This window comes from Anguilla anguilla, chromosome 15 (assembly GCF_013347855.1).
Source record: "Anguilla anguilla isolate fAngAng1 chromosome 15, fAngAng1.pri, whole genome shotgun sequence".
NCBI lineage: Eukaryota > Metazoa > Chordata > Actinopteri > Anguilliformes > Anguillidae > Anguilla > Anguilla anguilla.
The window spans coordinates 8,634,477-8,706,565 of NC_049215.1; the positions used below are offsets into that span (position 1 = coordinate 8,634,477).

At 43.7% G+C, this 72,089-nt stretch overlaps 1 protein-coding gene across 7 annotated transcripts; it reads right to left on the minus strand.

Moving 5' to 3' along the window:
• Positions 1–4,487: 4,487 nt before the first annotated feature.
• On the minus strand, positions 4,488–56,921 carry LOC118214272 (RNA-binding motif, single-stranded-interacting protein 1-like). 7 transcript variants are annotated; one of them, XM_035394112.1, is made up of 14 exons: positions 56,601–56,921; positions 29,778–29,962; positions 21,019–21,077; positions 18,336–18,427; positions 11,231–11,388; positions 10,182–10,261; positions 9,555–9,661; positions 9,151–9,200; positions 8,949–9,036; positions 8,518–8,568; positions 5,863–5,970; positions 5,666–5,746; positions 5,268–5,352; positions 4,488–5,158 (listed from the first exon to the last, which is right to left on the minus strand). In XM_035394112.1, exons 1-13 carry the CDS (start codon positions 56,667–56,669, stop codon positions 5,281–5,283), a joined length of 1,200 nt encoding a protein of 399 aa, XP_035250003.1. In that variant the 5' UTR covers positions 56,670–56,921; the 3' UTR covers positions 4,488–5,158; positions 5,268–5,280. The 7 variants fall into 7 exon arrangements, with proteins under 7 accessions (XP_035250003.1, XP_035249999.1, XP_035250000.1 ...); XM_035394108.1 differs by having other exon boundaries at positions 9,546–9,661; positions 56,601–56,918; XM_035394109.1 differs by having other exon boundaries at positions 9,546–9,661; positions 29,778–29,959; positions 56,601–56,917.
• Positions 56,922–72,089: the final 15,168 nt, after the last annotated feature.

Here is a 72,089-nt window from a genome sequence, read left to right on the forward strand (position 1 = left end):
GAGAAAGAGAGAGAGATAGAGACAGAAAGTGAGAGAGATAGAGATTGAGAGAGAGATAGAGTGAGAGGGAGAAAGAAATTGGGGAGGGAGTGAGAGGGAGAGAGCGTGAGAAAGAGAGGGAGAGAGAGAGAGGCCTGGTGAGATCAGGGCTGCCAGGCACAGATGGTAGAGCTCATACAGCTGCAGTGCAGATCTCAGTCCTCATCTGCTCCTCGCGGTATCCCATCATGCAGCTCTTCTGCCCCTCCGGATCCTGGGGAGCCCCATCTGCTGCTTCGGTCCCCTTCTACGCCACCTCCGGCCCCTCTCCAGCCCAGCTTTTCTCCCAGTCGCGGGGACCGTTAATGCAGTACATTAATCCTCTCCCTCCCCCGGCACCACCGTGCAGCCAGTCACAGGCATGCTGGGATATTCAAATGAGAGGACATGCGGACAGTGCCTGCGACTATCCGACTGCTCTCTCCCACTGCATTTCTCTCTCCCCTGCTCCAGTCAGACCGCACCTTGGACCAGGGCAATCGATGCCAGCACAGTGAGAATGAGCAACTGAGGTATAGCAAAGCATCTCTTATCACATGGCAGTGCAGAATAATGGTTAGGGACCTCAGCCTGTCACTTAAATGTTGTAGAGTTGACTTCCTTACTGTAGTTGTATCCTTGAGCCAGGTTTTTAAGCTGAATAGCTTCAGTCAATATCTAATAGAAATGCACTGTATTTAAATAGAATTCAAGTTGCTCTGAAGAAGTGTGGGATGCCTAAAATGTAAATGTAACATAGTTCACACATATACCTATGCAGCTGGTCACTTAATTATCCAATTTCAGTTAATATGACAACCGTACCAAATTTGAGAATTGAAACTGCAACTATCAAGCCACAGGGATACCTCCTCTTACATTGGCACTAAAAAATTAAATAAATAAATAAATAAAAACTGATATTGTATTTATACAGCAACATTTCCTTTTGGAAAGATTAAGGTCCCCTCTCAGTAAGTTGAGCTGTTTTCATGGGACAGATAGTCCCCATTCCCTAAAAGCAGAGTAACAGTGTAATGAAACTTCAGGACTATGATAATGTTTCACGCTCACTGTGTGATGTCATCGCTTAGCAGTAACGGACCTGTGACGAAAGATGCTTACCTCTTATCCTCCGTAGCCCAGCCGGTCCCGTTTCATCCCGGGTCCAGTAAGACGTCTTACGAAAGAGAGCACGAAACCATATACCGCTTTGCAAAAACTGCCGTCCATCCCCCAGTTTTCTGCGCCGGTTTTAGCGGAGGGGAGGTCTGCAGCGTGGCGAGGTTGTGCTGTTACAGCCTCCTCTGATTTAGAGACGACAATAAGCGTGCCAGCGCATCGGTGGGTTCGGCAGAACCCTTGTCTGACTGCAAGGCGTGGCCGGGGTCGTGCTGTCGTCTCTGACGCGCCCTTGGGGAGCCGTTTGACGCAGGGAGACGGACGCAGCGCCTCCAGCATCGTCTCGTTTACGGCCTTCGGCTTCAAGGAGGATCTCAGCAGAAACCATTTTATACGGGCGACATCATGAGGCGATTCTCAGCGACTTCCTGTATTTCAGATGTTTCAAAATGTAATAAATGTAACAGCAGTTGCCTCTCGTGACATAGCCAAATGAAATGCAGCGTGCTGAAATATGAAATAATGTATTATAAGATCAGACAATATATTGCATTACTTCACAACATATGGGCCAACATACAAATTGTTACTGTTTTCAGATATCGTAATATTTCTTACATTTTCCAAAATGTGTATACACATTCGAATATATACTCCCTTCGACCCCTGCCCCCTGACCCAGTGTGTGATAGCAATTATGCACCGGTCCATAACTACAACCTCAACTCCACCCCCCTTATTTTAACTTAAGATGGAGGTCCACCGGATGTCTTCAACATTGGGTGCTGGTTCCTAGACCAGAAAAGGTTGAAAACCCGTTTTAAAGATTCAGTCATTTTTTAATTCTAAGAAAGAAAATGGCACCACTGGTAGCGTGAGCTTAATTACTACCCATACAGACATCATATTCCCCCACAGAAATGTGTGTGAGATCCAAAAAAACACTAAGAAACATTTAACGTGGGGATGAAAGTGAATTAGAGAAGAATAATCACACCATACCCTTCTTCTCCATGTGTGTGGATGTTCCTTTCAAACAGTCCTCCCTTCAGGCCTGTTCCTACAGTTACAGAAATGAATTACCCTTCATCTTCACTATGGAACCTACGATTACTCTTAAGGGGGCAAGATATTATTATTATTACTGTTATAATTATTATTATTACAATTATTACTGATGAACAATAACCTTTCCTCTCACACAAGGCAAGAATAATTCAGACGACAGTTCCAGCTGATGTTTTTATTCAAAGTTTTTCCAAAAAAAAAAAAAAAAAAAAAGAACAGAAATAAAACTTAAGTAACAATCTACTGAAATTTACAGTTCAAAAAAGTCTTTTTGGCTTTAACAAACCCTAGAAAAAAAAATACAGAGGAAGTTTTCCTTTAACCGGACATACAAGTTACCACTGGCAAGTTTGTGGTACATGTAAAACAAAATAAAAAATTATCTCTCTTGATCATATAGATATCTCTATGAAAATCTTTTATTTCTTCAAACAGTCTGTACAAAAGGTCTCTCTTCATAAATTATTACTTTTTATATAACTTAATGGCTGTCTAGTACATGGTGACTAAGTAATGAGCTTCTCGTTTCTGTATGTAGACCTCTTCCTACTCTTGACCTAGACTGAGAATGGCACTTCAGACATCTTGAGCAGCACATCCCTCGCACGTTCAACAGTACTACGTTTCAGTCTCGGGCAACCCCCAGAAATCTCAAGCATGACGAGGAAGGCCCATTGCTTTGGTAGTTCAAATCAAGCAGACTTAAAGAGGAGGAGGAGGAGGAGGACGCCGCAGGTCTGTCTGGACTCCGTCTGTTACTAAGCAACATCGCCTCAGGACCACAGATCCCGTAAAATACCACAACCCCGGGTTCGTGTTCTCTCTAAAAAGACTTCATCAACTACAGCGATCTCGTGTGGTGCAAGCAGCAGTTTATTATTATAACTTTTTTCATTTTCTTTTTTTTTTTTTTTGCTTTTGAAACTATGAAACTGAATGTCTGGACACAGGGAGGAAAAAAAACACGTTGAACTGCACAATGTTCCTAATAATGAAAATAATATGCCATAACAATGTTTATTTTTGAAAGGAAAAAATATATATATAATAAACTGAAAAGGAAACGACTGTATGTGGCCAGCTCCGGAGCGTGGCTTTTGGTCTGGAGGGGCGGGCAGGACCTGCTAACCCAGCCCAGCACAAAGGAGAAAGGAAACTCTGAGGTAGATAACTGGTCAGTCCGACAACCAGGTCAAAAACACAGTCTCTTGGAAGACAACTTAATTTATAAAGCCATTTTTAAAAAAATATCTACTGTGATTCAAAACAATAAAGGCTTAATAACAGTTTTGTTTCCTGTTACGCAATGTAAAAATCTGATAATTACTGTGTTAAATCATTTCATAGTTTCAAACAGTCTTCTATCCTGTTTTTTTTTTTTTTGTTGTTTTGTTTTTTTTACATATTGCATTTTTCTTTTTTTTGTAGTGATGAAATCAGTGTGTGGCACTTGCTGGATCCAAATCTTCCTTCATGCTTGTGTGTGTGTGTCCATACATCAACAGAACTAGAAAAAAGCAATGCAAATGTACAAAAAAGGCACATTCTCCAAACTGCAACCTAATCTGGCAAAAAATCAGTTACATCAATTGTACACACTGAGAGAGAAACGCTTATGCAGTTTCCTTACATTACTAGCTCACGCTTCTTTGGTGAAAAACCTCTTTTTTTTTTGGAAAGTGCCAAGCTCTGTCATGTTATTCTTTCCCCATATTAAAGAGCTAGTTTCGTTTAAAGTTGATTCTCCATCTCTCAGCTTCCATAAATCTAAAATTACACTGAACTGCTGCCCCCTGCTGTCATGGAAGGCTTGTGTTGTTTGCTAGTTTTTTGCACATAAATCAAAGTTTTCTTGTTTCACTGTATTTCAACTGAATAAGTAAAATAAAAGGAAGTAAAATCCAGATAGACCCTATCCCACTCCCACCCCTCTCCCTCAGAACCCCCCCCCCTTGCCCCCTCCCCGCACACACAAAACAACCCCAACTTGCCCCCCCCCCCCCCCAACCACCCCCTCCCTCATAAATTTATCTTCAGCTAAAACTACATCAAATTCATTTTTTTAAAAAGGCAAAGATTTAAAGTCTTACCATTCAGCAGAATCTCTACCACATTCAAACAACTGGAGGTGCGTCTGACACTCCGATCAAGCAAGCCTTACGTCCTATTAAAATTCATCAGATTCAGAGATCTGTCGCACTCGAAACATGTCCTCTATTCTACAAGTTCTACCATGATTAGAATTCAGCAGAGATCAGAAAAAAAAAAATCAAAACATCTAAACACAGCGAATTTAATTAGCTAAATCCTAGAAAAGCCCTATCTAGCTGATTTACAAGGCATTCGTTTTTAACATTTCTTGCCATCTAGTCTCAGAAGTTGCCTATACAGCTACAGTAAGAACAAATTTAAGGCAAAACTGTATGATAAGACAGACAGCTCGATCTAGACCAAAAAGACAAAAACACTTTACAAGAAGAAACCTGTAACACTTCACCATAGCAACACTCACACAGCAAGCACCAAACATCCGTTTTTCAAGATGTCAGGCTAATAAATCTTCAGAAAAAAACAACCTATTTCAGTACAAAACAAAAGAAAAAAATGCATTAAAACCATAAAAAATATTAACAAAAGACATCTTTACGGTCATGCACCTTAAGCTCCCACACAATACTCTGGGCTCAGAGCTCTTGTGTCCACGTGACAATCCTTGGTAAAAAATAAATGTTCTTTATTAAAATATTTTTTGTTTTCTTTCTTTTGATGACATTAAGCTTTTTCGTTTGCACCTTTATGGAACTCACAGCAAAATAGCTTCCGTTATAAAGAAAATGAAAATCGCCGTAGAACCTGTGCAAAATGTCGATAAATCTGTAAAGCACGATCCATCAGAGGAAGCCATGATTGTTTCAGCTGTTATGTCGCTCTGTCTCTTGGGGTAGCACACCTGAGAGGGGAAATGGAGAGAGGCGTCACGCGGATGCCCTTTCCGAACGAGTCCTGGACCACAGACAACAGTCAGTTATCCAGGGCACTGTGCCCGCTCACACACGTACCTTAGGCTCTTTGCTACTTGGCCGGTTGGTAAGTGTACGTAGAGTGATCGTTTGACGATTCCACCTGCTGGGGCCCGCTGCTTTCCTGAAAATACGATCAAGAACCTTCTTATAGCCAAAATATTATTTCGATAAACCAATTAAAAAATGCAACCGGTGTTCCGCGGCGTGCTACTTGCGTCTCGTCAATCCCGCGAACAAGGAGTCGGTTTTGAATTTGCGCAACTTGTTTGTGCCGTTTTAGCCGGCGTGCTGACAAACGGCAGCGCGTAAGCAGACAAAACGGCCGTTCCTCAAACAGCGCACTCGAAGACCCCTCCCGCACACGAATTCGGTCGAAAACATCGTTATGACAGTCACACGTCAAAAAAGGCTTTTTAGAAAAAGGGACGACAAACCTCCACTTGAACAGCTGTGGTTTGCATGTGGGCGTACTGCGGAATATAGGCTCCTTGCATAGCGGCGTTCGCAGGCATGAACTATAAAACACAGACAGAGCGAGTTAGGCTATATCAGGTTTGATTTCCGTTTGTCCGACAGCAGGCTACACGGACATCAAATTCTAGCGGCCCGCCTTTAACACAATGGCACTCACCGTTCCGGCGCTTCCCAGCGAGAGGTGACTCATCTGCTGGGCCAGGGGGTTCATCATGGACGTGGGCAGTGACATCGTGTGGTCCATAGAGGGCGACAGCACCGCTCCCTGCGAGGGGAAAAGAAGAAGAAATCGCGCGTGAGCAGAGACGTCTTTAACCCGACGGCCTGGAAGTCGCACGCATTCGCCGCGACTGACTGATTACGCTTTAGAGCGATCGTGAAGCTCGGATACAGAAATCAGGTGCTGTCAAAGCTCCAAATGGTTCATTCAAGAAACCGGTTCACCTGCGGGATTTGAATAGAAGTGGATTGCGCGCTTATTTAAGTATAAAAGCCTTTTGCTTACAGGCTCCGGTGGCTACATTCATAAAAGAGCTGCACTCAGAACTGATGTTTCGGCACACCGCCTTAATCACTAGAATAGAGGTTTGCACTTGGCAGCTTTTACATACCGAACTACAAACGGACGCACAAGATAACTGGAGAGAAGCTGCTAATTAGCGCCTGTACTTTCAGAAAGGCTATTACCTTCCCAACATGGCAGGAATCCAAAAAGCAATATACAATTTAAACGAGAGTGCGCTCCGCTCTAAATTCTGCCAATTGCTTCAGAGGCGCCTAGATACCAATTTCAGTGAGCACGTTTACAAAAGATCCGCATCCGAGAATTTAGGCGAATTCGAACCTCGTATGCATCGCACATACCATATATGCTTCTATGCAAATGTATCGAGTCTGTCAAGCGCATGAGGTCACAAAGAGCAAACATTCGGATGGCTGCCGTAGCAGACCGAACACTTCCTGTTTCGGTCTCATAAGACCCCTCCTCCCGCTGAGGGCAGACTGCAGGGCAGGATAGGCTTTCTTAGGGGCAGAATATCTGCTCTAAACTCTTCTCCTGATGTGTAACGTGAGCGTCAGCTGCGTATTGGGTTGCGGCAGAGAGAGAGAGAGAGTGAGAGAGAGAGAGTGTGGGAGACAGAGTGAGAGAGAGGAAGAGAGAGAGTGTGAGAGACAGAGTGAGAGAGAGAGAGTGAGAGAGAGGGACAGAGAGAGAGCGAGAGAGAGGGAGAGAGAGTGTGGGAGAGATGAACTGAATTTGAATTTTAAAGACACCTTTATTGACAGCTCCTTTACGTTAATACATCTGGGTCATATGAAAAGCTATGTGCAACCAGAAACAGAAAGTAAGACAAAAACAAAAACAAAACAAAACACAGAGAGAGAGAGAGGTGAGAGAGTGAGAGAGAGAGAGAGAGGTGAGAGAGCGAGACTGCAGGAGAGAGAGAGAGAGAGAGAGAGACGGGGTTTGGGTGTCAGCCCTCGGACCCACATGAAAGGCCGCACCGCCACACAGAGACCTCACGCGTCTCAGGCCGGGAGCCTCGGAGAGTAACAGTAGACCCCCCTCATCAAACGCAGCCGCTCACCAAACCCGGAGGAGGCCTGACGACTTTCAGCCGATAACCGCCCTCGGCCCGCGTTTGATCGCTCCGCGCGGCTGACAGGCCTGCCAGACCTGAATGAGGGATCACCCTGCGCCCCATCTGATTCCCATTTACCTCACCGCACCTACTGCTGCGGCGGTGCGGAACCACGTCAAACTGCCAAACAGCTAAAACTGTTAAAACCACGTCTTTCTATAATAAACGATTTCAACTGAAGCACCTCGAAGTGCCACCGCATGAGGTGCTGCTAAGTTCGTAAGAAATTAAGTGCTAATGGGCAATCTTCACTTCTCTGGAACGCTTGAAAAGAGTGAAAGAGTGCTTTTCTGCTGCATTTCCTTTACATACCTAACTCTAAACCAGCACCGCAGGTGTACAAGATCATTAGAAAAGAACTGCTTATCAGTGCATCCACTTACGCTATTAACATTTTCCTGATTAATGGTTGCTAATCAATACTACACTGTTCCTATTTCAGCTGATTGGTTAAAAACAAAGGTTTGTCCACCAGAATTTTGGTAGATGCATCAGCCATAGATGTGCACCCAATGATTGCACAGGAAAAAAATGTAAAACAGGTTAAAGATAAATGCCCGTATGTATCATAATGGGCACGCAAGCCTGGTGAAAAACACATGAGAGTGTTTGTCGTAATGTCTTCTGGGAAGCCCTATTTCCTTGTCAAATCAGGACTGCAGAACAGTCTGGCTCTGCTCAAAACCATCTGTTAAAGGATGCAAATGGAGGCGGCCGAGCGGCCTGCGCTGGAGGCATTTCCTATTGGTCACGTGGGGAGCTCTTGCGGTGAGGAGGAGGCCGGGGTAGGCTGCGTGTCTGACAGCGCTGTGCCCGGAAAAAAAAATTTTTTTTTTAAAAACACCCCGTAAGGGCAGGGTCCCGCCTTCCCCTTCGCCTCCGTCTCGTTACGACCCCGGTCAGCGGGGAGCTTTCGCTGGAACCGCGCGCACAGCCCGGCCCTCCCTCCCGATCGCAGAGCGCGTTCGCACTCCCACCGCCTCATCCGCGGCTTAACCTCTCCAAGAGCGAGGGAACGGGAGGAGGAGGAGAGGAGAGTGGGGGAGGAGAGGAGAGGAGAGAGGAGGAGGGGGGGGAGGAGAACAGAGCAGAGGAGAGGAGGGGGGAGGAGAGGAGGAGAGAAAAGGGAGAGGGAGCGGGGAGAGAAAAGAGGCGGCTCGTTCTCTTACCGGGTGCTGCATGATGTACGGCTGGTGGGTCACCCAGGACGGGTTCTGTACCTGGAACATGGCACACGCAGGGTAAACACACGGGCGGGGAGCAGGGCCTAGGCCAGGGCTTCCCTATTTTTGTTTTTTTTTCCTATCTGGCACAGCAGCAGGAGACAGCCCTGCCACCGCACTGCCGTTCCAGGCTCTGCTACGAGCCGGCTGGCACCGAGTCAGGCTGGGGGATTACGTATCTTTGCGAAACACGCTGATCTTTGGGCCAACCTACATTCTAATTACTCAAACACAGATGAAAGGTAACTGCATCGGTGTAAATAAAATCGGCTGTCAAAAAGAATAAGGAAACGGTGAGCTTTTTTTGTTACTTGGCACTGTAGCACCGCATCAAAAAGCTATTAAAGAACGGCAGAAAGTGTAAACGAAACACCGACCTGATACGTGGAAACGGGCGAGATGTACGGTGACATGGAGGTCTGAGCGATCATCCTGTTTGCGATACTGTACGGAGAGGGGTAAAATCTGCAGGGGGGAAGAGAAGACGAAAGAGAAGTCAGGTTTTCCGCACGCGGGCGAACCGCCGCAGCGCTAAGCACCCTTAGCACACGAGAGTCAGGCTCTTCCTGCGCCTCTTACCCGTTTTGCATAGCAGCTGTGGTGGGATCGTACGTGAGCGTCATCCCAGCCTGGGGGGGGAGAGACAGAAAGACACGGGTTCGGTAAAACGAGCTCTGCCACATATTCAACTCACCCGCTTTACATAACCTCATTTCAGGCCTTGTGTGTGCAAATGTGCTGCGTCTCGAAATGCTAATTTTAAGCCATGCTCTGTAGTTTCCTTGAAAACCAGGACCCGATGGACTGGGATGGGTCCCAGAACTGGGCTAGCCAACTAGCCAGCCTTGGTTAGCGAGGGCTAATCCGCCGGTTCTGAAGCGGGCCCTGTAAAAAGGCACCCGGAACCTCTCTCTCACACACACACGCTCTCACGCACGCACCCACGGCGGGACGGAGGGGAAGGCGGGACTTACGAGTCTCACCTCGCCGTCCCGGGACCACGCCCGCCCGTTCTGCGCGTACTTGCTCTGGCTCTGCCTCTTCTTCTGCCCGCCGTCCGCAAACTTGCAGAGCAGCGGCTCTGGGGGGGCTGCGAGGGGGGGGGGGGGGGGGGGGGAGGGGGGGTTACACTAATACCGTTTAGCGGCGCCGCAGGATCCCCGCAATCGCCTCGAAAACGCGGCATCGCCAGCGGCCCCGCGGGGACCCTTTCTGTCTAATAATCCAATTAAATGTTCTGAATTGAAATGAGGGCCACACAAGGTTCCTACTCTCGGCAGAATGCCGGGGGCGTATTTTAGCGACGCACCACCTCCCAGAGTGGGGAAGAGATGAGAGTCGAGGCGTTTCCCCCCTCGCTGATCAAACGCCACCGAAACGCACTGCGCGCTCCCATCAAAACAACAAGCAGGATCGTGCGAAACACTTCTGGGGACATGCACGCGCTGATTTAAAATACAGCGGGATAGCTGACAGCTGTGATATTAATTAACACTGCCTGGCTGGGCTCTTTAAATGGGGGGTAACACGTAACTGGGTGGGTATCCGCTGTTGACTGCATGCTGGGGTGATATTCAGGTTAAATCACAGTAAACACACGAGGTCCTTACCCTGAACTCCGGGTGGGGTCTTAATGAACTTCCCATTGAAGTGTGAGATCACTGCGTCACACTTCTCCGTGGATTCCATCCTGACAGGCCAAACCAAACAAAAAAAAACAAAACCCACATATTCACATGACTGCATATTCATGGTGCCTTGCGAACAACAGTCCATGTATGTGTAACCTGCTCATTGACTCTTTCAGCAGTCACTGTACCTAATATAGAGGGCTTCGCTGTTCCATTCCCACTTCCGAATTGAAAACCACGTGAAATAACAGGCAGTGTGTCCTTTCAAAGCGAAGAATTTCTGTTCGAGGCCAACAAGCTCACACTACAATCTTGTCGTTAGAAGTAGACAACCTCTTATTCACCCTCTATTGGCTGCACTGAATTAGCCCTCCGGCAAAATATTTCCTCTGTAGTCTCTGAGCAGATCTACAAGCAGGGACTTGAGCGCACACACATTCCTATAATGCAACAGAGAGCGGTGTGTCCTGTACTGCAGGCTAGGCTCACAGATTCACCCGTGCTTCTGTTAGACAAACCAGAAAACAGGCTACGTACATTAATGCTATTTCACTGAGATAACTTTTTTTTTGTAACACAAAATTCTGAATGTATGACCTCAGTCTGTATCGATGTGCATGAGAACCATACTCCGATAATCATGTTCTACAAAAAATACACAAGCAAAATGATGAGGGAAACTCTGAGGGGAAATGCTAATGTGTGCAAGTGGGCTAACCTCTGGCTTTTCTACATCGCGTTCAGAGTGAATGGGACCATGAGATGATAACTAATCGATTACATGGCTCTCGATTCAAATGCTCGCCGGCGAGGCAAAAATGCAGTCTCATTATTTCTCAATGACCTTTAAAGGGAAAAAAAATCTTATTCATATTCGTCTATTCATCTGTATTTGCCCAGAAGGCAAACCTCCATTGAGACTGAAGTTTCTTTGTTTGCGGGTGATCTTTGCTCAGGCAATCAGGAAGTGGCCTCCTTCTAAGGGGGAAATGGGCCGGACCCGGGCAGGCGTGGCGCGGGCCGCTCACCTGGCGAAGCCCACGCCCCTGCTGGTCCCGCTGGCGTCCCTGAGGATCCGGGTGGACACCACCTGGCCGTAGGGCTTGAGCATGTTCTCCAGCTCCTGCTCGTCCATGGACAGCGGCAGGTTGGAGATGTACAGGTTCGTCGGGTCCTGCTCCTGTTGCTGGGGAGAAACGGAAGGCGGGGGAAAGGACTGTGGGAGGTGCCGGCAAAGAGGCAGAGAACTCTCGTGGTGCAGGTCTGGAGGATCCGGAACCAGACCTGGGTCAAATACGTATTTGTTTTGGATTCAAATACTTTTCCACGCTTTACTGATCTTGTCTGGTCTATTGGAACCAATGAAATACTCTCAAAAAGTGCAAACCCCGCCATCTGGTCATACTGGCAGGCTCAATTACACCAGGCAAGATCAACAGAGCACAGAAAAGTATTTGAATCCAAAACAAACACGTATTTGACCCAGGTCTGCCCGGAACCTTCTCAGTCACACCCACTTCTCTCATGAACCCATGGCTAATGCAGGGCTGCCCACTCTTCAGAGCACGGTTCTTTCATTACCTCATCGAGAGGGTCCGATTCTTTAAAAAAAGGCGCATATGCCCCAAGAATTTTCATATACTCTGTACAAAACAACACAAATATAAAATGTACTGTTTATTTGGTTAAAGAAAGTAGATGCACTGGTAACATATAGATAGCTAATACTTATTCCATCACTATTAGGAGGTATACTACCGTTGTGATATGTAGTCCTAGCATCAGCAGTCCAGTGACCTCATTTTTTAATAAAACATTTTTAAAACTTTATTTTTTTTCAATCATTAAAGGGCCAAGAATACGTCTGCCGCAGTCAAAATGGGCCTTCAGGCTACCCTTCTGTAGACTAATGGTAAATGACTAGCCTTGTTGGGCCCAATGGTCAGTTCTCCTCATTGTGTATTCATATGTTCTCCTTATTAACAGTGGGAACAGTGGATTTGTGATTAGGTTACAGCTCTACTGAAGCATAGCCATGAACAGAACAGCAGGATTGTTAATCCACAAAAAGAAATGAACCCAAGATAATTTTTTAATCCCAAAGGTATCTCTAAAAACGAAGCTCTGGGGTTAAATTTGGTCACATCATTAAAGTCTTGTGGTAAGTGACCTGGTCCCGGCGAACAGTGACGAGCCGCGATTTGCATTCGGCTTGCGTACGCTTCGAAGAACACACATCAGCTGATTTCCTTCCCGGTTTTGTAGCGTCAGCAGAAAAAAAACGGAAAGACACGGAAATAGGTCCCTCGGGAATGACCGGCCGCCATTAATATTCATCCCGTCCCAGCGCTACTGTTTCCATGCGCGCAGAACGGACCGGATTACCCGAGTAGCGCGCGGATAAGAAAGCCGGCGTTCTGCGCAGTAACGGCTAAAACGAGTAGCTTATAAAAACGACGACTCGCGGGAGACGACGTGGGGAAAGTCAGCCAGCTCAGAGCGCTGGGTCTCGGGTGCCGTGTTACTGCGCTGCAGAAGGAAATATTTCCAAAGGGCTTCCACCGTCCTCTCTCTCTCTCTCTCCTCCCCCACCCGCTCCTGCTCGCGTTACAAAGCCCCCCGCCACAATTAAAATCCAAGGGCGAAAGGCAAGGTTTGCCCCGGGAACAATAAAAGCGGTGGCGTTGTGTTTTTTTGTGTGTTCTTTTTTAAATCGGGAGGTAGGAGTCTGCGCCTTCATTTGAATAACCCCTCCCAGCGATAGTTTGCAGATTGGGATCTGTACTGGCTTCACAATGTATGAACAGACGGGCTACTCTCAATGTCAAACCCACTCCTATAGCTTTTCCTTGACCCCGGTGTCCCAGCTTGAAGGAAAAAAAAAAACAACAACAGTAAAGCTCAGCTATGCTGCAAACAGAAATCAATAGAAGCTTCTGGAGACTTCTGGATCTAGTGCAGCAGCCTCGGAGTAGCAAGGAAACGCATTTTCAAACGTACATCATTTTTACAGCAGCTACTACTATGAAAAAGTAAATGTATTTCTAGATGAAAAATTGAGCTGTCTTGATTCAAATGGTGTATTAAAAATATAAAAATATATAGAAATATCTAATAAGTGTTCCTTCGTAATATTGTGAATCAGTAAATGGGGGAATCAGCCTCTTAGAAATTCACTGATGTGTAAAAAGTTATATCAAGAGCCTGCAGTTTCATATTCCCACAATGGTGGAAAAAACTGTTAAATTTATTTTTTTAAATCACCAACATTACCAGTTAAATAAAACTGAACCATAGTACCACAGTCCAACACTGAGTCAGATAATATACAGAATTCACCCACGCAATACCTGTATAACCAAGTACACATCAACAGAGCACACAGAACACCCTTCCTCAGCCTGGGGCTGAGAGTAACCTGTTGGGAAAACGTATGGTAGTTCTGGCATTAGCTAATCACACGCAACAGGAAGGGATTGTGGGTAATAAAGAAGTGTTTTATAGCGGGCCCGTTCGGAGCACAGGTTCTCTCTGCAGTGAGGCACCGCAAACACAGGTCTCCCCCCGAGGAAAATTCTAGAATCCAGAAATAAACCTTCCCCGTGCAAGTGGAGCGGCTCTGAAGAGAAATCTGGCAGAGAGATCGGGCGTCTGTTTTCGCAGCAAACGGGGTCACCGGGGAAACGGTCGGTCGGTCGCTAAGCGTCATGTGACAGAGGCCTGCTCGCAGAGGGCCGGATCTGCTGATGGAAGGGGATTTAATGCCTCTCTCTCTCTCTCTCGCCCGATAAAGAGTGCGGCGCTCCGCCTGGGGCACAGCGGGCCCAGGAGGATGATGGGAAAGCGGTGGCGTGCGGCGGGAGGCGAAAGACACGCGCGCTTCGCCTGCGGGACTGCCGCACGCTAACGTTCACCGGCCTTGCTCAGCCCAGGCCAAGCCGCATTCGCCACCATTATGAGACGAGTGTATGTGGGGAAGGTCCGCGGGGTGCCAATCATTTTGCTACGGCCCAATCAGAAACGGCGGGCGGCCAAGCGAGCGAAAGAGAACACGTCACGAGCCAAGGGGTGTCCAATCTTATCCCAAATGGGCCGGTGCGGGCGCAGGCTTTCGCTTTGGCCCAGCGCTACGAAACCCGACTCAGCTTGATTGGCTAATCACGGTCTTCAGTCAAGACGTCGATAGGTAGAATCAGCTGTCTGAGAGCTGGGCTAGAACAAAAACCTGCACCCACACAACAGCCCTTTTCGGATAAGATTGGACACCACAGGCTTAATAATGGCTACAATACTCTACTCAAGCTTACACGACTCTATAAACCAGGAGTCCACAATCCTATCCAGGAAGGCCCAGTGTGGGTGCAGGCTTTTGTTCCAACCACGCAGTCACACACCTGATTCTACTAATGAACCACAACAGTCTTTGCAATGGATCTTGATTAGCAGAATCAGGTGTGTAACTGTTTGGTAGGAACAAAAGCCTGCATCCACACCGGCCCTTCCTGGATAAGACTGAGGACCCACGCTATAAACATTTACAAGAGCAAAGGGGAACAGTACATAGCCATACGAAGCAGCAATTATTTAAAGTTGATAAGATAAAAAAACCCCACAATTCACCACCACATTTCTGAAGTCAACACTCTGAACCTTAACCTTCTTCCTGACCACCCACCTTTTTTAGCTATTGACTAAAGTATTTTTTAACCATAGACTGTAAATAAATATGGAGAAAAGTGACTGTGATGTCACCCATTTCTTTTGGCTTTTGAAAAAGTGTTTTGAAGTTGCCGAAGTGCAGTTTTTGTGCCGCCATGTTGTAACAAACTGGAGCCAGAGACTGCGCAGTAGGGAAAAGGGGAGACCCTTATATGGTCATGAAGTCCAGGCTGGGTCCGGGTCATCCACTAAGTGTACGACACCACCCCCCTGAGTGACACACAGTGATTTCTGCAGTGATGCAAACTGTCCCTGACTGGTCCACAAGGATATCTTACAATCATGTCCAATGACACAATAACTAAATAAATCGGTACATGTGGAGATATTACAAGGAGAAAAAACACCTACTGGAACCGATACCGGAGCCAACCGCACTGGCGCTAAAGAGCAACGCCTCTCAACAGGACCAGGAAGCGGGCTTCAGAAAGGAAGCCTGGTCTCGGCCCCCCCGGTCTTTACTCCAGTCTGACCAAGGAAACGGTGCCACTGTCAGAAAGTCCACCGGCTGCATGGAGCCAGTGGTACTAATGAGAAAAAGGCAACTCAACAGCTTTGACTTTTAACGGCCTTTAGCTCCAACAACACCCGGGTCTAACTCAGGCGTGGCCGACAAAACAGCTTTATCTTAATTGAAAAATAAACGGGAGCTCAGACGCACGTCTGGGAGGCGGCATTACGCAGCGCTGGAATTTCATTTGAGCACTCCTGAGCGCTCCGGCTTTCATTAGCCCGGTGCCCCGGTGGTGGAAACGAAGACGGCTAACGCCCGATTATTTACTCCCGTTTCCCCCGTCCCAGAACACGAGCCGCCTCGTGCTCCGGTCCAGGCAGAGCCCCGACGTTCTTTGAAGGCCAATAAGGAGAAATCTTTGCCCAGTCGACTCTTTACTGGAGAGGAATAAAACGTTATGAGTCACCGCGCTGGCTAGCCTGGTCCGCCTCATTAGCGACACTGCCCTCCAGTGAAGTGCCTTTCGCCACACGTATTGCAGCCCCATGTTCTCTTGAAGAATCAAGCGAGCGGAGGGGATGACTGAAACTATCCTTTCAATCTTCTCAGGACGGGAAGAAAGAAGAACTCCAGCCTGCTCTGTGGCTCTTTGGTCTCTTTCCGTACCGACGCAGATCACTGTGACTCTAAGAACGGGTTGCGTGACTTGGATAAGTGAGTGTGGCTTGGTGGTAAGGACTCTATGGGTCTTACAGGCTTTGGAAAAAGTGTTCCTGCAGAGAAGGGATAAACAGGACCTAATCCAAGACCAGCCCATTCTTAATTGGTTTGAGCCAGGATAATTCAATTCAGTTTCATCCTCAGTTATTCATTGCAAACAATCATATATAATGGTCAACAGGAATCACAGGACAACAATTCACTCACAAATTAAATATGTACAAAACAATGCCCAGTAGGTTATACAGCTTCTCAAACACTGATACTGTAGATAAATTGTGCAGTTCACACATATTAATATTTCAGTGCTCTGCAAAGCCTTAACTTCTTAGGTCTGTTTATTGATAAACCATATAAAGAAATTCATATTGGCATAATGCTGAGTAGTCACAACCATAAGCGCGGAGAAATAAAAATAATAAAATAGAACATAAAATCCCTCAGTGAATTGGCTTAAAATAATACCAGTAATAACGAAGCTACCAGTAACACCAGTAACACAGGTACATGCAGAAATTCCAGTGTGCAACACATGCAAATTCCCCAGCGAGTGGGAGGAAGTGTCTATAAAAATATCTTCATAATTTCATTTTTCATTTCCATTCAACTCTGAAGGGGATCAAAGCCAGGCATCTGAAGACAATGCCTACACCACTGTGCCATCTAATAGACTGCTCTGATCTTGCATCCAGGGCTAAAGAGCACTAGATCTTTATACCCAAGCCTAGAAAATACTAAATTTCACAATTAGCATATGAATTGACAGTATTTGCCATAATGACATATCCCTATTTCCTACACAAACCCGAGGAAGTGCACGTAATTTACAATAAATTAGTAGGATTAAAGGACTCAACTATACTAGCAATATGATTGGCTGTAGTGGCCAATGGCAGCACGGTGGTGCAGTGGGTAGCACTCTCGCCTCACAGCAAGAAGGCCGTGGGTTCGAATCTCGGCTTGGGGCCTTTCTGTGTGGAGCTTGCATGTTCTCCCCGTGTCCACGTGGGTTTCCTCCAGGTACTCTGGTTTCCCCCCACAGTCCAAAGACATGCAGGCAGGCCGATTGGAGACTCTAAATTGCCCATGGGTACGAGTGTGTGAGTGAATGGTGTGTGTGCCCTGCGACAGATTGGCGGCCTGTTCAGGGTGTATTCCTGCCTCTCGCCCAATGCATGCTGGGATAGACTCCAGCACCCCATGCCATATACCTGGGGCAAGCAGCACACTGGCCTACTGGGCAGTAGAGAAACGCTTAACATCAGGCCACAGGGTGGGTATGAGGCCCTGAGAGCTCACAGAGAGGGAGCTTTGTGTGCCGTCGTGATGCAACCGCACGCCAAAGGCCAGCTCAGGCCAAAGATCGCCTCAGAACGCCTGACGTCAGCGCCTGCCGTCTGCAGGTGATTCATCTCGCCCAATCGCAGGTGGCCAGTTTCAGGACGCGACGTGCGGTCAGCACTACAGAACGTTTTCTTAGCAGCAGTAAACACGGTGATGGGACCGAGGAGAGAGAGAACCTCCCGATTCAGCAGTTTGAGGAAAAACATAGCCTACTCTAACAGGATAAACGCACACGATGCCATCTGCCACATAGCAGAGACTCGGTTAATTTAAGTTAATTTCTCTTTTCCAAGCCAGCTCTGTTGGCCGTCACGAGGAAGTGACGGGGCGACATAGCTCAGGAGGTAAGATCGATTGTCTGGCAGTCGGAGGGTTGCCGGTTCAAACCCCGCCCTGGGCGTGTCGAAGTGTCCTTGAGCAAGACACCTAACCCCTAACTGCTCTGGCGAATGAGAGGCATCAATCGTAAAGCGCTTTGGATAAAAGCGCTATATAAATGCAGTCCATTTACCATTTACCAAGTGACCATAAACGAGGAAGTGGAGAGAACCGTTGCTACGGCAACCGTAAACAAGGACCCATCTCGTCGCTCAGGCGCGAACGGGGTCGGTTTTGGAACGCTGTGAGCTCAGCGGCGAGTCGCTGGCCCTGGCTGGTTGCGTGGTGGTGGAAAATCTTAGGTCTGTACCGGCCTTTACGGCACGAGCTCGTCGCGCGGAGAGCATTCTAATTCGTCACCTGTAAATGCTGAGCAGGGCCTCGCCTTCGCGCTGCGACTGTAAATGAGCCGCAACGCCGCGGCGTCGGGGCGGGCGCTAACCGCAGGGCTGCTCGCTGCCGTTGGTCGCCACGTCTCCGCCAGAGCTGGCCGGACCCGACGGGAGCGCCGGTCTTACCTTGGCCATCTGGGCCTGAACTCCGCCGGTCTTCAGGGCCGAGACCGCCTTCTGAGCCGCGGCGGGGCTGTCGAAGTCCACAAAGCCGTAGCCTGCAGGAGAGAGAGGGGCGCCGGGTCAGAGAGAGCCAACTTCCACTTCCTGTCTCAACAGTATGCGACGCTGCACTGTACTGTTTGGTACACCACGCTAGCAACGTTTTACTGCAATCAGCTTAACTCAGCAGCTTAACCAGGATAGAAGTCTGGCTACAGACTATTAAAACATTGAGGAAATACTGTTGATGAACTCCTTTCTCAGAGAAAAAAAGGGTCAAAATAAAAGCGACCGCTCTGTGCCAGCAAACGGCCGCGTGACTTTAGTAAAAGGTTGCGATTCGCTTCACGCCGTTTGAATTAATCGTAATTGTCGCGGGCTTTATTTGGCTCGCGGACGCGCTTCTTCTGCGGACGTAAAAGAAGCGGCGTTCCGAGCGCGACCTTCACCTTCTCGGACGCCCGCGCTACGGAGGAGAACGAGGAGAAACCGCGGAGGTGGCGGTTTGCTGGAACGAGCTCCCTGCTCCCCCAGGGCTGCTCTGACTGCCGCGCTTAAACCCGTCCGCACGGCCCACGCTGCCCACACACGCCCTCCGCACGGACAGGGTGAGGAAGGTTCCGGAATTTCAGTTTGGTCTGAACAATGAACGATAATTACGCTAAGCTACCGATACAGTAACTGCCACTTCCGTGAGTATTCATAGCAATTACAATAATAACAGCGAACAAACAAATAAATAGTTCCATGGGCAGGTATAAGCAATCAAAAATTCCGTGCGTCCATTTCTTTTGCTATATAAAATACCATTTGCGAGAATATTGCGGTTTAATCTATTAGTTGTCCTGAGGAAGAAGGAAGGCTTGGAGATTAGCACATTCCCTGCTAATGAAGGTTAAAGCACTTACTGCACACAAAACACAGGAAATAAGGTTAAAATAGCTATCAGACGCAAACCACCGCAAAGTTTCAAGAGACGCGGACAAACTGGACGTCTACTTTTATTCACATACTGGAAGATGCTGCACTTTATCTAGTGTTTCTTAAACTATGGGTGGGGACCCAAAATGGGTCGCAGGTGCCTATGAAGTGGGTCCCGGAATGAGGCTATGCTAGTACGTGTCTTGGAAGGGCCCCTGAAAGGTACTAAATTTTTCATTTGGGTCCCGGCATTAAAAAGTGTTTCTAACTTGGGTCCTGATATTAAAAAGTTTAAGAACCAGTGATCTATGAAGGGGACGGCCTGTTCTTTAAGGCTCAGAGCTCTTTCTACATCTAGGTTCCATTTCAACGGAAGGCTGTGCTGCCAGCCTGTTCCACTGCAGCAGGGTGAGGTGCCAGCCTGTTCCACTGCAGCAGGGTGAGGTGCCAGCCTGTTCCACTGCAGCAGGGTGAGGTGCCAGCCTGTTCCACTGCAGCAGAGTGAGATGCCAGCCTGTTCCACTGCAGCAGGGTGAGGTGCCAGCCTGTTCCACTGCTGCAGGGCGAGCTACCAGCCTGTTCAACTGCAGTCAAGGTGAGTTGCCAGTCTGTTCCACTGCAATCAGAGTGAGATGCCAGCCTGTTCCACTGTGGTCAGTCAGGTGCCAGCCTGTTCCACTGCTTTAGGGTGAGCCACCAGCCTGTTTAACTGCAGTCAAGGTGAGTTGCCAGCCTGTTCCACTGCAGTCAGAGTGAGGTGCCAGCCTGTTCCACTGTGGTCAGTCAGGTGCCAGCCTGTTCCACTGCAGCAGAGTGAGGTGCCAGCCTGTTCCACTGCAGCAGGGTGAGCTGCCGGCTTGTTCCACTGCAGTCAGTTTGAGGCGCCGGCCTGTTCCACTGCAGCAGGGTAAGGAGGACAGAGCCAGCCACTCCCGGTCTCAAATCCACACACCGGGCGTGGCCACAGGGAAATGTAAGAACAGGCCGGAGGTGCGGTCACGGGAGGAGTCAGGTGACCAGAGGCATCCTGCCAGTCCGGTGTCTGAGTCACCAGGCTTTCAGAGCCACATACCTGCTCCATGACACGGACTGGGCGCAGCGTTCAAACAGCAGGCCACAAACCACTGAAACCACACACACCGGGCCGGCACCACCTTTACCAGCATCAGGGACATGAATGGACAGTCCTCACCCAGGGCAATCTGCCGAGGTGCAGGCCGGATTCCTCCGCACCTTAACAAGGGTTTGAACTTACCACCCCACGAGTCTCACCTCAGGAATCCACTGCCCTAACCACTCCACTGCTCTTAGCCAGTGAGTAATTCCGTGAGTCACTGAGTCTAATGGAACATACGTGTGATGACATACAATTGATTCATTCCTTCTTATAATTCCCCCGTCCTTATAAAACAGTGCTTAAAACACAGGCTGAGAATAAAATCTCTCACTCCGTGAATTTAAAAAGTCAAACGCGTTGTCTTTATTCGTGTACCGCGTCATTGGTCAAGGAGAACATTTCACACAAAAAACGTGAACGCTATGATAGCATGCAAATCAACCACACAATAAAAAGCTGCTATGTTTAGGAAGAGTGTTCACGGTTCATTACCATGCAAAACAGAACAGAAACAGACAGAAGTGACTGGCTGGGAAACATTTGAATTTTTTAAAGTCTTATAGTAAAACGTGTCAATATTGAAACGAGTATAAAAATAGCCATACACACCTTTGCATTTGTTTGTCGTCTTATCCAGGATGGCTTTTGTTGAGACGATTTTGCCATATCTATAAAAAGAAAAAAAAAGTTGTACTGTATCAGTAAACGTGACAAAAAAGCCCATTCATTTTTGAAATAACAGTCTTTGTTAGACTCAAAAGATAAGATGCATATCAGGATTCATGACACAATAATAGCATACGCGGGTAATATAAATCATGAGGAAATGCACACTGCCACATTGAAAATGGTACTATTCAAATAGGACAGAAATAAGAACTCAAACCCATTTCATTTCTGACGCCGAGATGGAAGCTTCTTTTTGCGTATCGTTTTGACTACCAAATTACCGAGGCAATCTGTTCATTAGCCAAGAATTAGAATACTGCATTTGCACCGACATTGTTACAATTCAGTGACACTGCCTTCCTGCACGCAGTTTATTTTGGAAAGGTCGGTACAGGGGTCACCGAATCTTAGCTACCAATAGTGATCTATACTCAGTCGGTGTAATGTTAACACAACCGGGCTCAAACAGTTTTGACATGCATCTCTTTCATCAAGAGCAGATATGCTGATTCAAAGTCCCGGAAAGTTTAAAAAAAAAAGAAAAAAAAAAAAGGTAAAATTCCACCACAAAAATACCTAAGTCATAATGAGAAATTACGTGTGAGTGAAGGCTACTTTTGAGTAATCGCTCAGGGCTGGGATTATCTCGCAGGGTTAGGCCCAAAACGGAACGGCCCTGATCAGCAACAGCTAGGCCGTGTTTCCGACCAATGTAGCTCATCAGCTATGAGATATTTCTCCGGTCGATGGCCATTCGTGCCATTCTAGTGGAGTGCCAAGTCTGATTTCATGCCCAGCTGCCCGATCCACAGACAGAGAACGACACTGAAGATAGCGAGAGCGTATGCAGAACAGCGGGAAACTGGCTGTAAAATGGCTGAAAATATCCCCGCGTCGCTCAACATCGTTTCCGGCAAAGCAAACTGCGAAAAGGCTTCGGAAAGCTCGCCACAAAGCACAGAGCGCATTCAGCGGCAAGACCCGCGCCCGTAAGAAGACTCCGCGGGAATATTTCCTTTCAAAGGGTTTCAATGAGGCGGAGGAGGACGAGGAGGAGGAGGAGGAGGAGGAGCGAATTCTGAGGGACCGCTATCATTCCTCCTATTTCAGTTTATCCCCAAAAATGACCCAGCACGGTTTTACAAATCCAACCCCCATTTCTTCTACCGATGATAAAAAAAAAAATTGCCGAAAAGACTATATGCTGTCTCACACACTGTGAGATGAAAGGCATACAGATTGGTAGATTTCTCAGTTACTGACCACAGGCCTGTTATTTTGAGCTGCCGTTCAGATGCGATGGGAAGAGGCGAGGCGAGCGCGAACAGCGGGGGTTTCAGACGCCGCCACTTCACCTTGGTCGCAAAGTGGCTGTCGCGCGAGAGAAAAATTGCCAGCTTTGAAATGAAGAGAGCTCCTCTGTCATCAGACAGGAGCGGCGGGGGGGGGGGGAAGGGAGACTGACGAGGGGCGAGCGGCCGCCTCCGAGGAGCCCGGGCCGCTTCGGAGAGAGGAGCGAACCGCGCGTCATCCCGACCCGCTCCCGCCATTAACCAGCAGCGGGCCCTCCCTCCAATCACCCGAGAGAGCCGTCTTTAACCCTTTTGAAGTGTCGGTTGTCTGGAATGTTTTTTCAACGTTCTACGTCAGTGTTCCGGAACTCCGCCGATTATCAGCAGCGATTGTTACATCAGCATTAGAATGTTCAGTCAAGAACGTTCTGATCACGTCAGTGACACTCGCACCTCAAAGCAACGATCCGCATTCCAAACCAATCTTCCACATCTCCCTGCTGCGACACGTTACTCTACAAATGTTCAGCCAACCAGCTGCATGACAACATAACACAATCGCCCAAACACATGAAGAGAGAACAAATCCGGAAGCGTGAACAAGTAGCTTGAGAGCAGCTAGCTTGCGGATGCGTTGGCCTACATTCACTGAGCCAAGTTAAACGGCGAGTTTTTCAAACAAAGGGTTTGTAGTCTACACCTCTGCGTCCCTCAAAAGACAACCGTGCTGCAAGAGGAAATTGCGAAATATTCTTGCACACATATCACATTTTCCCCCTGGAAATTCAGCCCACACTTAAGATGCTGAAGGTTTTTGCGTTCGCTTCATAAACGTAATTAATATTACCCATTTGCATTTTGCGGACACTGTAATCTAGAGTGACTTACAGCACTAAGATTCAATGAATGCTAGCATTGAAACAAAAAATGGATTTCAATGCAATTTACAAAGCATCCATGTAAAACAAATTATAAAAATGTAGTGCTATAATAAACGTTCCCATCTTTACAGTGAATTTTAAGGACGCGCGTCGTTTTTGCACTGTTGCATTGCTCACCTCTTTTTTTGCCAAAAAAAAACCTGTTTCCACAGCATATTTAGCCCTTTCCCTGATTGGAACACCGCCTGGCACAGAGAGTGCCACTGCCCAGCCCTACCCCTAACCCTAACCCACCCTTCCCCCCCCGGGGGGACATTCCACAGTTGCATCCCCGAGCCCACCCACCGCCGCCCCCGCCCACCCCTACCCGCGCACGCTGCCTGTCAATCCTGACAAACGAACTTAGCATTGACCCCCGCGCACGCCAGGCACACCGCTGCATCAATCCATTATGAGCGCGTCGCTGCGCCGCGGCCACCGACGGCGGCTAGAAACAAACAAAAAAAAAACCGCTCGCAGCCCACCCCGAACGCACCGCGGATAACGCGAGGTGGTGAATATTTACCAAATCAGCAACAACAAAAAAAAAAAAAAACCTCCCGGAGCGACAAAACCAGAACCGGTGACAAATGGTTTTTTCGCTGACATGAAAAGGCCTTCAGATGAATGCTCCCCTGCACACTGGACAGGAAGGGCGACATTTGACCTCGTTCAGGAAGTGGGCCGGAGGGGGAGGGGTGTATGCAAACGAGGGTCAACCCTGGGCCTTCGCTGCAAACAGGATCCTGACAGACCAGCTGAGGCATGTGTTTACACTCTCTGTCACCGAGGGAATGTTTTCCACACTGGCCATCGGGACAAAAATACGAAAATCTACACATGATTATAAATCCAACTATTAGCAAGGAGTAACGCTTTGTGCCATTTTTGGAATATTTATCCAAGTGACCTCCTGTCCCGCTCCATTGGGTTAAAGGCCTGGACGATGCAGGGTTTTCGCTAACTGACTCAAATGAATCAGTTACAGAAACAAAACATGGCAAAGGCGGTCACCTGGCTCACGGTAAAAAATAAAAAATTTACATTAAAATACGTGTTAAAAACGCTTCACTGTAGGAGATAATGTAAGGCATGAGATCAGAATTCCCACTTTGTAGGACATGAGGAAATTGGACAATAACAAACTCACACTGAAAAAGGTTTCACTGAATAAACATAGCATTTCTACTTCAATTTGTAACACCTATTTGTTTTTTTAAGGTTTTCTCAATTGAAAAAAAATCAGTTGAGAAAACCTATATCAGTGTGGGAGACTGAAGTAAAATTTTAGGTTTATCCAATTAAAGCAAAATACTGGCTCCTCTCTCATAGACCAGGAACAGCTTCGCATATGCAAAAAAAAAAAACGTATCACTGGTCTTACTCCCTGCACACGTGCAGTTCACGTTAAGAGGAAAAGGATCTCCGGACACATCCTCAGCCATTACCGCATTCATCCCCATTAGCCGCCGCGCTGGAGAGCCATTAGAACCGCGCCGGGGCGGTAGCCGCGGTTACGCGGACGAGCGCAGGCCCGGATCGGATACGGCACGGCGTTCCGGCGAGAGGCGAGCGAGAGAGAGAGCGATGCGTTCCCCCCCCCCCCCCCCCCCCCCCCCGTCACCCGCCTTCCTCCCCGACCCCTTATCCCATTACCGCCGCTAATGGGCTCCTGTTACCATTCGCTGCATGCTTATTGATTTCCCAGCATGCCATTGGGGGATACTCCCCCGTGACCCGCGCAGCCGCTAGTGAAATTAAACCGTAACTCAACATAAAATGCGACCGGCTGACGAAAAAAAAGGTCGTCCGGAGCGGCGCGGCGTACACAAGGATGAATATGCCGGGCCGGAGCGCCTGTGAAAACGCTGTCATTCCCTTATTCGGATTAACCGCCGTTCCCAGCAGAAGAGCTGGCGTCTCGTCCGTGCGGAGCGTTCGTTGTCTTTTTCTCCCCCCCGTTTTCCGAACGCCGGCTCTGTAAGGGATCGATGCGGCCGTTCGCACCGATCGAATCCGCGGCGTTCCTCAGGATTCCCGCCAGGAATTCCGCCCTCGGGCCATCTGGCCTGCGGCTCGGCTCCGGAGGAACGGGGCGGGATCCCGACCCGGGAAAAAAAAAAACACGCGCGGGAGGAGGAGGAGGAGGAGGAGCGAGTCCGGGAGGCGAGAGAGAGAGAGAGAGCGCAGGCCTCGGGGCGGACCCTGGACCCCGCCTCGACGGCGGCCCCAGAAGCGGGACGTGCGGGTGACGGGTGGGTACGGACGGACGGACGGACACCGCCCGGCGTAGGGGGAGCGAGGCGGTCGCTGCGGGAGGACGCCGGGCCACGCCCGGCAGCCAGTCTGACCGACGCGCGGCACACCGGGACGTCACCGCCCGACAGGCGAGCGAAAGGCTACTGTGAGCGAACGGGCGCCGGATTTAGCATCGGCTAAATTAGCGCTACCCTGGCAGTGCCCATTTCACTGGAAGCCGTGCCATTTCAACATCAAGCATTTCTGCTTTAAACTACAGGCTGTGAAATAACACGTCAAAGTCCAACATATAAAACAAGCAACAACAAAAAAACCCAATGTAAATAGAAAAGTGAATGAACAATGTTAAAAGAATGGCAGTACTGAGCTTCACTGGGAACGGTGCACAGTCTTGGCTGCTGTTGTCACTGCTAACATGGCCGAATTCCTTTTCACACAAACCGCAATAACACACAAAATCCACCGCACTCATAAATCGACGCAAAGAAAAAGCATAACAATGACACTTGCTATTTTTTGTAGTGGCCGATCTAAATAGAACAACTAAATCCGGGATCTCAAACTCTGTATGGATCTTGTCGGGATCCAGTATATTCTATTTTTTTTTTTTGTTGTGTTTCTGCATTTAAGCAAATGATTTAATTTAGCCATATATATTGGCTAAAGGGTCCACGTACCTTGTTTTCAAGGTCGAAACTGACCACTGATTGAAAAAACAAACCACAAAAACCGGAAGATGTCGAGGCCCTCCAGGACTGTAGTTTTACAGCGCTGGTCTAAATGGACCCCAATCTCAAGGTCGAGTCAGCCACCAGTCATCGTCAGTGGCGACGGTGAGAGAGGAGTTGGTGCAGGGTGAAGGAAAGGTCAAAGTTAAAACGCTCTAATGATCTGGATAGGATTAGGCTTAAAATGAGAGTAAGGATTGCCGGGGTGGTAACCCCTTGACCTAAAATCTTGACTCTCCATGCTAATCTCCCAGACATTTCAAGATCCACGGACTGAAATGTGTGAGATTCTGGAGTGAAGGTCAATGTTATCCCGAGGATTATCATGCGGGTCACTTACACTGAGACTACAGAGATAGTCGGCCCAACTATCGATGTATTAAAATGCTAATTTGTCTGTGTGCTTTGTTCACATGAAAACAGGCAAAGGTCAAATAAAAAAAATCTCCATACCATAATATGTAAAGAGCATGTTCTTCTCAGAAATGGAGATCATGGTTTCTGATCCTGAACTCAAAAAAGCAAATACTAAAGAGCTTTCCTAATAGCACTAATGGTGTTGGCTCTCTTTCTGATATGCCTGATCTGGAAATTAATTTGCGCTTACAGAGCTCACTGGCTCCTTCCTAGGCCCTTAACTGCGTCCATTTTGGAGCAATTCAAAACAGCCATTTGCATTTCTGTCAATGTAGTTCTGTAGCTACGCTAGACCCTGTATCCTTTTCACAGCAGTGTCCACAGTGGACTGCCCTTCAGTCCACCTCCATATGCCTGCTGCTAGCACGGCACCACAGACGAGCGCCTGAATACCACGTCCATCTGGAGGCTATCTTGAAAATGAACAAAATATGCAACAATTGAAGAACTGTCCTTCTGCTTTTGTTTTTATTGATTCTGCCATAATAAACTACTTGTTTAGTTGTCAACAGAATTCGGGTTTAAATGAGTGTTTTCTACAGGGCAAAGCGCTTAGTTCTTTAGCGACAACACAAGCCAATTCTTTAATGGCCATTCCTGACTATGGCAGAATCTGCACTCAGAATGAATCAGCACGGTGTGTCTGAAGTTCAGCTCTCAGCCTGCAAACCTTACAAACCTGCTACTCAAATCACAGCCCTTGAGGGCCGAGACCTGCTGGTTTTCCACCCTCCCTTTACCCGGGAGTCAGGTGACAACATTCTGGCAAATCAGTAGCCCTAATTCTTCTGTTCATTACCAGGGAGAAAATAAAACCTGGGCTGGATTTGGATTTGAGGGCCAGATTTCAGTATCCATGCCATACAGCATACCTGAGGAAATTAGTCTTTAAGAGGTATGCCCACAGAATGCTATTAACAGGCAGCTATTAATAAGCTCAGCGTCAACAAAACAAATTCAGTCTGGAGGAGAATTATTTTTTGAACGACTGTTACTCATTTATATTTATAATCATTGCTGTCTTTTGTGTCAGTTAAAATTCCATTTAAGATCAGCCAGGACTAAAGCACAGAAGAAAAGGATAATCTACACAGCACTGCCATTCACCAACAAAAATTAATGACATATTCTGATTGCCCCACTTTTCAATTGTGCACAGTGCTTTTAAACGGGGAAAGCATATTTTCTGGCAATGCACTGACGCAGGGAAACTTATTGCTCATAGTTCTGCACATGATAAAATACAAGTAACGATGAGGCTGGAAAATACTGGTTGCAGTATTTCAAGTATTGATATTTCACTATTTCCTGAATGGATTGAACTCAACACAATTTATTTGAGGTTCTTCAGACCTTCCCATCTGTCTCTATAGCTAGCGTGCATAGCGAATAAATGTAGCGCGTTTCTATAAGGGTATGTGAAAGTTACATGGATCACATGCACCAGGAACATACTCATTTTACATTGAGGTACAAATGGTCTTTTTCAGTATTATGAATCACCAGGGACTGTCAAGGTCATGCTAGTTGCGGAAACATAGTTCAGTTTATGATGAGGAAACGCATGAGCAGGAAGCAGAAACCTTTAATTCCACTGAATGACATCACTGAGTTACTGCATCGTACTGGCTCCTTAAAGAAACAAAACACTTCATAATTAAGAATCATATAAATGTGAAAAGTACCACTGGTTTTTACCAGAGGGGAGGCTGCAAAAGTAAAGTATAGCACATGGCCCCAGTGTAATAAGGGAATGAGAAAGAATGTGGTTTTAATGGTGCATCCGCCAGTACGATCCATTAAAAACACCCATAGTTCCTATACTACATACACCAGCACTGCTCCACCTATGACTTTTCCTTATAATCATCAATAGTTTTTCAAATAAAATTATAATACAGTGTAATGCTGCTGTCATATCCCCGGTAGCTCCTCCGCTCTGTGTGTGCGTGCGTGTGTGTGTATGTGTGTGCGTGCATGCTTGCATGTGAGTATGTGTGTGTGTGTGTGTGTGTGTGTGTATGTATGTATGTCTGCCATCCTTTACATATTTTGCAGACCAGAAAACGTAGGCATCTTTTGGGACAAAGCAGATTTAGTTGGACCTGTTGGTTGGCAGCCCTTCATGGCATTTGTAGAGAGCATACCCAGTGAGAACTATACTGAGGCAGGGTGAAAATATAAAACTACAAACATTTACACCTCAAAATAGACTTTTAAAGAAAACATTTTTTTGGGGGAGCTTTAATGACAAGGATTTATAAGTCATAAGACATGACACCACATTGATGCACTGGGTGTCTACCACCCAGCCTGGGTGCACAGGCTACTAAAGCAAAGCCTGACTCCTGGCCATCCTTATGTTGGTTATAAATGGGTGTTGACGATGGTTTATCGTGGCACGCCAAAATATTTTGTCATTGGTTGCTACACAGATAAACGTGGTTGCCATTACAGCAAGCAGAATTTACGATCTGCTGGAACAATGACGAGACGGCGTCGCTATGGTGACCTAGAGGCTTTCAGTATCAACAACGTGGTTACTAATGTGGTTGAGCTTCCCAACAATAAAAACACTTCTCAGTTCCATGAAACTGATTTGGGAATCTTGCGTGTCATTGCTGAACTCGAGCGCACAGCGAGAGTCGCTGTCGTTTCCTATTTCCTGTGAATAACGCAACGTCATTACGCAACCTCTGGGGCCGGGAGGTTTTATGAACAAACTCTACGAGAACACACGCCTTTGGCATAGTTTCCAGCTTCAAAAATAATAACATGAAAAGCATCAGGCGGCTTCTGCCGGACTGACAAGCGGGCATTCAAGGAACTCGCTAATTTGATTTCGCGAGCGGCAAAGCATCCTGGCTTCTCGCAGATTTAGATTTTGCGGTCGTCGCGAGAAGGTCACAAAAAAAAAAAAAAGATCTACGACTGCGAGGACTGCGCTAAGTGGAGGGGGGGGGGGTGAGAAAAAAAAGGTTTGGAGTTCAGGCAGAGTGTACAGTGATTAAGGCTGAGCACTTGGCCAGGACCACCAGGAATCAATACAGTTCATAATGGGGGGGGTGGGGGGGGGTACTCACGGTTGGCAGAGCTTGACCAGGTCGTGGTCGGTGGTCGCTGGGGACAGGCCTCGGATGTAGAGGTTGGTCTTGCTGAGCTGCTCCCAGCCCGCGGTGCTGCTGCTGCTGCTGCTGCTGTTGTTGGTGCTGCTGTTGGTGCTGGGGCTGGGCGGAGCCATGGGGTGCGGGGCCGGAGCGACGGGCTGCTGCCGAAAGAGAGGGGGAGAGAGAGCACAGGCGCACACATAAAATGGCCGAGCTTAGCAACAGCGGTCACGCAGCGCGCCAGAAACGCTAACCAGGCCGTGTTCCGAGGGCGGAGAGCGGCGGGACGCTTCGCGGAGCGCCCGAAACGGGCCGGCGGGGGTTAGAGGCGCGCGCGGTAGGAAAGTCTGAGCGCGGCGCCAGGCGTGTTCTTTTCCTCCTTTTTTTTTTTATTTAAAAAAAAAAAAAACATTTCCGCGTAAAAGAGTTAAACGCGTTTGGCTCTCTCGGGCCGTCGGCGCACATCTGCCGGGCCTGTCGCCCGCGGCGTTCGGGCCGTCGGCGCAAACCGGCCCCGGAGGGCCTCCGCTATGTGGGTCATCTACGCGGTGACGGCTAACCAAAACCGGTCGCGTCAAAACTCTCCGGCACAGCTCCACACCGCCCCCGCCCCCCCCCCCCCCCCCGGGCGCCCTCCAAGCTCCTCTTTAAGGAAATACGCGCGGGGGCCCCGCTTTTCCAGTTACGCCACGGTCCCCTAGAGTCAGCACGCCGGGCGCCTGGCCGTGCCAACGCAAGCGCCACTCAACTGTGCATCTTAAACGTGGCATAGAAGATCAGCCTGCTCTTCTTAGTCAACTGAACATTCACAAGAATGACAATACGTTAGACAAATTTCAGTGAGACTTCCGTGCCAGTCACAGTACTGACACCCGTCCACCTCAAAGCAGATAGTGACCTCAGACTGGTTGTCGATGACAACAGTGCGGCCGTGCTTACTCTTCTAGAATCTTAGCGCTGCATTTGACAGTTAACCAAAGTATTTTAATTGACAGACCAGATGGGTTGGCCAGTTTCCTTGGTTCTGCTCGTATGTAACAGGGAGACGGTTCTTTGTCAGTCTGGGTGAGCACGTAAACGTGAAACTATTGATAATATTGACTTGGGCATTGCCCAAGAAAGTGTTCTGGGCCCAATTTTATTTCTCTATATGCTCCTCCTAGGTCATAAGGCATCACAACGTCAGCTGTCACTGTTATGCTGATGACACGCAGGTGTACATATCTGTTAAACTACAGCTCAGTGAAAGAGAGATTCTCCTAGTGGGACCAAATGTGAAAAGAGGCAAACCACAAAATCACAAGTAAAAGGACCAGTGTGTGATTTTAGACTCTGACCTTAAGTTTTAATTCACATTTTTCATCTTACAAACATTGCTAAAGTGAGGCCTTCTTTCTCAACAAGATGCAGAAATGTTGTTACATGCTTTAATCACAAGAAGACCGGATTACTGTAATTCTCTTTTTACGAGGCTACCAAAGAAGACCAACCGGAAAATCACACCTAATTCAGAATGCCGCAGCAAGAAGGAGAGAAGGCATAACTCCAGGCCTGGCTGCTCTGCATCGGTTACCTGTATCTTTCAGAATTGATTTTAAGGTTTTGAAAGCGCTTGTTTTTAAAGCACTTAATGGCCCAGCACCTTCATATATCACAGGCTGCTTATCATTTTATGTCCCCGCCAGAGCTCTTAGGTCCTCCGGTACTTTTTTATTGAATATACCAAAGGTCTCACACAAGCAAGCTGGTGAAGCCGCCTACAGCTTTTTTTATGTCCCTAAATTACAGAACACCACCTCGAAAAACAGTGAGCTCAGCTGGTATTTTTTTTAAAAAGGACTGAAGATCTATCTCTTTAAGCTGGCTTTCTGTTAACCCCTTCTAAGTTTTATTTGTTTATTTAGAAAATTTTGTTTTTAAATTCATTTCTGCTCCTATCATTCCTTAACCTAATTCAGCTATTTTAGCTTTGCGGCTTTTATCTCGTATCGACTGTCGTTGAAATGTGTTTTGTATTACCTTACATGCCTTGCATTTATGCTTGAATTATTTATGCCTGGCCTTGAAAAAATCTTTTTTTATCTGTTGTGAAGCACATTGAGCTGCTGTTTGTATAAAATGTGCTATATAAATAAAGCTCCTTTTTATTATTGTTATTATTATCAGTATTATTATAGTCAACTCATCACGAGGCATCTATTTGCCAAAAAAAGCACCATTAAACATTGTATGAAGCTTTATTCTTATTTGGAAAAAATGTATGCAAACTAAGAGAATATTCACAATGCGCTCAGACGCATGGTCCGAAGCCCTTGTGATTTCTCCACCTTTGGCACAGTGGGCTATCGCTACGTTACCGTGTGATCACGAGAGAAGTATCCGGACTATTTGTGATTCGGAACAATGCAAGCCCGCTGCAATGCACAACTCACTTATCAAACAGACGCATCTGCGCGGTGCCGAGAATAGCTGCAGAATTCGCTGCGTTCGCGACACGAGATAAAGACATACGTGCCGCCGCTCGGCTCGCGCGAGACAGACGTTCCCGATCGGAACTCTACCCAAATGGTGCACCATGGGAAACCGGCTGACTCCCTCCTCTCCTCCTGCCCCGGGAGACGACCCAGGCGAAGCCGACGGAATCCTTAATATGAGCCGATGACAGGACGGAGCGGTCTCCATTTAGCCACGCGGATCGTCTTCCAGCGTTCAAGAGGCTCCTGCCCCGACACCCAACCCGCCCCTGCGCTTTCCACAGAGCCACAATGCAGGTCTGTGAGCTCGGGCACGACTATCCTGCGAACTTTAAACGCAGCCGGGAATTGACCATTCATTCAAGGTCAATGGGACTTCTTCAATTAAACATTCGACAAAACACAGCCAGACACTCCGAACCCCCCCCCCCATCCCCCCCATCCCCCTTGAGGGCTCTTTTCTTTAACTGAATTAGTTAAGTTTGAAAAAAAAAGGGACTTCAAAAACATCTGTTCCTTGTACAATATATCATGTACAGACACACAACTTTTAGCATCTGGCCGTAGACACACTATGTTATATAAAGAAAAGCATTACATTTTCAGTCCAGCAGAAACGTGTCTGTCAACTTTCTATCAAAGTCCTCTATAAGACGAAGGCCAGAATTGTGCTGTGAGTTGTGTTAAAGTGGTGAAATATTAACTTGGGTGCTCTGAGATGTTCTGCAGAACTCCAGACCCTCTGCATGCTCTGAGAAGGCTACACGCTAAAATCGGCCAATTGCTTCCTTCCACACACTCACTCATTAGTAAGTACCTCCAAATGCTTTGACTGGTTTTCTGTACTTAGGCTACAAATCTCTTCAGTCATAATGTTCTGAAAAGTGCATTTTACAACCAAGAATGTCCTCAAAAGTACTCCACTCTATAGCCCTTTATTTGATATACAACATTCTAAGTAATGTATCAGAGACTTCAACATTTATTTATTAGCCTTTTATTAAATTAGCCTTTCTTTACATGAATATGACACCCTGACATTGGGGGAAAAGCAGATGCTAGTATTCTCCCCGTGGTTAGCTTAGCCAGGCAAATTAGCACCTGGCCACAGCTCACACAGGTGCCATCTGTAGCGGCTGACGTCTGCCCGACAGGCAGCCTTCATTCCGTCTCCACACCTGCGCTAATACCCGCCAGGGCTCGGAAACCTCACACAATCTCAACCATGTGATTTGATGTGACACCAAAAAGTCTGAATGACCACAATGCGCTCAGATGGTAAGATGAAAAAACACAGGGGCAAGTCACTTCAAATAACTTGGGAACATTGGGTAGCAGCATTGCTTTTGAATACAGCATGTTAAATTTGTGTGAGCTAAGATAGCTAATATTGTTTATTGTAACTTGGCCTAGTTTTGATATCAGTACTTTTAGTGGCAGGCCTAGATTTTGCAAATGTGAATGACTTATAGACAGTGCTTTGTATGTGTGAGTAACTTTTTTTGTACGTTGAAAATGTGTTTTTCTATAGATTTTCTATTACAAGTGATCGTGTAAAAAAACTGAAGTCCCGATGCAGTCGCAAGGTTTAATAAAAACACACGGCACAGATAATCAGACAAGTCTCTGAACAGTGCCCACTTCTGAAGAAAAAACTGACTTGGCTAACTGCAGAAGGGTAATACCTCATCATAACTCATTACAACTCAATAGAACAACATTATAACATATATGAAGAGGAGCAAGAAAAACTAACATAACGACAACTCAAGATTAACAGAACAGACATACTACATAACTGAAGTGCTGAAAGTACAAAGTTATGAAAAAACAACAGCTTAAAATTTACTCAAGTTGTGAAATATAACAGAAATTTTACCACTCAACCAACAGACTTCAGAAATTCTAACTCAACAGACTAAATTTAAATTTAAATGAAGAAAAAGCTAGGCTACATTTAACGACCGATTCATAAAGTTTTCGGGGCAAAAGATGGTCAGCAAGATCAGTTCTAATCCGTGAACGTTCAAGTGCGTTTCTAAGAAAACTTCCAGGCAGAACAGTGTGACCCAGGCTACACTGACACGCCTTGCAAATGTAATCATTTTCATGAACAGGCACTATCTGAAGCATCGGTCATAGATAAAAACCAACAATGCTGACCTACAAGCCACAGCGGCGCATGCAACTAACACACGTCAGTGTCAAAGTATGTGGCATGTTACAAACTAATGCATAATGACATATAACAGCCGCGCTAAGCTAGGTTTATAAAAAATGTCAAAAAGCCTACAACGATTTCAGATGTACAACCACTCAAATAATATAGGCCTACTAAATCAGTAACAAAAATGGCTTTGATCCAGAACTAATAATTAAAGTCAAATAACTTTGAATTCCTTTCATTTTAGTCACACGGCCCAGCGCACTTGAAGTAGGCCTACAAAAGTAATCAATCCATTGGCAGAATGTTACTGTGCACTAAATGGCTCTCGCTAATGAAGACTCACAATACCAAGAACGAGCATTCCCAAAAGCGGCCCTCTCTAACGCACATCTGCAGCTCTTCCATGGATGAAATCCAACACCTCTCTACGCCGTGCCTGTTCCGCTCTGCCGGGATGTTTGGGTTTCAGACATAAATCTCGCGCTGGACTCTTTAAGGAGCTGGAATTTCCGCTTTACATCCAATTCCGCATTTTTTCTCCTCGCTTTCAAGGCAGGAAAGCTCGAGCTGAATTTATTTGGACGGAACGTGAAGGAACTAATCAAACACAAAAAGTAGCCTATATCACGCAGCCGATTAATTCCTGAGTTTATATAAACGTGTCCAGTAAATCGTAAAGTGTGTGTGTTTAACATAATCTGCAACCTTCCAAGTTTTTTGTCACAGGAATGGCTATTTGTTTTTTCTTTTTTTGTGTTCCCAGCTTTCGTCACATTTTAGCTCTGAGTGGCGGTGAGAAAATACAAGAGCACTGCGAATGATAGGAAACATGTTCTGCACTGCAGGGCAAAACGGCAAAGTCACTGATTTTTATGCCGTGGCAAAGATAATAAACAACACCGAGAACCTACGCACGCTTAGTCGGGACGAAGAAAAAGTTGCTCGTTTTCTGGCGCTCACATCCATTTCGTGCCGAGCAGCATTTAATTAATGCCCTAAAAAAATTTCCCAGAATGCCTAAAACCTCTGAAACCGCGAACAACAACATCAGCATCAAATTTATGACTACGCTGGCGTGGAAAGCGTTGAAAAATATGCAATTCACTTCCCAAGCAGGGAGGGTGGGGGAACAGAACATAATTTCATTAAAGGACTGGAGACAAAGACAGCATTTGCTGGAGTAGATGAATTCCATCTTCTATTGAACCCAGCACAACAGCTCAATGAACATTCAGAGCTTAAACCAGCTGAAGAAAGAAAAACAGAAGGTCAAGGCTGACGTGTCTCCTATAAAAGGGTCTTGATTGAGGACCACAGGATGAACTTCTGAACCATTTCCCAAACACAGACTCAAGGTAGTGAGGGGAAAAGGATATCAAATTTCAGCTTCCAGCTATTTGTCATATACTGACATGTCCTTGGACTGTGACGCAAAAACACTTAGAATAACTCCCCGGTGTTTATAATAAACTACAAATTCTTTGCATCAAATTCTGTGCATCGCGGCCTGTGTATTCTCCACTACACTGGTGGCCTTTTTGGTTCGTTTAACATAAGACCTTCTCATATAACAAAAATGTTAATATTTCAGTGATACCTACTTACCTACTGAGTGTGTGTGTGGGCGTGCGTGCGTGTATTCCTAAAGGCTGCGTCTGTTTTTCATCCAGAAAATTTCAACCAAGTCGGCAACCATTTTTTCTGGTTAGCATTCTAAAAGCGTGAACCTTCGGGTTGCTCTCTCTTCTCTGGATAAAGGTTAAACATCAGATCGACCTGAATATCTCTGACTGAACTAGTAGCCTTCTGTCGCTGCACTAAACTTCGCCGTGATCAGAGCCAACAACAAAGCATTTTGCTCTTTTCAAAGGCCCAAGGGCCATTTGCAGCCTATTCGTTTTCATTTTTCTTCTCTTTATTGAGATATTGCTGTCCAAACATGCGGACATTTGTTGACCAGTCAAATTTCAGATATACATTCCAATAATTGTCTTTTTATTTGATACATACTGGTCGTTTTGATAGTGCTATTAACATTATTAAATATGTCATTGCTAAATGAGTTATGATCTTTACCCTGTAGGCAACTAAGCTGTTATTAGCATATTTGACTCTGGAGCTCAAATTCACCCTGTTGCTTAGGGAGAGAGGGCACATTGTGGGCCCATCTATTTTAGATCTTATGACACCATTTGTACAGACCGCATACTGGATCTGCTCATAAACACCAACCAATCATTTGATTGCGCCTTTGGTGTACAGACTTCTTGCTCTGAAACGTCTCGCTAAATTCTGGCCAAGACTATACTCTAAACACAAATACAATGTAAAAAGACAAGCTGTCCAATATTCAAGAGTACAAATGCTCGTTAAAACAATGACAGCCAAGTGAGACTGCCTCCATTTTTTCATTTTGCATTTAAAGGCATACTATGCAGGATTTCTATAATATAATAAAATATTATAAAATAACCATGTTCAGCCATATCTATGATGCACTGGCAGTCTCCGTCTTTGCGCACATTTGCCAACTCTGTGCTCCTCTGTCTGTACTTCTTCTAAAATGTGTCCGAGATGTTTCTGGGCGAGACACACTTTTCTGTGTGGGGAGGGAAGGGTGTGGTTACACAGCCTGTGGAGTGGGATCAGGTTTTCCTCGATGGCGACAGCTGAAGTTCACAAAGGGTATGAAAAGTGACGCAGAGTTGGTGTGTTTTCTGTTGGACCTGTAAGTAATGTTACCTCTAGCTATCCAGCTAGCTACGTAAGTACCTAGATGACCGAAGTTTTGGGTGAGTGTGGGGTAGAAGACAGAGGAGGAGACTTCTTTGATTGTAAACACAGGACCACAGCAAGGCCAAAAAAGCTTGCACAGTGTGCATTTAAAAACATTTAATGAGATTAAATCCTCAAGCTCTAATTCCTTCTGCAATATAGGCTATTTCAAGCAGAGCACAGAACACATAAATGTCAATTTTTCCAATTTCTGTACGGGTATTGGGAAACGAACGCATAAAACAGTCCAGAGAGCATAAAACACGGTGCCCAATACGTATCCTTAAATGTAAACACATCAGTAAGATGGGAGAAGACCAAGAATTGTCTTATATATAAAAATGAACCAATAAGTGAGCCTACACTTGGCAAGAGCAGGCCAACCTACTGGAGTAGGCCTATATCACTCACGGTAGCGAGTGAGGCCTTTACAGTTTGCAGTAAACCTCAGGGAGGCACAGAAAACTGTGTCAATCATATGAAGGTGCTGAGCAGAAGTGCGCATATATAAAAGATCACCATAATCCTACACAGGTAGATATGTGGTGGCAACAAGTCTCTTTCTGGCTTTAAATGAAGATCAATACTTATTTGCGAAGTAAAAAAATGTATTTAAGCCTCAGCTTTTTCTCCAAGTACTGTACACGTGGCTTAAATTTGAGGGAATCATTATTTTAAATACCCAGGTATTTCTACATAAATGACCTCCATTACCATTCTTGTAAGAGTAACCACAGAAGGTAGGCTATATTCTATAGCTTATTCCTTCAATTGGTAAACATCAGCTTGGTCTTTTTAGCATAAAGACCAAGTTTCAGTTGGATAAGACTATTCTGAACAACATTAAATGCGACTTGCTATTTTTCAATGGCTTGAACAAGAGTTAACACAGCAACAGCATATGACAGTGTTATACGTATAAATATGAGGATTAGCATCTGACACATTATTTTCCAGATTATAGCCTATATATAAATAATGGACAGAAGTGGACCAAACACTGAACCCTGGGGTACACCCTTACAGATAGACTGTGTCCTGATATTCTATCATATTTGATGCACTGAGACTTGCCAGAAAGATAGAAAACCAGGCAACTGCTTGCTCCAATAGTACAATATAAAAAATCCTCTATTTTAGAATATTGTGGTCAACTGTATCAAAAGCATTAGACAAGTAAAAAAAAAAAAGTGAAGTACAATGCTGGTGACAGACATATAATTTATAACCTCCAGGGCAAATTTAATGATGCTATGCTGCTTCCTGAAACCTGACTGGACTGGTGAAAAAATGGCATTACCACAAAAAAAAAAACTCCTTGAGCTGACTCACAAGGCCTTCAAGTAGCTTGGACAGTGTTAACACTATATGCTAGTTACTGGCCTATACTTATTTAAAAGAGCCAGTTTCCCCCCTTTTAACAGTGAGAGAACAAAAGCAGACTTCCACATCCTTGTGATTTCATTACATTCCAAACTGATGATAATTGTGGACAAAGAGGACCTTTGATCAGTCAGCTTGTGTGTCCAAGGTTTTCTGTACTGCTCAAATACCCACTCATATCTTGGGACAGTCTTTCTTTAAAAGGTCTCAACGCCTGCTTGTTTTAGGTCTACCGTTTCGGGTCCTGTTGGAGGCTGTAGAGAGCAGCATCTTATCAGTCTCCTCCAGACCTACAGAGCTCATCCTATCCGAGCTCGAAATGCACCGAGCTTCCAGTAACGGGCCTCGCCCATCGGCAGCCTCTTCCCAGCATACTGCGAACACCCTGCGTGTGCGCTATTACACCACAGCTCATGAATATGTACGATCCCGAGGTGTTCCACGCTATCAGCGCTTTCATCTGTTCGCAGGTTAGCCTGCATCTCAGCAGGACTGAATAAAACTCAAACGACCTGGTTAATTCATGGGGGCACGAGCCTGTTTTTCCCCCCCAAACAATTATTTTAAATTAGTATGGACATTAGACAAAGGGGGAAAAAAGTGTGTTACATTACATTATTTTACCTTTCACCATATTATGACAAGGTCATTCACTTTAATTCTATGACCTCAACACAGCTTAAAACGGTAGGAAGGCAAAATCTGCCTAATAGAGCGTTTTGAAATCGCTTACTTAAAAAAAAACAACAACCGGAAAAGAAATCGCTTATACGATATTATAAGTAAAGCATTGTCTAAAATGAGAACACATCCTGTCTCTGTGTTCATTATTTATTTTAAACACTTTTTAGTAGGCCTACACTATGTTTTTCTGACTAATCCAGGTAGGCTAAAGCCTACGTTCAAAGTAAATACAGTTTGATTACAATACCATATTAGGTACATTTCAAATTTCAAGAAACTTACCTAATTCATGTTAGTTACAGCAAAGAAAATTGTGCAGTATTAGAATTGTGCCGCACAAATTTACAAATAAAACTGCGGAAACTGTTTTATAGCTTTATTCATATGCCGACCAAACACAAACTTAGTTAATTTAAAGTAGTGTAAGTAATACATACGTAGCAGTGAAGCATTAAAACTGTAATAAAAACACTTATAAAAAAATACTAGGCGAAAAACTGACCCAAGCTTCGCCTTAACTCAACATCCCCGGAACATGACCACCGTATTGAATCTATGCTATTATAGATTTGCTCGCTAACTATCTGTAAAGCCTAGTTGGGAACGTTTAAAGTGACAGTACATTGTTATTATGCAAAACAATTAGGCTACTATACATCAATAAAAGCAATATATGCTAAAATTGCATCAGAACAGATTGGTATAAAACTACTAATTACATAGCTAGCTGATGGTAGGCTGTACAACCAGAGCATATTAGCGAGCTATTGTGTAGCTAGTTAGCTTGCTAGTTAGCCACCTATGAATTCTATGACCGTTTTGCTTTTACAGTAAGGCCTAACTTACCTGTTTACGATATGTCGTCCTCACGGGGTTAGCTGTATTTGAAAAAATCATCCTCACTTTTAAGTTCTCCCAATGTAACTGTTTTTTTTCCCCTTAATTTATTTTTATCAGCTATATTTATTTGTATCCAGGGCTGTCTTGGTAAAGTTGTGAATTTGACTCTATACCACATAGAGTTATATGTTAAAATTGCTTCCCCGTAATCCTTCTTGCTATGGTTATTTGTAGTCGCCACTGAAATATGTACTATGCCAATTCGAGATGAAAATGTATTCAAGATTCAGTTCCAGCTTCAGTCGCCCAACCCGATCATTTAGCAGAGTTCATTGATCTGCATTCAGTTCCTCACAGCAAGGACCCACCTACTGTGGAAGAAGCCACTTCAGCGGGCGATCGAGGGGGAACACGGAGACTACGAGAAACATAATTTACGTTAAAAGATGATATAATCTAAAACGATTAATGCGTAACTTAGTTTAGTTCTACCGAAAAATAATTCCGGAATCCACATCAATAATAAAACGTGTGTATCTCCACATACGGCAGTTCGTTATACCACCATATCCCCTTTTGCCAACCCTTAGTTTATTCTAGCATGCCACACATTCCAAAAGCAGCCATCAGGTCCTTTCTGGTTAAAGCGGCACAGAGTTATGTGAGAATTTAAACAGTGACAGTAACAAGGGATGGTACGTATAAATTCACATGTTCCATTTCATTCTTGACTAGCCTCGAATGCTCAAAAGCTAAGGAGGGAGAATGACAAGTGCTTAAGGTTAACCGGTTACATTTTCGGCAAACAAACTGAGCAAATCTCACAAAACAAGTTAATCAAACATATTGGATCGATTCAGCAAAATAAAAAACAGATTTTTTTAAATTTAATTTTGGCCAGAAAGAAGTCACTTAACACGCTGCACACAACCACCGACCTTACATTTACATTTCAATGAGTAGGTCACTGGCTAATTGATGTTACACCCTGTTCTTGTCATTATTCAGTGAAGAGCACGAGTGACTAAAAGACCTGAGTTTATTAGCTGTAACTATGTTGCACAGCAGGACATGCCGGAAGTACACCGAGCGAATGACATGCATTCAGACGATATTTTTAGGAGCAACGATGCTATTGCGTATTTTGTCCATAATAATCAAATTACTGCTTTAAAGGAGATGAGCTGAATTTTTCGGTACGCCAAATTGACTGCAGATTGTGACCGCCTCAGTGTGTTTGAGAGAGGTCCATAAGAGCTAATGGAGGCCACTGTTCACTTATAGCCTAGGGGTTATCTGAGCAAAAAGTGAAGAGTTTAATACAAGCCCCGCCCAGTGACACAGATGCGGTACCCACAGGCAAGTCCACAGATACGCCCGCACCGGACGCACGACCCACAATGTGTAATGCCAGGGTTGTTTCAGGCCTTAGTACAACTACTCAATGTTCATATTATACAAAACATACGTAGTTTTCGCAATTATTGCTGTGTACTGAGAAAAGACACAGCACCCAAAATTGAAAAAGGACAGTTGCACCCTAAATATTTCTTTCTGCTTGAAATCCCTTTCTTGGAGAGACATCAGAAGCCCACTTCCATTATGAACACTTCACTCCATGGTTTTGATCACCACAGAAACATGCACACACACGCACACACACACACACATGCACACACACAGATACACACGCACGCATGCACACACACACACACACGCACACACACATGCACACGCACAAACATCCTTCAGATGGGAGTCTGTATAAATTGATGGAAGTAAAATTGCATTGCCTCCAGCAAATTCAATAAATGAGTATTAGATTACTTCAGTAGTCAGAAAATAACAAAATCTAGTAATCTATTATTAATAATATTGCTGAATTAACACGAGGGCAACTCCTACAAAATTGTGCCCTGAGGCCATAATGGACAAAATGCACATTTAAAGTTAAAGTTCCTATCAACTGAAGAATACATTGCATTTACTGAGCTGCCAAGATGGATATACCTGACTGATATTACACAGATAATTTTCATGAATTGCAAATACAAGAGGCAGTGTATACAAGTAAGTATACACATCCGATTGTGGGAATCCATGTCTGAATATGGATTTTAAGGGTAAAGGGAAATAAGGACACTCTATGAGCTAGGGCGCTTAATAAAAAATTGTGGTTTATCCTGGGAAAAATTCCCAATGTTGATAATCCATTGCAAACCTATACAGCAACAATCCGTAAAAAACTATTTTGTGAACTGTTAATATAAACAGGAAAGATACATGGATGTAACAATGCAGTAAAAGATTACTTTGAATACTCTGTGAGAGTAGTCTCATTTGGATGTTTTCTATTACATCATTTTTCTGTACATCATTGTAATATCAATGTATCACTGTAATCAATGTGATCTGTGAAAAAGGTTTAGATTTGCTTTTATTTTTTTCATGTAAATTACATATATATATTTGTACATTGCCACTGAAATATGGTTTCTAGACACAAAATGTATGTACAATTAATAGGCTGCATAGAATATCCTTTCCAATAACAAATTCTAGCAACTTTGAGAGAAACTATTCACAAACTTTTTCCATTGGGATGACATTTTCTGTCAAAATCTTACGAGGATGTAAGATGAGGACAATGTATTAAAGTAAAAGAAAAAAATACGAACAGAAAGATTCTGTTTTCTCATTTTAAAGGAATTCTAAATCCTGTCACATGACCTCCCTTTCACTTGCTAGAAGTGCTCTCTTTATTGAAGTGGTTCAAATTTATTCAGAAATGGTAGAAGCCTTAAGTTATTAAGACTGTAATGGAAAATAATACACATGGATTTCGACAAGGAATGACAGCAAATTTACAGGGACTTTCTCTTCTGTAAAAAAAGACATTTCCCTGGAAATTTCTACCTATGTTAACTTGAAATCTATTATATATTGTCTAATATTTTCCTTTATTGATTAACCTGTTGTTACCAGCAACAAAATACAAATGCAAATATTCTTCTTATTCTTGCACAGTGCACTCTTTTAGCAGTATGGACAAGTTGTTGTCTTTTAGCAGTTCTGTAGTTGTTCCTTCGGTGTGCACTTATTGTACGCCACTTTGGATAAAAGCGTCTGCCAAATAAATGTAATGTAAATATAAATGTAATGGCAAGAATGCATTTAACACTTGGAACACACTCCATGTACTCTGAACTCCGAAGTTAGACCCATGCAGTAATTTTCTTCCTGTTTAAGACGGCAATTCAGCATAAAATCATAAAAAATGCATGTTTTTGAAGTTACCAGCTTATATGATCAAATTAAACTCAAAATCAAGACTTGTGTAGGGAAATTTACGGCAAACGTTGATCGATAAGAGCACAATAACAGGCAGGCCGCTATGTTGAGAAACGGTGGCAGAACTCCAGTTCCTGTGGTAATGCACATGTAATTATCCAGAAGCTTCTACACACACTGGGGATCAGTTTAGTAGGGCATGAACTGCAACAGTGTGACTGGACTAGAGGCAGATTTCTAGAGAAGACCCATTTTTCTGTTTTGTCACATTTTGGGAGGAACAGTTCACCTGCCAGTCACTAATTACAAGCCTGGCAACTGTTAGCGGATTAGTATTAATTGCATTAGGGATGAAGTGGAACCACAAGTTGCTGCCTCCATCAGGTAAACTGGTTGGCTAGAGCATGCATTTAATCCCACCCCTTGGCAGACTGACTACTGATCCCAGAACTGTGGTGGTCACCGCCATGTTAAGTAACCCTCAGGGTTATTAAACGCCTTTGTAACAGTTAAGGACCTAAAACATAACCTTCAGCTGCCACCCTTGCAATATATCCCCTCTCTCTCTCTCTCTCTCTCTCTCTCTCTCTCTCTCTCTCTCTCTCTCTCTCTCTCTCCCTCTCTCTCTCTCTCTCTCTCTCTCTCTCTCAGTTGTAATGATGTGACACACAGAGTTCGTGGCATTCAATTTCAACCTCGCCATGCGCTTTTGTTTGCTCTTTTGTGTCCAGGGCTTTGGACCAGTCGCCAATAAGATTTGCAACATCTACTCTTTTGATCACTGTAAACAGAACAATGACAACACTGGGGCTAAAATCACGTCAGGTGAAACAAGCACGTAACCGTCCAGACCCACGACACAACTCACTTCCGCAGACACATTTTAGCTGGCACCACTTGTGCATGCGTCCCACGAAACGTCCCTCAAAGGTTTTCCGTGAGTGAGTGAGTGAGTGAGTGAGTGAGTGAGCGACCGCAATTTGCTATGCATAGCCCACGGCGGACGTTTCTGCACGCTGTGGGAAAAACTAAATCTTGAGACATCTACAGTTCAGTTCAAATCGATGACTCGACCAACCTTTTTCTAAATCCGAACTCTTTTGACATAAGCATTTTATACATTATTTATTAGCAATATGGCTTCCCCTTCTTCCTCAATTTCCGTCTGCCTGTGTGGCAGCCCAAGTGCTACGGATTAACATTTGATGTCTAACTCTCTTGGGGTATCACACAGAAAATAATGTCCCACACAGAACACCAAAGGTCACACACACACACACACACACACACACAAAAACAGCACAGAGGCCTTTCCAGGTCAATATGTGGTTGCAATAGATCGCTGTAAGAAAGAACCAATATGTCTGAATCAGCAATATGTTAAGGTCACTGTGTGAAAGGGGTCATAGGACTGATAATGGGAGCAGAACACTCCCTTTTGGGCAGAGCCAAAGAAAAACATAATCCCGTTCAGTTCAGCTGTCGGTGTTACAAGCGGAGTTTTGTCCCTTTTTTATCTTCTATTGAGAAGTCTTATGATGCGTAACAAATGGGAGCCTACACTGATGAATCTCCCTACTGAAATCTCATTATTTTGTTATTCTATGACACAAAATCAAAGACACAAAGGGCTAAAATGGCTTACGGGTCAAGCTTCTTTCCAATTTCTTTGAACCAATCCTGCTAAAAACTTGCAGGATGTGTTAGTCTTAGATCCTGTTGGCTTTTATAATAAAGTTAGATTTTCTAATAGCGTGAATTTAATTCACAGTTTCACCCTTTCAAAATGGCTGTCATTAACGATTACATTTAATAATACCGAACTGCTGTTCATTAGCTTAATATAGCCAGTCATGTTACCTTTTATTCTTAGATGGTTTGCACCTCACATGATGTAGCTCACTATATAATTGGCTTGGTGAGTACTGGCTGTCCTCTGATGTGGCACGTTTATTATGGTACCAAAAGTATCTGTTACAAATGATGTACGACACACAGCTCACCTGCAAGTGAGCTTAACAGAAAAGTTATTAGAACCTCCCGACACAAATCGTTTCCTGAGAAGGCTGTTTTGACACAATACAGCTGCCCTTGCTGAATCAGCAGAGCAAACAAACAATCAAAAAGCCCAGCCCCTCCCCTCCTCTCCATCCCTTTCATTTAAATTCTGGGTCCCTGTTAGACTGAGAACTGTGAAAAACCATCCCTCTCTTTCCAAATTCTGCCGTGTCCTTATAAGACCTAACAGTCCAGCTCCTGCTTAGATACACACTATAGGGGACGCGATGGTAAGGGTACTTGCTTTGGCAACCTTTGCACCGTATATATGAGAAAAAGACAACCCGACCGTTCCAGTCAGGAAGCATGCTGAACATTCTTTAGATGCAATAAAAGAACAAGTAGAGCAGCTTCTAATCAGAACACGGCGACTCAGAGCGCGAGACTTCCTTTTAAAGGCTTAAAGCGCTCTCTCCCTGCTACTTCCTCCCCGCTCGCTTCCTTGACGGTCGCAACAGCCCTGCCGCAGAGAGCCCTGTTCTCAGGGGCGACGGAAAGCCCACAGCGCGGGCGGGAGGGGGGGCGGGGGGCAGAGCAAGTCCGGTATTTACCTTGCTCGCCGGGCGGGAGGAGAAGAGCCGGGAGTTGTAACTCCTCTGAGACACTGACAGAAGCATCTTGGAAGAGTCGCGCGCTAGCAATTCTGCGAGTGTGTGTGTGTGTGTGTGAGTGTGTGTGTCTGTGTGTGTGTGCTTTCGTGTGTGCGTACGCGCGTGTGTGTGTGTGTGCGTGCTTTACAGGAAGAGAGGCCTCTCTCAGAACGGATCCACACGCCCGACAGCCAGAGGGCTGTGAGTGTGGGGGTGGGGAAGGCACACAGTTTTCTAGAGCTATGTATAACTAGCAGAAAGCAAATTACTTCAGTTTGGGAAGGAAACCATGATATGAGGAATGGAAGAAGGTTGAGTTTGACACTGGAAAAAATGTACGTCTTTCCACTGTTCTTTCAAACAATAATTTCTTCGGTGGAAATTCAGAGAGGGGTGGCACTCACTAAAATGACTTTGAGACACTGAGCACTGACATTACAAAAGACATTTCAGGGATAATATGTTATATGGATATTTTTTTACTTTGTCAAATAGTGACGCTATTGCAAAATAAGACAGCATTGCAACACACAGACAAAAAACATTCTGAAGGCGTGATGTAATCTCAGTGAACCAAATATGCGCCAAACATGTGAGGATATCAAATTACAAAAAAAAGAAAAAAGAAAAAAAGAAAAGAAAAAGAAAATCCCATTCGCAGTTCCAACAGCAACTAAAACCAAGCCAACGGACATGGATAGGGACTGTTATTCAAGTTGAATTTTTGAAGCTAGACTTGTGGTTAAGCCTTACAAGTTGTACAACAGTTCTGGCGTTGCTTACAAAGGTATGCGACTGTGCCTTGAAAAAAGCCTTGTTCTTGTTTTGTCCCGCCCACTCCCGCCCCACCCCCCACACCCGCAGGAATAGTGTGTGAATGTAAACACACAGTTTTCCACAGGCCCCTACAGGGCTGCCTCCCTGAGAGGTCAGCTGATTAACTGCAGTGTGAGTGACAGCATTGAGAGATGGAATATCATATTATCCTGTTTATCAGTCAATATAACTTTGCTCAAAGAGAAAGCTTTTGTCTGGGATGATCCTAAAAATGAAGATATTTTCATTTTTTTGCGGTTGAGGACCGTCAAGATAATTCAATCCAAAACAAAATGCTACGGGCTATATTGAATTAAACTATTATAAACCAATAGTATAATATTAATTAAACTATTGACACTGGTTTGCTTTTATGTGAACTTTATTTGAAATTTTAACTAGCGGTAAAAGTAAGTATGAATATGGTTATTCACACAGAGAAATGCAAATAAATTATCAGACTGCTCCTTTAAGCCATACTGTATGTATGATTAGAGAGGTTATTTTGAATAGTACAATAATTTAGCATCACCAATTTTGGTTCAAATGTTTGGTTCAAACCCTATATAAGCAATCCAAGTTAATGATAATCTCCAATGTTTTGTCTTACCAAATAGAATTGAGTACTGAAACTAAACACCATTGCCGATATTCTAAATTCCAAAACAGCATCTCTGATTTGAAACTCACAATTTACCAGATCAAAAATGATTAGATTAAGTAATTAATTGCAGTACATCATCCTACCTGTATAGTTCTACAATAGCATGGGGTGTGCAACTGACACCTATAGTAACTAAATTTGGTTAATTTTACTTATAGAAAGCACCTTTTACCTTACAAAAATATCAAGCACTGAACTTTGCAGATAAATGCAAAAGTATGGGTACAGTTGTGTCAAATTGTCAAAACAAACAATGACTATGAGGCAAAATTCAGTCTGCATTTATTTCATGTGTTTTTAAACAGACATTGAACTATATTACAACAATGGCATTCAATGAATCATTTCCCCCATTTCAAGTCAGCCTATGTATTTGAACTACGTAAGTTCTGACAAATTTAATGACTTGCACAGTCAATCTCTCATTGTGTACCCCACACATTTAATGCCTGTACTAAGTCTGTGACTCATGGACATCACTAGATTCATGATGTCATCCTTTGAGATGCTCCGCCAAGCTTTTTCCACTGCCTCCTTCAGTTGCTGTGCGTTTCCTGGGGTTTCGGACTTCAGTTTCGTTCTGAGCGAGTGAAAAGCGTGGCCAAAGTGGTTTAGATCATGGTAACTACCTGGGCCTTGTCCAAAACACTTCTTCCAGATAAGCTCATTGGTTAAGTCTGCTGTATGTCTTGGGTTGTTGTATTTGCTGCATGATAAACCTCCATACAATAAGTTTGGTGCCATTTCTCTTAATATTGGTGGACATTATGTTTGTGTACACTTCGGCTGTTATTCTGTTGCTGCCATCTATGGTTACATCATCAGTAAAGACCACTGAACCAGTTCCAGATGCAGCCTTACAGGCCCAAGCCATCACACTGCCTCCACCATGCTTGACTGATGAAGTAGTATGCCGAGGGTTCGTAGCAGTCCCTCTCTTTCTCCGTCACTCTAGTAAAAGTTTATCTTTGGCTCATCTGCCCATAAGGCTTTTTTCTAAAACTCATCAGGCTCATGTGTATATATTGTGGGTGCTTGTGTGTTTGTGTGTGTGTGCGTGTGTGTTTGTGCGAGTGTGCGTGTGCGTGTGTGTGTGTGTAAATCCCAATCTCCCCTTTTCTGTTCTTAGTGCCGATGAGAGGTTTACATCTGGAAGTGTAGCCTCTGTAATTTGCCTTTCAGTCTTCAGTGTCGTGCGATAAATTCACCCCCAGTCTGTGGAGATCATTAGCAGTTACTCGAGCTGACAATTTAGGACTTTTTTTCACAGCTCTTATAATCATCCTGTCATCACGTTCTGATGTCTTCCATGGATGGACTGGTCGCTGCTGAATAGCCCTCCAGTAGTGTCTTCTTCAGCACATTCTATGCTGTTTACTTTGGAATACAGAAACATTCTGCAATAGCTCTAATTGATTTTTTTCTTTTCTTTTGTCCTCACGATAGCTTTCTTGGTTGTCTTAGTTCTCTGGCCCTCATCTCCAGTTTTCTTGTATTGTATCTTTTAGCTCATAAAGTGGACTCTACAAATACTTCCAAAGGATATAACACATGCCATGTCTCTCACAGCTTTCCATCTATGAACAATCACAGCAATATGGTAAACCTGCAAAATTTCAAGCAACTGAAAGTCATTTGTCCCAATACTTATGCTGACTTGCAATACAGGGATTTGACTCATTGAACGACAGTGTTGTAATATGCTTCAATGTCTGTTTACAAACACATTAAATAAATTCAGACATTGTGAATTTTGCCTCACAGTCATTGTTTGATATGAAAATACAAATCGAATTAGTAAAGAGGGAAAACAACCAATTTAACACAGTTGTCCAAATACTTCAGCATTAGCTGCATGTCAGCATTACAGCATACGGTTTACTGTAAGTGAATGCATTTTAGTTATTATACACGCACAACTGGCTAAACATTGAACAGAAGAAAGCAGATAATAGAGTTCACAACACAATTTCAGGGTGGCAAGTATCCTGAGTCAGACATAGCTGATAATTACCCAGTTCACCTAGTGGGTTTTTACCACAAGTGTAAATGATCCAGTGTTTTCTCCCCCCTGCGTCCTCTGTTTCCCTCTTCCTTCTCTTCTTACACATTTTCACTTGTCTTCCTACACCCGGTCTATGTCTTCAAAGTCTTCCAAAATTTGGATATATGGCGTTCACCACCTTGCCTTAACCACCTGCTTTCTGTCAGATGTCCTCCACATGGATTCTGCAGTGAATCTTCCCAGGGAAGGCTACTGAATCACTTAAAGCTAAGAGATGCTTTTCCCATTGCACTCTTTCCAAACTTCAAACCTTACTAGCTTGAATTGAAATGTCAAATAAATGCACAGGAATTACACCAATACAAATTAATGTTCAATGTTCAGTCAGCTCTGATAGAGTACATACTGGATACAACGGCAAGGAGGATATAAAAAAATTCACACTACGATTGGCGGTGAGAAAGAAAGTAATCGTTTGTCATTGAAAACCCAATCCATTTCAGCATGGTTTTTAACAACAAAGCATCACTTTCTTCCATTCAAACTCAAGTGTCGGTGGAATTGCTCATGCCCATTGGATATAAGCTTTATCAGTCAACCAATCAATCATTCAAAAATAGGGCAGCCATAGAGTAGTAATTTGTCTCAAGGCATTTACGACAAAGAATGAAATCGTGAAAAAATATATAGATTTCTTTATCGCGTTTGGTGACACGCTAGGAATGACAGACATTTTATCCCACGGCTCCCCGGGACTTCTCCAGGTGACAGGGATGCTGTTTTCTGTGTGAGAAGCAGCTTCTCCTCTGGGATGTTCACATTCTACGGCAAGCCACGAAAAGAGGAGCATGACTGTGAGAAACACTGGCTGGGAGAATCAGCATCTTTCTCTGCAGGGGTGGAGGAAAGGCCCAGAATGGCCCATTCATTTTAAGCATTTAGTTTAAAGCTAACAGTCAGCTTTTAAGACTGCTGTTTTAAGCAGTTAGTCGGCGGTACAGTTAGTCTGCAAACCTGTGATTTTCACTGATCATTACTGGAGGGAGAGTGGGGTTTCACCAAGCCCATGATCACCACTTCTCTCTCTTTAACAGAATTTCTATGATTGCTTCATTTGGTAAGTCACTGATAAAGCACGATGGCTCAGCTCACTTCGGCGTTTGTAAAGCCTAATTAGCTTCAGAACTCGTTACTGCGGTAACAACAACACCAACATATTATCGCAGCTGCTTTTAAGAGGTACTCATTCATTTTGATGCTCATTCGGATGCGTGCACTACACAGCACCAGGAGACCGCTGTTGAAATTTTAATATAGTGAGCAGCGCCGTCATAGTCAGCACACTGTAAGAAAGCTTAGCAGCGTTAACTCGCTCAGTCCTATATTTTGTGATTATTTTCTGTGAGAAGATGCACTGTGCCATAGGCTGAATTAGAAAGATCGGCCAGTAGTTGGCCGGTTTTATAGGCATGAGCTGAACACTATGTGAAATCCGTTGTAACTTTAGCTGAACAGAACCCTGACACTAGTTGGCTTGCCACTTGTTTGTGTGATGCAAGCTACCTATTTATATCATGGAATAATTTTAACTCTGCTATCAAGTAAACATAGTATTTGTAGTAGATTAAAATAGTACACATGCTTGACAGGATTTTTATTTCACTCTGTCATTTTATATGCTGGGGAGTAATGTTCATATTTACTTTTGGTTGAAGAGGACCAGCTCTGTCGCTGAAACACGCAACTACCCATTAATGAAAACATCTGCATTTCAATATTGCCATTTTAAACAGTTCCGTGCAAAGAAACAGACCCAAGTCAACAAATTATTTGAAATTCTGCAGGTTACGGAAAAAATCTAAGATGCATCCATTTTCACCAACATTCCAAACGAAAATTCTTATTTCATATGATTGTGAACTTGAAGTGCCATATTTGGTTGAAAATTATCCAAGACCTTCAGGAATGTTTTACGTATACGTTTGACCCAAAAATGCATCAAATGGTTTCTTCTTGTTTGCTTACATATTTTTCAATAAATGTAAAACAGGGCTGTGGTTAATTAGCAGGCCCCTGTTTTAAATGACTTTTGACCATCTAGTTCTGAAACAAAGGTACTATTGTTACTTTTGGGGACCTGTTCTCCATATGAAAAGTACTGTTGGCTCTAAGGACTTCTTTTCATTACATTACATTATTACATTACAGGCATTTAGCAGATGCTCTTATCCAGAACGACTTACACAACTTTCACATAGCATCCATTTATACAGCTGGATATATACTGAAGCAATTCCGGTTAAGTACCTTGCTAAAGGGTACAACGTTACCTTTCGGTTACAAGCCCAGTTCCTTACCCACTGTGCTACACTCCGTCCCTCTGTCCCGTGTTTTCAAACAGTACTATTACATCTATATGTTAACCCCAGTAACAGTCACTAGTTATTACCAATATCTAACTGACTAATAAATCTGTGAAATTTTGTACACCGTGGTCAACGGTGTACAACGGTGGTCAACAAGTTACAAAGGTACTACAGTGTCCGTCATTACTGGATATTGCTCAACAGTCACTGATATTTTATTGATCTCCACAGGGTAGAGTAAACCATAAATGACATAACTTGATAACGTTTTCACATTTCATGTACTTCAAAGGAGATAAAATAATAGATAAAATAATAAATCTATTTTAAAAGCAATATGGTGACAAATACAGGAGGCATAAATGTACATTATAGCGTTATAGCATTCTTATGACAGATACTTTTTTAATAATCGTTCTACTAAATATTATTTTTAAAAAATTGACCACAGCATATCATATTCACAAGTTCACAATACTGTATGTCAAATATGTAGACATAATAATGAAAATATTGTGGAAATACTTGCAGGTTTTTCTCACTTACGTACCTAAAATATCATAAAATAACATGGCCGAGTTATTTCCTTACAAATGCTTCTCTATGAGCTGTATGGTTAGGCCTATACGGTACTTCAAAATAGAAATAAACTAATTTTACATTTTGTAATGACAAATACAAAATACCACAGATGACTTTAAATAATGATTTTCATGTTTTGTTGTGACTTCCCATTAATATCTTTCAAATGAGGACATTTTCCCTTCCCATGGAAACGCTCGTCAGGTTCTTGTCCTTTCCATGATAAAGCTTATCAGGTTCATTCTCATAAATAAAATATCTCCCTCACATGAAAAAAAAATAGATTCATTAATCAACACAGAAAATTGCAGCTCAATTATATTACTCCTTCCATCACATTATCCCAGAGAGCACGTGCACAGGTTTTACACCTTCCTACCAAACTATCAAAAAATAAGCCGCGCAATGCTTTCTTCGCACGGTAAGTATGAGTGCATCCGCAGGCAGTCACTACTTCACAGAGTGCACTGCGCGTATGACTCCACACTAGCCCCGCATTCTGCTCGTGTCAAGGTTTCAAGAATGAGAATCATAATGAGCACAATGGGTGTTCTTTCAGCTCTATGCGGCAAAAAGGGCAGTGCAGCTATGCTGTTTAATTGTGTACACTCCGCTGCCAGGCAACCCACCAGACTTTATTGTAAACATTGTATAAGGCTTTTTCAACCTCAGCATAATGCCATTGTTCAGCGCTTCTGCGCGCGCTGCCTATGGAAGTTAATGCGTTCGCTCTCTCGCCGATCGCCGGCTCGTGTTAATGAGGCCAACAAGCGCGACTGTTTGTCAACACCCCGGTATTTCAGCCGGCCGAAGGAGCGCCCAGATATCGTGGGAGCGAGCGAAGATCTCAGTGATGACGGAAGAGATAAAGGTCTCTTTCTTTCCTCCATGGAAAACCCGTTTCCAGTATCGAGGTAGAGAATGTCACTGTGAACGCTTTATCTTTTAACCTCAGTGACCCCATCTTCCAAACGTCTCCTGAGATCAACAATGAAAATTGTCAATGACATCTGAAAAAGTCTAGTTAATTATTTTAAATCGACCGCAGATAAATATTTACCTTTAATTATAAACTGAACATATTGAAGCTTATGAGTTGGGTATCTGTGAACTGAAAATATATAATAAATCAGTAGCTATAGTTTATGTAAAAATATGTATGAGCCAATTTGTTGTCACAAATGAAGCCCAATAACAGTCATTTCACAGCCAAACAGCCTTATACATTTCCCAACTCTGGAATATTTTAGGCAAATCCCAAAGCCAAAAACACCTTAAGCAGTAGTGCTCTCTATATTGGTGGATATATGCAGTAATATAAATGCAAATGCCCACATTATGCTCATACTCACATTTATTTATTTATTTATCCTTTATTTATACAGGTTGTCTCGTCGAGAGTAAAATCTCTTTTACCAGAAAGACCTGTTCAAGAGGCAGCAGTCACGCACCCATTTCCATTACAAACGTAAATTATAGATATATCTCATATTCCCTTTATGAAATCAAAAGCACAGCATTTCTTCACACTTGGCCCAAGGTCAAAGCCACAAGCCCACAGAAATGACAGAAGTGCACTTGTTCTCAAACCAAATACTACACTGTATTACCTTCTGCCATTGTCAAAGCTATTCCCACAACCATCATCCAATGAGTGAAACAGCCATGGATGTGACTGACGCAGTACAGGCTAGCTCATCTCAGCACTGATTCCATGCCGAGACATTCCCTTCTGTACAAGCTAGGCCACATTTTTCTAGCTTTTCTAAAGAACATTTAAAATCTATTCTTTCTGTTGGTGAACGATCAGAGTGTAGGCGATTGTAAAAAAAAAAAGAAAAAGGAAATTGTTGTTACAGTGTCAGACCTTTGTCCCCAGCCCACCCTACATTCTGCATGCCGTAGAACACAGGTTAAAGAAACACCACTCTGTACACACAGCAGTACCAGGGGCGTTCATGCTCACGTCCTTAACCGCTCTGAACGCTGATCACTCTGCAAAGACCGAAGAAACTAGCACACGCTTGAAAATTCACTAAGCCTTCATTATCGTCGAGCGTTGTTTACTGTTTCTCCCTTCACTAAGTTGCTTGGCATTTCATTAAACGAAAATAAACTTCAGCTGAGGTATAACAACTAGAGCAACTAGATGCATGGCTCAGCATTAAGGGCTTGTTTATGACAACTGGTTGCTACTGACCGAAAAGCAACGTAAATTAGCAACTTTTTAATTACCCTGATCAATACAAAGAGCATTATGTAGCTTACCACCAGCATCATCGACATTAGAGGTTTATAAGAGCCAATGAAACATGCCCACACGGAACTACAAAGCCATTACAACTCTTTTTCCTCTTGAATAATTGAGAGAAGAGAGCGACCTGGCTGCACATTAGTGACATTAGAAACTTTCTTCTGCCGTCTTATACGCTCACTCAATAATAGAGTAGGAGGTGAAGGTGTACAAAACTCTGTTCTTCTTTGAGCTTTGAATGGGTGGATTATTAAACTTATAAGGGTAGGTGTACTCTCATTAAATATCCTGGCGCATCTATTAAACACGCATAGCACTTAATAAGAGATGCACTAAATTCTGAACCCAGACCCTTCCGAGGGTACCACGTTCACTCTTGTTGTCAATGACACATTAATATACCATTACAAAGTTGTTAGAACTATAAGTCTCTGTACAAACGTATGTCATATTTGTTCAATGGATAACAAGACAGATACATCACATCAGATGTAATATTCTAAATTGTTGCCAGGTGCCAATCGGAAAAATGCAATGTCAAATAATGCCAATAATCAACAGTACAAATAGAGAACAATGACACCATCTTAGATGAGTGTCCCATTTGTTGTATCATTTCCATCTTAAAACCCCCAGGTCCATCTTAAATATCGCATTTATAAAGGTGTCTATAGGAAGGGGCGTCTTCATGTTGAAATGCATACACAATGACAAGTGGATAATCATAAAACTCGTAGGCATACATGGGTCATGACGTCTACACACTAGACCAAGAAACTACAGTTTTTTCATGATCATACCAAACTCCCTTTATAGCCTGTTGTCTCAATGCTGTCTCATGGTTACAGAATATCGTTCTTAACTCATTTTTAATCCTTCATGGCTCACTTTTTATTTTTTTATTTTTTTTATTTTACTTTTTATTCTGTTTTTCCATTGACCTTGTTTGATCTTTCCCATATTCATTTTCTCACCAATATTTTCCCGTATTTCTACTTTTATTTATACTGCTAATTATTTCACAATTTCACATCGGGTAGAAAAGCCAATGATTTTATTGTTCCGTTAATTACTCTGGACAGTGTTTGTTAACAAATAGGCTACATTTGCATAAAACTAATAGACTACTTGGGGACAATTGGGCTGCCTGTGGTGTTATTCAAGGATACATTATCAAAGCATGCATCATATTACACAAAAGACAGCACAATAATGCGAATTATGTTGAGATCTAGCTAGCCCACATAAATATAGCCTATACGTAACCTCGTCAATTAAACGCGCAGTTGGGTTTCATTGCATAACTGTTTAAATTTTGATTTGATGCTGTTCAAATAATCAATTGTAGGCTAATCCGTTAAACTTTTAATGCGTTTATCCACAGCCTATTGTTACTGTAGCTATTGACAAATGTAAAACCATGGAAGTCTACTCACAACAATAACGTGGTGGTTTTAAATAACTGATATAAAGTCTTAAAGAGATGAATTATGTGCAAAGTGATACATATTGACGTTTTAATCGTTGCAATGAAATGTAACGCCTTAACGCAACCCTTAAAACAATATGACTGAAGAAGAGCAAGAGTCGTCTAAAAATCCATGAAGCACACCAGCATAAACGAACATAAAGACAGTTCGATAAAACTGTTACAAAACGACAGGCTACCTGGAGAAACAATAACCACATAAACACTGGCTTTTTAAACTGAACACTGTCAAAAAACTAATTAAAAATGGAGCACGAGATACCGAAAATAAGCTGCAGTCGTCTCAGCAATAAGAATAGCCAAAGCACCAGAAACGCCCCAATTCAGTATACACTTTATAAATAAAATGTTGTTACTGTACCGTGGCTCGCAGGTACTGTGGGTAGTAATACGAGTACTGATACATCTGTTGTTTCCACACTTTTCCCATGAAGATACTGATTTAAGCCTGCAACGCAGGAACTGAAGATTACTTCAGTGCCGCCTATGTCCTTTAGCTTCCTTCGTTTCAGTTTACAACAGACCTCACCCTAGAAGCGTCTGTTAAACACACAGGGCATACACCTCTGTCAGCCGCGACACTGGTATTTGTGCCCTACAACTTATCGGCGTCTTTAATTATCATCTTTTTGATAAGAATTAGCAGATCTGTACGATCGGAGGTGATGGCGGACCTTTGGTTCGGACGAGAAAGTGGCTGCATCACTCTATAGCTTCATTTGAATCGGAGTAGAGACAGACCGTGTAGCCTATGACAGTATATCCATATACAAACCCTCATAAATACAGTACCATTACTGGCAGGCTCTTGTACACCGGAATGAAGAGGACGACACGTGGATGATGGGATAAGCATGTACCTAAAAGCGATTCAACATTTTCAACCTTTACATTTTTATGCAAACAATGTAACCGCACAAGAAATAATGTGTAAATATCCTTACCTGATAAAACTACTTCCTGTTACAAAATAAAGGTGGTCTTGTGTTTTAGGAGTGGACGCTGTTGTTTGATTAAGCTGAAAGGGTGACCATGGTCAAACAATGATCAAAATGCATTTAATTCTATTTTCGTCGAAAACAGACTGTCTATACAAAAACTAAATCAATTAGACTACTGCAAGCACTGCTTACAGTTACATTACGAAAATGACAGAAATATCATATTGTTACAAGTCAATAGAACTATGTTCGGTAATTACTGAGCAATAGGGTTCAGAAAGAGTTCATTCAAAAGTATATGAAACCTGGGGGTTCTGAGACGCTACATAAGATATTCACATTCCTCACATAGGCCTATTGTCTATTATAATGCTGGCTGAGATTTGCATTTTAATCAAGATAGAATGCACATTTCCTCAAAGGTTTGCGCTACCAACTAAATAACCACTTTTTCTACATAGCCTACCCCCCACCTCCCCTCACATCCTTTTCAGGGTACCATAATGAATGTTTGAAGTCTGTGACCCGTAGTCATTTTTAGGTGCTGAGTATCTTGTCTGGTGATGCTCTGCCAGGCCTGTATTGCGGCCATCTTCAGCTTCTGCTTGTTTCAGGGGCTAGTTGCTGAAGTTTTTTCTTCAGAATATGAAAGCCATGTTCATTTGGATTCAGATTGGGTGAATGACTTGGCCAGCCAAGAATTTTCCAGTATTTGGCTTTGAAAAACCCCTTTGTTGCTTTAGCAGTATGTTTGGGATCATTGTCTTGCTGTAGGATGAAAATCGGATTACAGAACTAGACAGAAAAAAAGTCCTGTACATTATGGAGCTCACTTTAATATCCAACAAATGCATACATGCTACATGCATTAACACTACTACATTTTACAACATTATATAATATGTTTCAGTCGTATGAAATTCATTCATATGCAGATAATTTAATATCCAGTTGTAAGTAGGACTTGTAGTATATCTCTGAAATTGCACTGCAAATACAGTACAGAATTAGCTGTGACTTAAAAGACACATTGGCCCGGTTTAGAGGGCACAGTTTAAGTTTTGTCCCGGACTAAATTGAGTTTTGTATGGAAAATCGCCATTCAAAATTGAATTTAGCATAGGACTAGGCTTAATCTATGTTTGTGAAACTGGCTCATTGAGTAGTCCTAACTACAAAGCAAGAATAAACTCTCTTTGACAGAGTGATTTGTACAATTAAGGATTGGGTTTAAGTTAGAATATGTGTTGGATGTTTGTTTAAAGATCACAAGGTTGAGGTTCAATGTAGTGTAAAAGGGTCTATGCCACAGTACCTGCATGTTTCATCAATTAGTCATTTAGGGCTGGTTTCTCAGGCAAGGATTAAGCTTAGTCCAAGACTAAGGTTTCTTTTCAGTGGATATATCCACTGAGGAAATGGTTTTGCTTCAACTGTTCTGTGTTGAAAAACAGATGAACATTTTATCAACAAATATCTCACATTTTCACATTGGATATTTTCTCATTGAAGTAAAGAATAGATTTATGATTCTTTAAAGAAGGTAATTAAAGGTGTTGTTTTGTCAGTAGTCTGATCTTTAAGAGAATGACAGGTAAAATGATTTTTACTGTGGATGGAACCACTTGATTGTACTGTATTTCACATTCAGGCACATCTAGCATTGTTTTTGAAAAGAGGACAGAAAAGAGACAATAAGACTGTGGTGCGGAAATGATTTATTCTGCAGCCTACTTTGATCAACTATTGAAATACCTTATCCAAATTCAGAAAATTCCCATTTAACAAAAAAAAAGAAATGAAATTGATTTGTCTTAAAGAAATAAGATAGTTTGTCCATATAATTATAATAACATAAAATGAATGCTATGGGCTACAGGGTAAATCAGCTATGAAAGCCTAAAGGTTATATTTGCAAGGAAAATAATCTGAGTGTGATCAACAAAAACAGGGAAGTGGTTATTAATTACAAGCCAGGGCACAATATGTATGTCACTGTGGAAGACTTCTGAGGTTATTCACAGGTAACAGGATATCTTCCAGAAGCTTTGCCACTTAGCCACACCACTTTAAAACCACAATACCGGAAAAAATAATATTTCCATGCGTTCATGTTATGACTAAACATCTTGGTTACAGATCGAATGCGATTTGCTTGTAGTTGCCGGTTCATTGTATTTGGCCACAGTGTGCAGTGACCAGTGGGTGGGTTGGAATCTTGACCGTCATCCAGCTCCGGTCTGGAGAGAGCTGCAGACTGAGAACTTCCTGTATCCAGCGGCAGGAAGCTGCCAGCTTCCAGGGAGGAAGGGCTGGGCCCAGTCCTTTAGGAGAGGCCTGGAGCCTGCATCAGATAACACAGGAGAATGCACTATAAAGAACACTCCCAGACACAGTTCTGAACTAGATATTCACATTTAATCAGACTAGCAGCACTGCTGCTTAAATACATCATCTCTCTCCCTTTTCTCTAGCTCATATGCATATATGGTGTTGCAACGTTATCGAAGAGACTTGGCAACCAAAGACCCAAAAAAAAAAAAAAAAATTATGTCAGTTTGTTCTGCCAATTTTTATGCTGCTGGGTGATAATTTTCATATTTGAGGGCAGCGTATGCAGTTGGATATGTTCTTTCGACTGCTCTTATTAAAATTTACAAACCCTGGAGACTTGCTCTCCTCTAATGGTACTGTGAGCAGGCTAGAGTGGAGTCACGGTGAAGAGCATATGAACACTTTGGCTCCACTACATTAATGTGCTTTTCTTTTTTAAAAAACATTTTTGGCCTAATGTAACCTCTGGAAGGAACTGCCCAACTCACTGGTGAATTGCGATTTGTGTATAATCACATTAACCACATAAAAAACACTTCAACCACGTGTCCAGAAATATGTACTGCGCTGTCACACCCAGTGCTGTTTCACACCAAATATGTTTGCAAAGTGGAATATATAATAATTATAAAAGGCTAGGTGCTTTCCAATCTTTTCAATCATGTATCCAAATACACTGCATGCATACTTATACTACCTACTTCATATGTCGACAATCCAATTCTTTTACACACTTTAAACGCTATCAACACAGTTTATTGTGAAGCAAAAGAAGTAAACCACATTTTTATGTTTTTTTAGAGGTCATATTGGAAAACAAGATGGCCCACAGAAAGTTTTTTTTTGGGGGGGGGGGGGGGGGGGGGGGGGGGGGCATTAAGGTGAGATTGAGTGAACCAAGACATTTAAAGAGTTGTCTTCTACAGTTCATCAACAGACTGAAAATTAACAAATGTGTGCTAGTTTAACGGGTTTAATGAAAGTATAAGCCGTCAGCACATTTTAATACTCTGAATGCATGTTATGCGAATTGCTCTGGATAAAGGTGTCTGCTGCGCAGGTAAATCATTATGGTCATAACTCTCATTTCTTCAGCTGCTGATGAATCCTCTGGCAGCTTACCAAAGGTCTTTCTCCCTCAGCAATACCAATGAGAGCCACCCATGTACCTTAAACCAGTACTGTCCGTGAACAGACGCGGATACCGGCTAATATTAAAAACAGCTCAGTCATGTCATACTGCGATTACGTTAACTGCATTGACCACAATGCAATAGCGCATAGGCTACGAATCAAACATTCAGAGTGGATTCTGTTACAGCTATGCAAACAATCCCACTAGAAAGTTAACGTGACAACTTTACGACCGCTAATACGGTTTCACCGAGGTGAACATGACCATGAATCCTGTATTTTTGTTTTTTTAAACAAGCATGCTTGAAGGACGCAGGAGGGTCTGTTGAGGGTTAGCCCCGGGATCAGTGGTCTCCCCTGCACCGATTCATTATCTCCCATCTATCCGTCCTGCTGCCCACTTCCAGATGTGCACCGGTGACACGCTCGTTCATCAAGCGGAGGAATCCATTTAAGGGGCCGCGGCAAAACGCAAGCAGGTGAGGTAGCGCTCTCACTCCACCCACTCCCAGACCCGGGCACCCAGGCGTCCTGTCAGGGGCCGGGCTTTTCACTTCAAAGTAGCATCTATGGAAACCGAATATACTGCAATATGTCGTAAATGTGAGGAAATATTGGAGGGTATAATCATAAATATTTTACAGCAATTCCATTTCTGAATTATATTGCAGGATATGAAAGTTTGGCCATATATTGTTGATGTGCAATATTTCAGTAATATTTTTTATTTAAATATATGTGCAGCCCATTCAATTTCTATTTGTGCAGGCCACGTCTCATGGTTCGGGAATACCCTGTTTAAATCATTTTAATCATTTCAAAATGTTGACCTCTTAATTCCATCTGAAATGTCTTCCTTCTAGATAATTGTACTGAGAATTCTTTTCAATGTTGTCCGATTGAAAAAGAGAAAGATGGGAAAATGGAAATGACTTGATGCCTGTTTCTAGCTGAGGATTGAGTTTGATCTCTGTTGCTTTGGTACCAGCTGTGTTTTAATATAGGAGTGTGAAGCCAGCATTCGTTGCTTTGGTCACGTCTGCCCGCACTGGTCACGTTTTCCCTCCTAAAGCCTAAATGTCAGGTGACCACACTTTGAGCATTATAACACCCTCACCAAACCCCCAGCATTCACATATATACAGTACACACATAAGTTTGCAGTTCAAAATGCGAAATTGCTGCAACGTCTCCGCAGACAGCATTTCAGTGGAACCTTTTTTGTTTGTGATAAGAAATTTCTGTGTTTTCCGGCGCAGGAGTGTTTCCACTTTTCTCTGACTTCCTGAAACGGTCTTTTTGAGGCAGCTTTAAACATCAGTCTCTGCTTCGGCGCTTCCCTGTATATTTACTCGTCTACATGTACACCCATATCCTCCCTCTAAGAGCAGAAATCCCCAAGGGCAGCTGAAAAAACATCATTATCTGCGACTCTCTCCGCCATTACAGATCGCTCCCAATGGGAAGCGCTCGCACCGCGGCGTTTGGCAGGGCTCCCCGCTTCCTTCCAGCTCCATTTCCCATCCTGTATACACATTCACGAGCTGTACGAGTCGTCCCCAAAACCCTGAGTGGTCTGCCCAGGCAACCTATGTTACCTGATGTTGCGCAAGATCTTTTAAGGACCATTTATGCTAATCATTTCAAGGATTATCCTGCCACCATATGTCAAGCCTCACCCAGGTACAGAAAAGTAGGCATTGACATTTTTGAGCATTTTGAAACTTTGAGGTGGAAAGTCCAGGAGTCAGAAAGTAAAAGTCCCGCCATGTGTTTCTTCCCCCCGTGAACTCAGCCAGCTGTTTTCACTAATTAGCTCTACCTCCTGGCTGAAGAATTGTGCTAATTAGCAAATCCAGGTGGCTGGGATGAAATACTGGGAAGGACTTTTAGTTTCTGAACACGGATTTTCCACATTTGTTTAAAACATGAGGTGCATCTGAAAAATGAAATCACAGATATGCAATAGTCCCAGTATTTAAGGAATACAGAGTGCCTGCCTCTTTTTCACCATTGTTACTTATTATTTTGAAAATTCCCCCCTTATATGTCTTCCACACAGACAATAGCGCCGACAGTTCCTCAGATGCTTGTTCTTCGAGTTGCTGAAATGCGATCTGTGCATTTCTCTCCGCATTCCTGGGCCTGTCTCCCCCTCCCCCTCCCAATTCTCGCAGATGCCTGGGCTCTCTGCCCTGCCCTCCCTTCGCTCTTTCATCACGGCAGACCTACAGCGCTTTGCTTATTTTGCCGGCTTGGAAGACGTGGGAGAAACGGCTCCAAGTGCCAAGATTAACCGCCGTGCTTAACGCAGCGCTCTGGAATGTACGCGCCAGTCACTGCCAGCGAGAGATCTAACGCTGCTGTATCCCGTCCAATCTCTGCAATGTCCTCCATCAATTCGCACAATAGTCCATGTATCCTCCAAAGACTGCGCAGCAGGGCGGCCACCGTCGTCAACCAGCCGAGCTGCCAGAGCTACAGTACGGAGGGACAGCTGAAACAGGTCATGCAGCCGGTACAGACAAACTGCATGTGGCCAATCGAAAACGAGAGGCACAAATAAGCAATGAGACGAGGGTTACTCTGCAGAGGGAAATCCCATCTCCCTAGGACAACGCTATCGCCAATCATACATCTACCTGTGCTAATCTGGCGCACAGTCAACACTGGAATTCAGACATTGGTACGCTGAACCTCGCTACGAAATTTAATATCCAGAAAATACGTGTTTTCGATTTTCCTAATTCAGAATTCGGCTTTTGTATAACTCCTTTTGTTAAATCGACTTTTTACCACACTGCTTCCAATGAAAACAATCATTATCCTCTTTCTTGTACAAAACAGATTGCAAAAAACAAAAACAAACAAACAAAAGAAAAAAAACAGCTAAGAATAAAGAAAGAATAAAGAGAAGAAAAAAACGCTCCTGCAAGCAGAGCGGGGATGCTGTGCTAGGCGCGCGCGAACCGCACACACAAAATGACCTTGCTGGCTGGCGGTAAGTGGCGGCGAGGAAGGCGTGTTCCCAAATACAGGGAGAGGAGAGGCAAGCAGATGGCAGTGTTTGCACTGCTTAGTTACAGATTACACACCTGCGAGGAGGGGGAGTATCCCATCCTGTCAGTGAGGGAGATCAAACACTGGAGACGCTCGCGTGGGGAAACAGCCTGTTCCTCTCGGTGTCTGACGTGTTTATCAGCCCATAAGCACTGTAAACACCAAAACACACACAGATACCATACACAGACCCTGTCTCGCGGCATACTAAGCGCCGCATAAAGCCATCGTTGAGCTATAAGGAGACTCACAGGGCGTCAAACTAATGATGTGTTGTAAACTTTCAAATAATAGTAAACCTTTTACGCGACTGACATGCAGGTGATTGCTTCGCACTTACTGCAATTGTACAGTAAGATGGCACCAGTGTGGAAAAGGCATAAAAATATTATATCCTATGCCGACGACACGCAACTCTTTCTCTCCTTCTCCCCATCGGACACACAGGTCCCTGCCCGCATCTCCGCTTGCCTGAGGGACATACAGAGCTGGATGGACAATCACCACCTGAAGCTCAACCCGGGAAAGACGGAGCTAATCTTTATTCCTGCTCTATCCTCTCCCCTCCTCGACTTTTCCATTTCCTTAGGGGACACCGTAGTGACATCATCACCCTGCGCCAAGAATCTCGGAGTGATGATGGACAACAGGCTGTCCCTCTCCAACAACATTGCAGCAGTAACCCGGGCATGCAGATTTTTCCTATATAACATCCGCAGAATCCGCCCCTTTCTCACCACCTACTCAACCCAGCTCCTGGTCCAAGCAATGGTTCTATCCCGCCTGGACTACTGCAACTCTCTTCTGGCTGGACTACCGGCATCTGCCACCAGACCCCTGCAGCTCATCCAGAATGCTGCGGCTCGTCTGGTCTTCAACCTCCCCAGACACTCCCACGTAACTCCCCTGCTCACTACCCTCCACTGGCTGCCTGTTATAGCTCGCATCAAATTCAAAACATTGGTTCTAGCATACCAGACAGTCAAGGGATCAGCCCCAGCATACCTTCACAAGATTTTCAAACCCTACATGCCAGCCAGATCCCTCCGTTCTGCTACCTCAGGACGCCTAGCACCTCCCCCTCTTCGCACCTGCACTTCCAGAACACGTCTCCTGTCTGTTCTGGCCCCACGATGGTGGAATGACCTCCCTGTGGAGGTCAGAACAGCTGAGACTGTGAACAATTTCAAACGACGACTGAAGACCCACCTCTTCAGGCTGCACCTCTCCCCATCCCTCCTTTCCCCCCCTGTAAATGACTAAACTTAGGGGTGTAACTAGGCAGCTGTTTAATAGGTGACTTAGTTGATGCGCCAGTCTTAACGACTACTTGTATTTGTATTTTTATTTATTTTTATTTTTCCATAGATTGCGTTGTTGCCGTTCTCGTTGTTAGTGTTAATCAGTTTAACCACCAGGGTCCAAGTTGAACTATGCGGTTGTTCCCTGTACTTGGACCGGTACTTCTCTCTAGGGGTTTCGTCATACTTGTTCCTGGTTATGGTTATACACTTTGTTGTACGTCGCTCTGGATAAGAGCGTCTGCCAAATGCCTGTAATGTAATGTAATGTAATATTACCCCCGTGTGTTACCGTTTCAACGGTAAACACGATCTATTTATGAAATGTCACACTTCCAAAGCCATTGGGAATACCCGGGTAACTATAGAAAGTAGAAGTGAAACCCCCTAGTTATCCTCTCTTTCTTTTTCAAAGGCATTGAAATTCCAACATCTTAACGGATTTCATGAAAGGTGACAGATGTTATGTCTGATGCCTTTCTAACCTCTCCGAGGTCCATAAACACAAGAAATTATGTGAGTCTGAAAATGTGCCGTCAGAAAGCAGCAAGTAGCAAATCTGTAAATAGCTCATTCATTATTTATTACATGTATTACAAAACAATGGGCTATACATTTCATGTCATACCGCTACAAATTTCCATTAACAGAAATAATCTGCAATCTACAGTGAAATGATTTATAATAAATGATTGCTGACTGTAATGTAGAACACAAGTGTATAAAACAAATATAAAAGGTGCTCTATATATTGCATTTTCGAAGAAAAAATGTAAAGATTTCAAAATGTTATTCACATCATAACCCTTATCATAAACCCAACCGCCCCCCCCCCCCCCCATCATATAGAGTACTAGAAACGAAAGGACAGGAGGGGAACACTTCTATTTTTGCTTTCTGTTTATTTGTTTATTTATTTATTAATTGATTGATCGATTGATTGATTAATTACTGGTCTATACGCCTGCATTCAGAAAGTGGATTGAGCCTATGTGGCTGGAGCTTTCAAGTAAAGTATTGACAGGTGGGTTTGCACTGCTGCATTTGGGATGAAGAAAGATGCTTTGCATTATTTAACTTCTGGCTGAAGATGAAAGTGGAACAACAGCCTGTGGTCAGAGAATGTCAATGCATCCCCGGGTTCCTTTATTAGCAGTGAGAGGAAAGTGATGCTTCCTTACATGAAAAATGATAGTTTCATAAGCTCATTAAGTTATGGACGGCTCCTCTGCAGCTAGCAAAATCTTTTGATTGGTTCAAACAATTCAGCGGTCGACATCACACTGTAGTTCTACCTCACTCTTACATCACTGCTTAATGCATTAGTACCTTTGTGCTATTCGTGCTAACAGGAAGGAATTATCTTTATTAAAGAATGGCATTTGTGTCATTGTTCTGTCAGACATAAATAAAGGAAGAGAAGGAGAGTGATGATTCAACTTATGTACCTGTTATAAATTAGGAGAAACAGTGACACTTGGGCGGCAGTGTAACCAAAACGTCATTGGTTCGATTCCTGGGTAGGACACTGCCGTTGTACCCTTGAGTGAGGTATTTAACCTGAATTGCTTCAGTACATATCCAGCTGTATTAAATGGATACAATGTAAAAGTTCTGTAAGTCGCTCTGGATAAGAGTGTCTGCTAAATGCCTGTAATGTAATGTCATGATGACATTAATATTCGAGGAGAACTGCCGACCTACCTACTTACCTACCCTAACGACATTTGATAAAAACACACAGGAATTATCATAATAGACCTTTGAGACTTTGTCCACTTACCAGCTCTCTGATAGTTTTCAGTGTAGTTTCATTAGCCATGCCCTTCGTGAACATTTTAAATCTTGTTTTCACAAAGGTGGTAAATATCTTTGCACTCTTTGGCCTCAAGGTGCGTTTAGCAGCGAGATATGCCCACCCTTAAAATGCAGAACCAGAAGCTGTCATTGATCAGCTAACCATACGGCCTGGACCTTCTGCATTACTCTTAATTTAGCTGTTTTTGGGCATTTCATATGTGATTTAAATACAGTCAATAACTGTCAGAGTCCTGGCTTTCGGTAAATGTGTCCACTTAAGTGCTTTACCCTGGCTGTTTTTGTGAAATGTAGCTTAATTAGGCTACTGACAACGAGGATACGTTTGTATAATAAAGACTAAGAGGGGAGATGTAAAACAAAGAGATTCAAATCAGTCCTTCCACACTGAATTTGAACCTCAGGATGGATGAGTCCCCATTCAGGCCAGCATTTAGTAATGAGCTTTTTTTTAAAAATTCTTGCTAGCCATTTCATGGATTTCACTCTTGTTCATTTGAAAATCAACGTCCATTCTCTATTACACAATGGCAGCATTGGAAATGACTGTTGTGCTCATTTGACACAAGCTGCATTATCGTACCTGCATTATACATGTCGCATCAATGGAAAATCATTTTAGCAGAGGAAAGGCCCTCTCTCCACCCCATGCACCTCCCTCTTAAGGGCGAGCTGCCTGGCAGCACAGCCCGGGTCCATCAGTAAGATCCATGCTGTACCCCCCCCCCCACACCCGCCCAACCACGCCTCTGTGTGGGAGAGAGAGGGCTGGGCGGTGTTCATGGGTGCAGCACATCTCTCAGTGCACATTAGTGTGTATGTACAATGTAATCATTATGCACGGGAACAAAGCCATTCTTTTTTTCATATGGAATAAAAGACTCAATTGATTAACTAGAACATCTGCTTGTGTACAGAGAAGGCTCATAATGTGTTCAGAATGGTACGTTCTGAGTGTTATGCTGTACAAGTATGCCCTAAGCAAGAGTCCCAGTCCTTAATATTACAGGACATAAAATAAACAAATGAAATATGCAGCATTGGGGAGTAGTGAACTACATGTAATTAAACTAGTAGTTTAACTACATTTTGCAGTAGCTTGCTGGTAGTTCAACTACATTCATATTTGCATAGTGATTCAAGTAGTTAAATTACTTTTTTTTTGCCATTTTTTGTGTAGTTCACTACTGAAACTACAACCACTTTCGGGCCATAAAAGGAAAGGAATGATTTTTAAAAATTTTATTTTACCATTGCTTCTCTACTGTAATTGAACCCCCTTTGACCAGCGCCACCCCCTTTGTCTTTCATCCTAACCGCTGTGAAGGCATGCCCAGGCAATGCATTCGTCAGGCAGCCACCACCACACACTTGACCTTTGTGTAGTGCATGTGCAAAAGCGCGGGCGTTGCTCAGTGCTCACACAGCGGCAGCGTCATCATGGATAAACCTCCCAAATATCAACCTGAGGAAGAATCACCATGGCCATACTTAAGCAAATACATAACACTGGCTAGCACCACTGACAAAACCTACATTTTTACTTGTGAGCTATGCAAGCCGAGAGTAAATACACTCTCTACTGCAAAGACGTCAAACACAAATCTAAGAACACATATAAAGGTGATTGTATTAACTGTATTGACTTTGCTAGCCAATTTAGCAAAGTTTAGATAAGTTAGCCACATTGTAATGTTACATACAGGCAAGTGATTTAATTCAGTGAACGTTAACGTTAGTCTAATTAAATAAAGTCTGTAGCATTAATTCGTCTGCCAGCAATTATGTTCTATCAGAAACGAACATGTCGCTAACCGGCTAATGTCAGGTTTGCTGACATAAAGCAAACATTAGCTAACGTTAGCTGACCTAGTCATACTATTCTCATGATGTGCTTTGCCGTCCATACAATATGGCGCAAAGCATGGGACCGATCTTTCATGATAATCACCTAGCCTACTATTAGATTACAATCACCTGTGTTTGCTGACAAAGGTGTCTGCAATCAATCCAGTACTATGAATAGCTTAGCCAGAATCATTCAAATGAAGGTCTGGCTAGGCTGAGGTTGGTGTGCTGTTCTTTTTGCCACCTAAGGTTAATATTGTAGCAGCATACAATTTTATTTAAAGTTGATCTGGTGATATAGAGGGTAATTCTATGGACCATTATAAATGTCATGCTATTCTATATTAGAAGTTACCTGGCTAACTGAGTAATCCTGCTTGGTGCAATACCCCCACCTGTACTGAAGGCAGGCGTCTGACTGATGGACAGTGTATACAAAACCAAAGCTAACATTCCTTGCACTTTCCCATGAATAGTGGGGTATTTTAATTTTTTGGTTTATGTATGACCTGTGAACAAGTGGTCACTTTTTGCAATAAACTCAACTGAGTGGCATTTTTTGCTGGCATGTGACTTTTTTGTATTATATTTTGTTATAATTTCGTATCACATGTACATTGTCAATTTGATCTTTTTTTTTTACGAAGTAGTTTGAACTACTTTTTCTAAGTAGCTTTAGTTAACAAAACTACATTTCTCCGTAGGGTAGCTTTGCTGTAGTTCAACTTCTTCCAGTGTGAAGTAATTGGTAGCTTGCAAAGCTATGCTTTCAAAGTAGCTTACCCAACACTGGAAATAAGTATTGGCAACCAGTTTTTTTACATTGAATTGTGAGACTTACTGTCGATGAGCAGTGGCAAATACTGATGACATAAGCGCAGGAAACTATGTTCTTATTTTCAGTTCATCTGGAGATCTGCGGTATTGTATTGTTCTTGTATTTCACCTCATTTCCCTCCTGTCCAGTTAGTTCCCATTATGTTGTCTTTGCCTGATATCCACTGATTGGCTTTCAGCAGTTGCCTTTTCCGTGCACTGATTGGCTTTCAGCAGTTACCTTTCCCATTCACTGACTGGCGCTCGCCAGCAACCTGCCAGATGCAGCACATTGAGAAGGTGAGGGCAGTATATAAGGTCTGACCACAGAACAGAAAGCAATGTCCAGTGGTGACAGAATATGTCAGTGCACAGAACCTTCCCACCAATTTCCTATCTGTACAGCATCTGCTTTTGGAACAATTCATCATTGTAAAAAATTTAATTTCCATGTTTTTTTATTTTTATTTTATTTTTTAGAATACTGTGTTTTGTTATTTTGCCAGAAATGAAGCATGAATATGCCAAGCCACTGATGTGATAATTGGCGCGCGGAGCACAGCAATTATTTAAAAATCTGATTACAGATTTAATGTTTCTTCACATTAATTGGTTAAGAGAATTATATCTGTTTTCTGTTGTTCTGAACAAATGATTAATGTACTGAAACCATCAAACTAATTATTGCATTTGCAATCGACACCCTCACACACAAACACACCCACATCCGCATGCAAACGCACACACACAGACACACACACAGACACAGCTTCGCAATCAGACTTGCAGTGTTTCTGAATTCACACACTCTGAAATAGTTTCTCAGTGGCAGACCTTCCATGTAATTTTGTGTACTCACAGAAAAAGATTTGAGAATTGTGTTGAAGCATCTTATTTCTACAGAGTACAAACAGAATGCTCAGGATCTTTTATGACCTCCAAGATAAAACCGGTTCTTTGCTGGACGATGACAGAAGTAATGTGCAGGTCACACAAGTTACATCAGTGGCCTGGAATATTCTGGGCTCCACGGCACAGGGAAGTTCTCAAACATACTCACATCACTCAGATCTTCTGGACAAAAATTGCTATCCAACCATTCAATAACACGTTCCGGTTTGTTTTCTATCATTTACTGTGTGCGGCACACGCAGGCCAAAATCTGTATATTTTTCTAACAGAAAGAATAGCTCAGACACAAGATATTTTCTAACAACTGTTCTCCTCTAGGCTCCTCCTTCCATAAGACGGAGAAGAAAAGGACATTCGTCGCTGTGCACTCTCTGGGTCTGCGCCGATATGAATGCGACCGTAGTACAGGAGAGTCAGGCAACGGTGACGAGGGCGGGACGAGTTCACGCAGAGATACTGCATGCACATGTTCACGCAACTGACACTCAGACGTGCCTCAGGTTGTCTCTGTGCCGTTCACATGGAGAAAGTGGTATGAATAATTAAGCAGGTTTTAATGTCCATATGCTACATACTTGTCAATGTACTTGCCTGAGGTCATCGCTGATGAGGACACAGCATCTGGTTTCTCCTCTTACTGAGAGACATCCTTTCTCTACAGCCATTTGTTATATATCATGTTGTTGGGGATGGATAACAAGACGTTAATAGAGTTTACCAGATAGTGTTCATTAAAAATGTATTTATTGCATATTCTCATACACATTGACCTGATAACTGATATGTACAAGTATACAGGTTATGCAAACCAACAACTGCTTTATTATTATTATTATTATTATTATTATTATTATTATTATTATTATTATTATTTACATACATACATCCTTACAATTACATCCTTTTCTGGTTCAATGTATTTGAATCAGACAGGTCTATCATCAAGACAGATGAGACACGGCAATATAATTTGCTTATGACTTCGGAAGGTCTTGGGTAGCAGAGCTGGGGCACAGCATGACACACATGGAGAGCTGCTTGTTGAGGAGGTTTGGAGGGAATTAAAACACTGGATCCTTATGAAAACACAGTGCTCGTGAACGCACTGCACCCTCAGGAAAACACACAGTGCTCGTGAACGCACTGCACCCTCAGGAAAGCACACAGTGCTCGTGAAAGCACTGCACCCTCAGGAAAGCACACAGTGCTCGTGAAAGCACTGCACCCTCAGGAAAACACACAGTGCTCGTGAACGCACTGCACCCTTAGGAAAGCACTCAGGAGCACACAGTGCTCACGAACGCACTGTATCCGTAGTGAGCATGCTCATGAACACACTGCACCCTTAGGGAGGGCGCTCAGAATTAGCATTGCTTATTAGCTTAACAGATGCTTTCAGTCAAAGCGCACTTACATCTTAAATTGTACATATCTATTTGTGCATCCATATGTATTTACTGAAGCATTTCAGGCTAGGTACCTTGTCTCAAACGATAGAACAGCTGTGTCTAACCATGGATTCAAGCATGCCACCTGCTGTCCACTCTGCAACGGCATTGCTTACATTCAGTCTGAACACACGCCCTTAACTTTTAGAAGTGAGACCGGCGTCCTGGCCTTCAATCTCCACACATACATTTTGTATTTACAACACGCACACAGCTTCCAGATAGGCAGACCTTTTCG

Excerpts from the sequence above, each read along its gene's own strand:
- LOC118214272 (XM_035394108.1), bottom strand. The coding sequence starts at position 56,669 with ATGGGAAAAGTGTGGAAACAACAGATGTATCAGTACTCGTATTACTAC. Across the intron at positions 9,201-9,545 it reads GGGACGGCGAGGTGAGACTC|GCTGGGATGACGCTCACGTA; the intron begins GTAAGTCCCGCC and ends CTCCCCCCCCAG. Across the intron at positions 5,353-5,665 it reads CCACAGCTGTTCAAGTGGAG|GAAAGCAGCGGGCCCCAGCA; the intron begins GTTTGTCGTCCC and ends TCGTATTTTCAG.